This window comes from Acanthochromis polyacanthus, chromosome 1 (genome assembly GCF_021347895.1).
Source record: "Acanthochromis polyacanthus isolate Apoly-LR-REF ecotype Palm Island chromosome 1, KAUST_Apoly_ChrSc, whole genome shotgun sequence".
Taxonomy (NCBI): Eukaryota; Metazoa; Chordata; class Actinopteri; family Pomacentridae; genus Acanthochromis; species Acanthochromis polyacanthus.
This window is the reverse complement of record NC_067113.1, coordinates 27,175,704-27,247,792: the sequence shown is the minus strand read 5'-3', so window position 1 is coordinate 27,247,792 and position 72,089 is coordinate 27,175,704. Positions and strand designations below refer to the sequence as shown.

Genomic DNA, 72,089 nt, shown 5'->3' with positions numbered 1-72,089 from the left:
ATAAAAGGTTTGTCATGTTACTTTAAAAAATAATAATCCATGTATTTGTATTTTAAGCATTTAAACATATAATGTCACCATGAAAGCAGGACTAGGATATCAAAACCAAACCTGAAGTAAGTGTTGGACTAAATGTGTCAATCTTATCCAATTTTTATAATTTTATGTGACTTCATGTTCTTCTTGTAAAGCCAAATAATCAAAATTATTGTTTTTTTTAATAGATTTGTTTTCTTCTTGTTGAGTAAGAGACAGGGATGTCAATAACACGGTAGAAAAAATGCATTGAATGGAAACTCTGATTGCAAAAGCCAAAATGAATGAATGAATGATGAGTTGCAGTTCAGATTAAAGATTCAACCCACAGGATTTGCTTCTCACATTCCCTCAGTTCCTCAGCAGGCTTATTTGTTTTCTCTGCATACTGCCAGCATATTGCATAGTGCAATAAGCAGACAACATTATGTGGGCTGAGCGTGTTTATAGATCCGCACAAACATTTTCAAGCCTCCCTCAAGAAGCTGCAGAGAAAACCAGCGACCTGCTCCCTCCCTGATCCCCACGACGTGCTGGAGCTGACTAAAGGATTTCATGCAGGCAGGCACGCCTGGCCGCGTACAGTAAATCACTCCCTCTGCTGACGGTGCTGGGAGAGCTGCTGCGTTTCAGGTGCACTTCATCTGGCAGGAGTTTCAGAGGCCTGCCTCCAGAGAAAGAAAACAAACCCTGATCTGCTTCCCCGCGAACGGCTCCCAGCGAGCCCAGCCAGCGGCCTCCAGGAGGCTGTCCAGCCACTCCGGCCCCTCGGACCAGGATGTTTGGGTTAGAAAATGACTTTGCTACTCCCTCAGCCCCTTTCTCTAATTGCCCCAAGGGTAATTACCTTGTCTCCCTTCCACTTAAAGAAAAAGCCAAGAGCCATGGTGTTATTGTATCGAGTAAAGTTTGCAAAAAAATTAGTATGGGCAATATTTTTACAATCATTATTACAGTTAGAACAATAAATGTATTAAATGTGAAGGTTTGGGTGATGTAAATATCAATGGACTATTCAAATAAAGCAAACTGACAACTGGTGGACTAATAACAGATCTACTTACATTCTGCTGTTTATACAGCAGCGCACAGAACGAGCGAGGGACTACAATGAAATAACCCTGCAGAAAATATTTTACTAACACAACATTTCCTCAAGTAATCACAATAAAAACAAAAGCTGCAAAACCACAGATGCCTGCGTATGATCAGTCAAGAAGTCTCCCTCAACGGGTGGAAGAAAAAAAAGCCTCAATTTAAAGTCAGTTCTGAATATGATGGGGGTTATAATCGCGGTGTCATTCTGCCTTCCTCAGACTCAGGGGCTGATAGATTGGTGCAGAGTGCAGCTTCTCCCTTGGGTACGATATATCAGGCCTGCAACGCTCCAAGTACCATTATGAAACACACCCGAGAGTACCGCAATTCAGGAAAAGACCAGAACACCAATGGAGCTCTCAGAAGATTTCTTCTTGTGCGGTACAGGCGAAGACTGGAGGGGGGAGACTTGGTGACTAATTCCACGTGCAAACCTGGAAAAAACACAAATTCAGGTGGGAAAAAAAAAAGACAGTTTATAATGCAGGGGGGGGGGGAGGAAAAAAATCACCTGCTTTCCCAGACTGGAGGAGGACTTGTGCTCTGTCTCTACAGTTATTGTTGGATTCTCCTTTTGAAGACATCAGTGCCTCGCTATAGAAACAGCTGTCCGCCTGTGTGTTCCTCCAAGAGCTTCTGGGGGGATTCTTATCGAGAAAGCATCTGTCAGAGCCTCTGATTACAGAGCTGCCCAGCTGATAGCTTAACCTTGTCTCCGTCCACAGCTTTCACAGTCCTGGATCGGCTTCAAACGCATCCTGGTGTGGACTCCTCTTGTTTTAAAACTCGCACAGGCCATAGAAAATACGCTCTGTGTCGCATCTGAGTCACGATTTTGGATCCTCAGCGTGGGGTGAAGCTATTTCAAGAGTCAAGGGTGTGCTGAATGGAAGCCTGGAGGCCTCTCAGAGCGAATGTCTGCTTTGTGAGCTACTTGTGCTGGTGATATTAACATTTCCAATTATACCTGCAGCAAAGTGGACACAGATGTGAGGGGATAATGTCATATTTTAAGGGTTGCATGTCTTGGTTAAGTGGAATTATTTGCACATACACGTGAAGGTATCAGCAAAGTTATCCATCTTCATATTACCTTAAAAAAAAAATCCACCAGGGAGACGCTTTGACTCACAGAAGGTGGATTAAAAAGCACCAGGATGGCTCTCTTCTGCCCTCTAGTCACTCTATCTGAGTCATTATATTCCTGAAATATCTGGATCAGATTCTCCTCTGAAGGCAAAACATTTTAATCCTCGTTAAATAGCTGTGCAGCAAATTAATGCCAAAATTTGAAAAGCCCAGATTTCTTTTCTTCTTCTCTCCTCACAGATGTTTTACTGTCTCTCTCTCTCTCTCTCTCTCTCTCTTTTAAATTTATGTCAGAAATCAAAACCAGATCAATTTAAAGCCCAACTCTTCAACCTCAGGGCCTCACCAGCAGATGAACATTAACACACTTAACACAGTGCTCCTTTAAAACCTCCACTGCATCGCTTTTGCTTCAAACAAATTGAAGAGAACTGGTGCATACCTCTCACTGCTCTTCATAAACTCTTTCCAGACTGTGGCATTTGTGCCTGCTTTGATTCCCACTCTTTGATTTTGAAAAATGATAATGAAATGGTAAACAAATTCCTAACGTGACCTTTCATTCAGTTTTGTTTCTCATTATCAAATTTTTCCTCCGTCCTCTGCCAGCCATGCCTTTTTCCTCATAAGTATGTCATCCTCCAACCGCTCAGGATCAGAAATAATACAAAGTGTCCATAAATTTGAGCTTCTCTAATTAAAGCCTTGCCCCAGGGCTCGCATGGCCACCAGGCACGGGACTGGATGGATCCTCTGAAAAGACACAAATTGGCCCGTGAGCACAACAAATTACATTATGATTACTCCGCTGGCCCAAATGCTGTTCATCTTGATAGAGTTAACCCAAAGTGGGCAAGTCTGTCTCCACAAGTGCGGAGCTAAAAAAGAGAAGAAAGAATTACAGTTTTTGGCTGGGGCTTACTGTAAGAAAAAAACAAAAACCTGTGTTGTAAATTTCCAGCTCATCCAGAGAATCACAGGGCAGACAATGCACACACACACACACAGTTAGCCATGTAATTCAGGGGTTTTTAGTTTGTCCGGTTTTTGTTTTTTTGTTTTTTTGACAGTACTTATTATGTTTATTTATATTTCAGTGCTTACAGCAGGAGCACGGCGGGTTTGTAATTACTGTATCTGAACTCTTGTATCAGATTCAGTTGAAATAACACGACGTTTGCTGTGGCCTTGATTCTTTTTTTCTTTTGGTTTTTTGGTTTTTTCCCACCCTGAAAATTTCCTGTAACAAAACAAAAGCTATTAAACAAGAGATCCAAAAGCCAGTGAGGCTGAAAAATCAGCATTAGGAATCCATCCAGTGGTTCCCTCTAGGTCTGACCTGCTACCAACTGTGGCTAGGAGTTCCAGGGCAGGAGGTTAAATGCCCAATTCAAGACTTTTCAACACACGTCAATGTTCATGAGGAACAAGGTGGTAGAGGATAAACAGAGGGCATGCTGTGGCTTGAAGCTGAAATTTGGAAAAAAGAAAAGAAAAGTTCAGTTTTATTGCTATTATTCCTACAGCATCCTATCAGGGATGGAGGGGTGACAGGCAGCAGCTCTCCAAAGGAAGACCTTGTTCCTACTGTGACTTAATTACGACTTTGAAGGCACAAAAATATACAAAAAAACATAATCGACACGCACACACACTCGCTTAAATATATCTATTTCCTCTGATGCATGTGCACGCATGTCCACACGAGCAAATTATAGCCAATTTCCCGGCACTAGTTTCCCACTCGGATGCACACACGCGCACAAACAAACGAATAAACGCACACTTTTGAGCATTTCGTGGCAGCACGGACACACATGCGGTCATTTACTTTGCACGAATACACAATTCAGACGCACGCACGCACGCGCACTGTTCTCCATTCTCACAACTGCAAACTTGAATTTTCTAACAGGGTCACTCTCTTTGTGCCCCTTCACTACTTAGCCTAAGTGCTCAATTAAGCATAGCTTGTTGAGCTGATTTCCCTCCCAGCTTTATTATTGTTGCCATGTGCTGCGCTATGTATGCCTTCACTTTTCACTTTTCGACTGATTTTTTTTTTCTTTTGCAGTGATCTCAGCGCTCCTTTCTTACATCTGCCGGGCCTGCTGCTGTTTTGTGCTCTCCCCTCATAATGACTTGTCCTACTGGAATGCCGAACGCCGAATTGTCATGTGGCGAAAGGTGCGGAGGATCGTTTGTGCGCTATGAAATCACGCGATGATGCGATGAAACCCTCATGCGCACCCCAACACAACGCGAGAGTCGCTGAGCTTCCCGCGGCGCAGTGTCCTGGCTTTAATAATTGGTACGTCATAGGATTCAATGATCCAAAGAACAGCCTCCCATGTTGAGCAATCATAATTATCCTCCTGAATCCACTCATAACAGTATAATTATTATTATTATTCCAAGAACTCACATTCAAGATAAATGTCCCATGTATCCTGCATGATAGTGAGATTAATAAGAGACTACGATGAAAATTAGTGCAGGTTTCTGAGGTCTGACTCACTGAGACAGATGTAAATTAACAGTGTTCTGCTTAGAAGATGCTCCAAGCAGTATTATTATCACCATTCAGACTCAACATCACTGGTTATAGTCTTCATGTTAACGTGGATACATCCCAAATCACTGCTCCTCATCAATTTCAAATGAAATATGAATCACCTGAAGCAGATTGGTAACTTTCCATTTACAAAATTGGCACTTAATTAGTGTGATCGGGCCAATAAATAATCACTGGAAAGCTGAACTGCTGGAATTATATAATAATGCAACTCAATTTGTGCAGTTTGAGACCATCAGTCCACCAAAATATCCCATATTGGAACTATGATTGAGAGTTTTTTTCCACAGTCATGTTTTTAAAGTGCAGCATTAAAGTAGGTGTTGGTTTGCTTAGTGGGAAATAATATTTTCCTATTACTAGACCCAATTATTATCAATTAAAATCAAAGATTTATTGAACATTTGTGAGCCTATTAGCCTTTTTTAAGGGGCTTCTGGCTGCAATAGTGTGACATTATGTCATGAATGATGCAGTAGTGTGTCACTCAGTGGCGTCGTTGGTCCTGGACACCCAAAGCTAAAGCACTGAGCATTCCATTAATATCCCTGGATCTACATTTTCTCTGTTTCTTTTTCATACAAAAGCAGAAATGAAATAATCATCTGACATTTTGGTTACACAGAAAGCCCTAGAAAATAAAACGATACAGCTGATCAAAAACACTTTTGGTTTTTGTATAAATCTGCTCTTTTAAAACTCAAGTTTTGTTAATTTTTCTGTCAAGCTGAGTGTTTGAATACAAAGATTTATTCCATTTCACAGCCTCGCAGTGGGATATTTGCAGCAGTGACACGATTATGTGTCTGGATGCTTCCCCAAAACCTCATGACCTCTGGAGTCAATAAATTCACTCCCAAAATATGGCAGCAGGTAGCCGAGCAGCAATGAAAACACATTTTACGGTTTCATTCTAAGTTGGCTGTGGTTAGATAATCTATCACTGGGCTATGGACAAAATTTTCAGGTCTTTTTTTTTATCTGCTACATGTGCAGCAGATTTGCTCTGATTGTTATGTATTTGGGCTGTTGTATTATGGATGAACATTTTCTCCTCACCAGCTCCTGCATCTCTTCTCCTGGACTGTTTAAAGGATTAGTCAGGCAAATTACTGCCTTTACATGTGATTACAGCCATGTAAATCTGACTGATATTAATGTAAAACAAGGGCTACAAGCACAGGATGAAAGTGGAATGACGTTACTTTGCCCGGAGCACTGTGGCTCATGCTTTATGTTTGGCAAAACCTGAAAATGTTGCAATATTCAGGCTAAAATATAAAGATTTCTGGGCTGGTGTCACATTTCTGACTGACAACAGCTGATTCAGGAGCCACTGCAGTGCGCGCGGCCTGTCTTGGCTCTGCAGCTGAAGTTTAGGCCGTGCGCGCGTCCGTTGACACGAGCCCGAGCAAGTAGTCCAATCCTGTAATTGCGCGTTGCGTTTTGGCTGGACTCGTTTCGCACACCAGGCCGTTTCTGCGGTAACAGCAGGAGGACGAGTCTCCCTCTCCAAAACGCTTCGACCCCCCGAAGGAAAACAAAAAATCTGCGTCAGCGAACCGTTTTCACAAATCATGTCATTAAGATAACGTCGGGAGCGCGGCTGGAGCTCATACATCACATCACATTACATGTTTTTTCTGAAACGGGACACACGTTTCCACTTCTTTCCTGATTCCCAACGCGTCAACGCACCCAAGTCACGGTCCTCTCATTATTAAGCACGGCCTTTGTGTCAGCTGACAGATTCACGTCCCAAAAAAGATCAACCCAGGGGTAAAATCTGCTCCGTTATGCTTTTTTCAGAACATTTCAAAAGCCCAAAAGTGACCGTCTGTTCAGTTTAATTTGTTTTTTAAGTGTTTTACATTTTACGCACAGAAGATCTCGGCTTCTGCGTCTCTCTGCTGAATATCCAGTTCTCTGTCTTTGGCTTGACACAGACAGATCTCAATCTGAGGCAGGTAATTTCACTGAGAATTGATGGCTCCTGTCAAAATAACGATGACTCACATGCAGCCTAAAGCCTTTGAGAGGCTTCACTGGAAAGACACAACTAAAAATGAAACGTAAGATTTTGCTGCTGGCATTAGGTTAGATAAACAGAATTTCTGACTTAATAGAGAAATCAAGGAAGCTTTTTCCGGGAACAGACACTCTATAAAGTAATTAAGTGGACCAATGTAGCCACTTAATTAAATGCATGGTGGCAACGTTTTTTATATACTTTGTGTTGATTTAGAATATTTTTTAGGTTGCAAACACTATTTTGATGGGCTGTGTGGAAGGTTGGTAAATAACATTGTGTGTATTTGAACTTACATTTCTGCATCGATTAATTAAAACGGATTTGAAGCTGAAGTAAATGAAAAAAGTGGTTTGATCATTTTATTTTTGGACACCTTGAGGTCAGGATTTGAAGTGTTTAAACCCTTAGAAATGTGTGTTTGTGCTAAAAATTTAGAAGAGCTGGCTGATTCCCTTAACTCAACATAGTTAGTCGACTGAACATAATTTCATTAGAAGTTCTCTGAACTCAAAAAGACTCATGTAAACCGTTTCCTTAATTTGTTTTAGTTGAGCTTAAATATTTGTTTTGAACTGTAATGCAGTCTTGGGGTCTCCTAGATTCTTTAGCATTTTTTTAAACGACAAAATGTGTTTGTTTTTGGAAAAAAAAATAGAACTCCATAATACCAAATACATGCATACTGCTGTCGAACTGCAGTCATTAGTGGCTGACTGTAAATATATTAGTCAGACAGCCAAAAATGGCACAAGGCAGCCTGCAGCGTCTCCTAAAGCAGAAGCATGAACTGAGGTTACAGACTTGAAAAATGTCCACGTTCTCCCCTGAGGTTAATGTGTGTTTAGTGCACATGTCAACATTTGGCTCTGGAGATATTACAGCTCAAGGATATATGCGCAAGAAAGTGATTTTAATAGTGTTATTGTGTGTTAAAGTAAACCACATGTTTCAATTAAATGTTTCAGATTATAATTAATAATTCAGACTTGATCATTTATATGTCACAGATTCAAAATATATAATTGTGCAAAAATAACTCACTCATTAATCCATCATTAACATTTTAATTATCTATTTTTGGATCTGCAGTGCATTAATTAGACCACCATTAAGTCTGATTCCTGCTCGCATTCAGCTAATTTCTTATGACATCGCGATCACTCACATTTACCGAGGAGGGTAATTAGTCGACGGAGATAATTCATCTTTGGTGTTTGCTTTAGGATTGTGTTGTAATTTCTCCATATTAAATGAGGGGTTACTTTCATTACGCGCCGCGCACCCTGCAGCGAGGCAATCTATTCCTGAGGAAACACGAGGAGAAGCTCGCTCAAATGAACGTCTGACATCCTCTTCGATCTGAAAACTGATGAAGCTATCAGTGAGGAAACGCTTTCACGGGAGGAGATGCAGAATTCTCTGGCCCTTGATGGGAGACAGACGAGAACAAAAGACACATGTGTCCGGTTAAGTCCTTCAGCACTATCATGGCTCATTTTAACCAAACCAGCCACGATTCCATTGCGCGGACATGCGTCTGTCAAAGTACGGAACAAGAAAGAAAAAAGAGTTATTTAATACGAGCCAAAGCACATATTAAATATGAGGGACGTGATCTTTCTCATGCACCAGACTGAGACACTCCAAAAAAATGAAAAAGATGGGAGCTGATTTGGAGGCCAAGACACAGCCCATCCAGAATCAACATTACTTCAAACATGAGGTCATCTAAACATCTGTCTACAACATGTCCGCCGGGAGTTCAATCAAAGCCCAGCTCAAACATGTACAATTGTTTCTGGAAATAAATATTAGGCCTAATTCGGCTGTGATTGGTGCAGCCGCTCGGGAATCGCGGAGAGAAAACACTCACTGTCAATGGATAAACCTCCCCCTCCTTCGCCAATTAAGCACGCGCACAGCCAAAGCGGTGCGCACGGGCCTTTTGTTTGACTTTATTTATTTGATTCCCCCCTCGCTCTCCGCGTTTCTTCCTCTCCTTCACTCAGCCTAAGTGGCTTTATTTGTACTGATTTCAGGTTCACTGTTTGAAACCAATTAGAGGCGCGGAGCCGCGGTGCGCTCAGACCGAAGGCTCTGACAGTCCGGAGGCCGAGCTGCACTAATCACACGCGGGCGTCTGTCTCATGTCGTCACAGTCCATTTGCTGGAGACGGATCGATTTACTCATGGAGTTTTAAAAAAGCATCTACCGAGGAAATAACAAAGGACTTAGAGAAAACATTACAGCAGAGCGCATGTAACTGGAGAGATTTTCTATTTTGAAATTTGGTCCAATCTGTGTTTAATCAGGATGGCTGTATTATTTTTAATATTTGTGCTTCTACTTTCATTTTTTTTATTGGCTTTATAAATTAAAAACACACTAATTAGAAGCGTTTTTTGCTCCAAATTCAAAGCAAATACCTACAAGCTGCCTATATGATATACATTTCTCATGCATCACAATCTTCAGCAATGACTGAAGAGTTGCAGCATCCTTTAACCATGAAAACACACAAAGAGCAGGCAGATACCGCCCCCTGGTGGACAAAAAATTAACATGACAAACAGCTTCACTACTGTACAAATCTGCACTGACCTGAAATTGGCTGGACAAGGAAGTTTCTCTACTTTCTGAGCAGCTGTGTGAAAATTAGTTTCGTTAGCTATTGTACTAAAATAACAATAATAATAATGGCTATTTTATGCTTTAGGAATAAGTTAAAAGAATAAATAATTAATAATGAAGTAACAAAAATGCACACATTTTTTAGTGAAAAGTTAATTTCTAAAACTAAATTGTTCAACTGTCATTTGTGAAAAATAATTGATTACAATTTTGCACATTTTTCCAGTTTTGTTTCATCACAGATCATAACTGGTAAAATCATGGATTTAAAAAAAAATACGTTAACCATAAAAATACAAGCCAGAACTGTAAATAATGTCCACACAAAAGATATCATTTTTCCAAATAGTATTTCATTGTTTTGCAGTGTCTGACTGTAAAATGATACTATTCTTATTGTTTATTGACTGTATTGCATTTTATTATGTTTTGCTATTTTACAGTTATTTGCCATTATTTGAAAGAAAGAAATATTTATATTTAGGATAGAAAATAAGAAATATTTTTAAACTTAGTTTACAGATTTTTTCCTGTTTTGGTGAATTACTGGGGATATGTAAAATCACAAACAAAAGGTATGAAAGTAGACAAGAAAAGAGACAAAATTCTGCACAAAGTCCAAAACAGAAATCTGTATTTTTACAAATAGTTCTTCTGTAATGTGCTCCCATAAAATGACACTTTTTAATGTATTTAAATCAGCTACAAATATCATTCTTTGACAGATATTTGGCATTATCATTTTACTGTTTTAACAGTTTGTGACCTTTACAGAAAAAAAAACTGTGTTTTTAATGTAATTTAATGCAATTTTTCTGGCCTATTGCTGACAAAGTTTTACTCTTTTGATGGAATTTCTGTTTGTTTGTTTTTCACAGTGCATTGACATTAGACTGTCCATTTAGTAATTATTGGGGGATGGTAAATGAAAGAAAATAGGGGAAAAAGATATTCTAGGTTTCTAAATCACAACATTATCAGACAAATCATACAGTGTTATCTAAATGATCATGTGGTTCTACCAACACTAAAGATATCCATCCATTCTCTATATACCGCTTTATCCTCACTAGGGTCACGGGGGGTGCTGGAGCCTATCCCAGCTGACTCGGGTGAAGGCAGGGGACACCCTGGACAGGTCGCCAGTCTGTCGCAGGGCTACATATACAGACAAACAATCACACTCACATTCACACCTACGGGCAATTTAGAGTAACCAATTAACCTCAGCATATTTTTGGACTGTGGGAGGAAGATGAGTACCCGGAGAAAACCCACACATGCACAGGGAGAACATGCAAACTCCATGCAGAAAGATCCCAGGCCCAGGCTGGGATTTGAACCGGGGATCTTCTTGCTGCAAGGCGAAAGTGCTAACCACTACTCCACTGTGCAGCCCACACTAAACATATTCAGTTTGAAATCATATAAGATAGTGTTTCCCAAAACAAGATAAGATACAAGCTCAGGTCCCTAAACATCTCCTTTTGTCTCATTTAAAAAACCTTTTCTAGGGCCCAAAAAGGAGAAAAGTTTGGGAAAAAAATCTGAAGTTTCTTAAAAGAACATTATTCTTTTCAGAAATTCAAAAAAAAATGGAAACTTGAACTAGACGATGTTAAAAGAATAATACAATTGATTTTTTTTTTTTAAACTGCAAGTTATACATACAGAATAATGCACAAAAAGAACAAAATTAACACCCCGTATTCCAACAGGCACACTAATTGTCAGCTCAGAAAACAGCGAACAAGACGTCTTTACAAAGCAGCAGAGCTCAGACAGAGCAGCGACCTCTGAAAAAGGTCAAAAATGGCTGCTCACGCTGCAGAAAGTCAAACTATCAGGTTTCCTTACAGAGCAGAAAATGTAGCTTTCTGCACCTAAATCACATTTAACTTAAACCCCGTGACCAGGCCGTACATAAATTATCACCAGTCTCTCTCCATCCTTGTTCACAGTGAATCAAGATGAAAAAATAAAAGCTCTGTTGGGTAGAAACACTGAGGTCATTCTGCTCAGGTATAAACCTCCCATCATCCCCGGCGAGGACAGATGAGCCTCTGAGCCTGGAGATGGAGGTTCAGGACAGCCGGTTGTCAGACCCAGGGGGCTCGTGAGGCTTCAACAGGGACGGACAGGCAGATATAATATATATGACACCTGATTTCTCATAAACACATCAAATGAGGTGACTCCTGCCCTGAATGCTCAACAATGAGTGAACTCTGGGTGCAAAAATCGGATTTTTAGCCGACTGTCTGCTTTGTTTCTGTCTGTGCAGCTTCAAACAGCCAAAGCATTCAGCTTACTGTTCTCAAAAATCTCAAAAACAGCTTGTAAGTGAGCAAAGTATTAAAGAAAATGAGGTAAAAGTTGGACGTCTGGAAGAATAAAACCCAGAATAAGCTGCACGTATCATCAAGAGAAACTACTGACAGTGTACACGTGTTTTTAGCTCTAAAAATATTAAAACATTAACTTTAATGCAATAAAAGAGTCTATCAGTTATTTCCAATGACTGGTTAATCTGTCAGTTATTTTTTCAATTAATCAATTAGCTTTTTAATTTACACAAGGTCAGAAAATGGCACAAAAAAATGTAGATCATTGTTTCCAAAAGCCCAACATCTTTTTAAAAGTCTTGTTTTGACCACAACCTAAAGATACCGTCACAGAGGAGGAAAGAGAACAGAAAATAGCCAAATTTAAGAAGATGGATCATGTGCATTTTGTTGTTTCTTTCTCAGAATTTTACTAAGACCAATTTATTGCTTACCCAAATAGTTGTGCTTAATGCGACAGTTGATAACTAACTGATAAATGGACTAATGAGAGAAGACTGAGTTTAATCTGGCTGTAATGTCAATTATACTGTAGCTAGATAATGACAAATTTAGCATAGGAATGAACTGTTCATACAGGTAACATAAGGCCTCTATCCACCTGTATCTGTAACCACAGCAACATCTGGCGAGCATCTTTAACACCTTAAAAACAGACTGCAACTCTTAGAAACAGTCATTTTTCCACATAGAGGCATGCAAGCAAACTAAAATGAGTAAAGATCCAAGAGAATCGATGCAGGGAAATACAAGAAATAGGGATGAATGACTGGAGAAAAGTATCAAAGTGTAATTTTTGTGACAGATATGACGAATTTCTTCAAGTAAAGCTTCACTTCAGCATCCTCTGATTTAAACACACGTGATGGAGCACTGTCACATGATACACCATCAAAAGTGTGACTGTCACACAAGGACACAAAACTTTGAACTTTGTTAGACGTGCAAAATTTCCAAAATCTAGAAGGCTTGGCTAATAAATAATGAGAGTAGGCTCACATCGGTCAAACCACAATGCACTGATCAATGAGAAAGAACAAATAAACCCTGAAAGTTACACTCTGCTCAGATGAAACAAAACCAAATGTCAGCGTCTGTAGTACTAATTAATCGCCATTCTCTCTCTATACTGAATAACAGGATTTGAAATTTGCAAATTGCATTGGTTTTCAATTGCAATTTTGGTTTGAAACAGAAATATTTTTGCTTTCCTCTCTCTCTGAACTGACAGTCTTTGGGTAAAGCAAAGTTCACGATACTGACCACAAACCAAAACAGGAAGGAGATTTTTTAGCATTTCTCTAGTCACTGAAATTTATTCTAGTCATTCTGTATGATGGTGTATAGTAAGACTTTTAAATTCATTGTATTTGTGAAGGAATCTCTGCTGTCATTGTTCTGAACAGTGAGCTCTGACTCTACTGAAGGCCTCATACAAGATAAACTCCGCACACTGGACACTTAGAGATAAAAGAAAACTTAGAGATTAAAAAAACAATTGTTCCTGATATTCTGCAGTCAGGGTCACGGAGACACGTGAAGCCTCTGAGCTGCAGTGTTACGTCTAAAGGATGACCTTGGTTGGGCTCTGTGAGCAGTAAAATAAACCCTGTTGATGGGAGGACACAAGGGGAACGTGTACTTGTATCATCTCTGATTCTCAAACAGTTAACATTGTTGCTTTTAATATTTTCTTGGCGAGCCAGTTTCATCGACCTACTCAAAAGACTTTCTATCACAGTGTAGTCAAATTTAAACATGTAAAATCTATATTTCAAAGCCAACACACACTAAATTTTGAAGAAAAGTGTATTTTTGGCAACTTTAATGGGGACACTTTGTTGATATAATTTCTAAATATGAAAGAAATCTGTCCCAAAGCTGGAAGGTTTAGCTCGAGGCTTTATGTGGGCTGGAGGATAAATAACACCCTTCAGTGTGGATCAACTTGCACATGAACAACAGCCGACATTAAAACATGAGGAAAGAGTTTTGTGGTTCTTATTGTACACAGATGTTGGCTCGTTCGTCTGAGAAAAACTGACAGCATGTCGACAAAGTCTGCACTTGTTCTTGATAATCCCTCAACAAAGCATGAAAAGAAAATCAGATTTGCTCTAGATTTTCTTTACATTCAACGAGCAACTGCAAAAACTGACACTTTAGTCCACAAAACAGTAGCAAAGCGAGCAGGCAAATGAAGAGCACAACACGGCAAATGCAGATAAACTAACATCTCAATGAGTGATTGAACAATAGGAGATAAAACAAACACGGCAGCAAGAAGCTTTAATGAACCAGGAAACATACAAAGATAACTTCCACTAGAGTGACTGAGTATCCTCATTGGAGATTACACAACAGTTCTCCAATAAAAGGCTTTTACTGAGCAGCCACGTTTCTCCTCAGCAATTTCCCGCATCCTTTCCATTCCACAAAAGCCCAAAAACAACCACAAGCTCGAGCTGCAGGACAGCGAGCTGCACATCCACAGCTACGGAGGACTCTGGCTAAAATTTCACAGATGTTGTTTTTAAAGAGAGAATGATTACTCAATGCAACGAGTACCCATAAAACAAACTCAATCCAATAACATTCCAGCTGCTGCAGAATCTCTGACAACAACAGAAAGCTTTCAACTAGCTCATGCGATTGTCCAAAGAGTTGATTACAATGTTGGCTACTAAGTCCATAACCGTTAATAGGCCTAATAAAAGATAAACTAGAGCTTTATAGATGCACCCACTACCAAAATACACCAGTGTAACCACTAATTTTTGCTTAAAAAATGTTAACTTATTAACTCTAAACTGTGACTTTGTTCTCGGAGATGATGTGTGTGACAAAAGTTCTTTTTACTTTTGGCAGTGGATGCACATTTTCTAACAAACTTTAACTGAAGGTTGTTTGTATTATATGGAACAAAGTGTTCAAAGTGTAGCAGAGGACAAAACAATCCAGTGTTTTACTCATTCAGCAGGGCTGCATCTTACTGTTATTACAGATAAGATAAGATAAGATAAGATAAGATAAGATAAGATAAGATAAGATAAGATAAGACTTTGTTTATCCCAATGGAAACTCTTTTGTCAAACACTGCTAAGAAAACAAAATGATACAATTCTACAATTGTACAATTTCATTTAGCAGATGCTTTTATCCAAACCACATCTGACAGCAGATACAACACAAGCAAGGATCTAGTCAGGAGAAAACAACCTGGATAAATGCCATAAAACAAGTTCAAATGCGAACGTACACCAAGTGAAACGCAACAAGATATAAGTACAAGCGACTTTGTTTTGTCCAGTCAGTTTAGGGTCTAAGACGAGTAAAGAAACCAGAAAATATTCACATTTCAGAAGCTGGAATCAAAGATTCTGTCTTTTTTTTCTTGAAAAATTAGGCCAAGTAACTAATGAATTATTAAAAAGTGATTAATTAATTAATCTGTCAATTTTTTTCTCAATTAATTGATAATTGTTGATCAAGTGTTTCCCAAAGCCCAATTTCAAATGTTTTAATTTGTCCACAGTGAAAAAATACACAGTTTAGAGTCACAGAAGAGTAAAGAGACTAGAAAATATTCTTATGTAAAAGCTGGAATCAAAGAGATTTAAATTTTCATTAAAAAAAGGACTCAAAGTAATCAATCAGTTATCAAATTATCATCCACGACTCTCTCAAATAATTAAATAGTTATTTGTTTATAAAAACACAGAAATAGAAGAGTAAAGAAACTAGAAAATATTCACATTACATGCTGGATTCTAAGAATTTTAACTTTTATCCCCTAAAGAATTACTTAAAGTAATATTTTGATAATCAAAATAGCCATTCATTTTAAGATGTCAACAAACTGATTGGTCATAGGAGCTCTTTTTTTATATACAATAAGTTGTTATTGCATGTTGTAACTTAGTTAAGTGTTAATTTGACTGTATGATCAAACTGTTAGATGCAGCTTCTAGTGCTGTTGGAATAGATCTTAAACTGACTGAATGTGCCCAGAATGTTGTCTTTTTTAGACCAGTGAGGGTAAATAACAACACACCACAAACTACATCATCTAAAATCATCATAACACTGAATTCCCGTAATCCCTCTGCCTCTTAGGACAGTTTAACTGATAACACCTCCAGCCGCTGTCTGTCTGTCTGTACCTAGCTGCTCCCATTCAGCAAACACGTGGTGGAAACATGTCTGTCCAGTTGTGCAATGTTACCTGCCTGTACACAGTGTGAAGCAAACAGTGGTGTATTTAGCAAAGTAGAGCAAACAGTCAAGAGGACTGACTGCTGCTCACTTCCTGCTCAGGCACGGTGCATTAGAAGTCACTGTGGATGCCCTGGTTTGACTCCAGTGCAACCACCGTTTTGCATTACAAATGTGTCTAAGTGTTTTTCCCCAGACGCTGTTGTGCATCAGGTACACAATTCTTGGTAATTGTTTAGTTGTTTTTTGTAGTCTACTTGTATGTTGGTGCAGATTTTTATCAAATTCTAAAAACAATATGAACTGAAAGAGAAATGAGACTCTATGAAGCTAATAATTGTCCGTCCAATTAAAACATTTCAACATAATTATAAGGAGAATTCTCTTTGCCAACAATGAAACATAACTTTAAGTGCAACACCCCCGCACAAAGCAGGTCTTCTCTCTGCACAAACAACAGATTTACTGCGACTTTCATAGATAAAGTACTCACTGTTCCAAGTATTTCAAATATCCACACGCATCTATTCTGCGAGACAGGTACGTAGTCGAGCATTTTCAGTAGTGCAAATATAGAACAACTTACTCGTGAATGTTTCCTCCCCTGTCGGCCCAACAAGAAGTTTTCAACAGGACTAGCCGGCTTTATGTTAAACTAGACTGTCTTTCCAAAGGACTACCTCAGTAGCTGACTTTATGTTAAACTAAGCTATGCTATATTAGCTTGCTGTAGCACCAGCTAATGCGTCAGCTTTATGCTATGTGTGTTGGCTTGCTGTGACATTAGCTAGCTAGCTGAATTTATGGTAAACTAAGGTTATGCCATATTAGCTTCCTGTAGCACTAGCTAAGATAAGATAAGATAATCCTTTATTACTCCCCATGTCTGGGGAAATTTCCCATGTTACAGCAGCATACATCATACAGTAGAGCAACAATAAGCGACAATAAACAACAATATAATAATAATCATAATAACAATCACAATATGTTCAGGAATGTAGGATGGAGGAAGAAGGATAACAAGCTGACTTTATGTTTAACTAAGGTTATTATATATTAGCTTGCTATAGCACTAGCTTGCTAGCTTGAGTTCTTTGCCACTGTTGGCAGAGCATCCGTGTTGATTTGACATTATTTTATGTCATGAATTCAAACATTAGTGATAATGAAGTAAAGTTAAAAATTTTGTCCCACAAGCTCATTGTCATGATAATAACAATGCTAATAATCAAATTAGTGGAGGGAAAAAAATAAATAATTGTTATGTTATCTAACATTGATGCTGCAGTTGAAGTCAGAGCAAATTTTAAATTTGAGAATATCATTAATCCTACACATTTGTTACGAGTTGCATAGTTCAGAGTGATTTGTGGGGTTAGATGCTCCTTTTTCAAGTTTTCACATTTAGTCTTCAAGTCCCAAAGCTGTGGTCTGGTATGATTTAATTACCGTCTAAATTTGTTCACTCAAGCGTATTTCTTATGTACATACTATATTGAATATATTCTATGTTCATTAATTTGTTTGTTGATTTATATCAAAAGGAAAATAGACATGTCCACTTCATTTCCCTATACTGATTATTGGGTTCCTTGATTAAGTCCAATAACATAAATAAATAAAATTGTAGATATGCATACGTTTATTCACCATACCACTTGTGTGCATGTCCTTATTATATCTGTGTTTTAAGCCATATTGTAATTCTATATTCTTGTCTTACCGATTGTCGTGTATCTAGCTGTTGTATCCCCTAGAAAGTCTGGTTGTAACATGTAAATTTCCCCAGTGAGGATAAACAAACTTTATCTTATAATAATAATAATAATAATAATAATAATTTAAAATCCAAATAAAAATAATAATAAAGCAGGTAAAACAGGAACCTTTCCGTGTCTCAGGATGACGTCTTAAGCTGACCTTGCCCTCTTCTGCGCATGTGCGTCAGTAACTTCCTGACCCGGCTGTTGTTGCGGAAGTGCCTTCTGTCTGCAGGGTTTGAACTATCTTGTTAAAGCCTGTAAGACCTTTGGCTCCACAGATCCTCCTCCTGTGAACGACTAATTATTTCTCGGCCGGCACGCATGTGCGACTCCGACCAGAAACATTTTGTACTGTTTTGTGGGAAACAGAGCTCGGAGGGCGGAACAGCTTTTGTGGGCAACATGAAGCTAAAGTTAGTTAGCAAGAGTTGCGCAATCAGAATCCACGTTTTAAAGCAGAAGAAGTGGAATAAAGTGGGACTTACCGGCGGAGCCACCGGCTATGATCTGATGAGACGCCTCCCGGAGCATGCTGCGAGGTTTCGGGGTTATCATTTTCACCGTTTAGTTGTTCTGCCAAAACGAAAAGGAGCAAACTGACGCTAGATATGTACGTGTAAGCAGCTGTTAACTAGTTTAAAGCAGAGTAACAGGGTGTGTTTAGTGTTAAATCCCTCAGATCAGACCTGTCTGGTTCCTGCTCCGTGTCTCGGCTCCAGCTGGAGGAAAGCGCAGCGCTGATATCTCTCCGAGTGCTCTCAGGCTAAGCTAAGCTAATGTGGATTCAATTAGCAGCGCCAAAAAGCCTCACTCACCCTCCCTCCTATCCCCTCATAGTCATCAAGTCTGAGAATATTTTTAAAAAAAAATTAAGCCTGTCCTCCCTCCTGCCTCCGATCAATGTCCTGCAGTCACATAAAAAGCACAAAGGTCAGTTTATTGTCATAAGTGTTCATTTATAGTTAGGTTTTTGACAGAGATGATACTCATGATTACATTCACTCTGAACAGCTTTTTAGTGTTTTATTTATTAGTATAAATTTAGGGAGAGCAGCTGTATTGATTTAAACCAGAAAGGTAAAGATTGATCAAATAAATTAGAATTTTCTTTTTTAAAGCAAAAACTTAAATCTTTGGAGAGACAAACTCAAAGTGAAATCTGAAATCCAAAATAGTTTAGTTTGTTCATACACAAGCAAATGATTAATGGAATTAGGGATTATTTTAGTTGTCAATTAGACCATCTGCCTTTTTTCCCCCAGATAAATACTTATTTTAAAGTGAAACTTCGCTTAACATTAATTATACAGTCTTGGCCCCAAACCAGTTTTTAACAAACAACTGACTTAACAAGTGTAACTACTGGAAGAAACTACTTTAAATAAAATGCAACTAGTATGAACATGCATTCTATCTAATATTGATACACGGATATTTGATAATAATCACAAGCATGCTATTATTCATGCACTGATATTTACCCTTGAACCTTTTGAAGATGACCTACAGGTTGGCAGGTTTGCATAACACACACATATATAGTGTATGAGGCCGTTGTCCCTCCTGTAACTGTGACTTATGCAATATAGATTTTAATGTAAAATAAACCCTGGACCCCGTCACAGATCAGTACAAGTCAAACAATCACATAATGAGAACAAAGATCATTTTATTTTCATAAATTTCCATTTATAGTTGATGGTGACAACTATGGTTGAGATGATTATTATAATAGGTTTAATACATGTGCACATTTTTGTGATAGCTTTTTATACTATGTTTAATGTTTAGTAATATGTTTACATAAGTTTACATGTCTAACATCTTATTTTAAAGAAAACATACATCACCAAAAACATATCTTTTGAGAAACAAACTCAAAAACTCGTGAAATCTGAAATGTAATCGTCTGTCAAGCATCTTTTAATTAATCAGAAAATAATTAAAAGCTGCTAGTAACAGTACACAGTATATTTAATAATGATGCTAAATGGTTGCGTTTTTGTGTCTCAAATTGATCATATTGAACAATGGCAAGCGTGTTGAAAAACGTCATTTTCAGATACCTGCCCTTGAACAAACAGTCTACAAACTGGTCGCAGGTTTGCACAATAAACATGCACTACACAAGGCCCCACGTATGAACAGTGTAAGGTCACTGTCCCCACTTTTAACTGCAGCTCATGTAACACAAATGTCATGTTTTACAGACTTTGAGTAACATACAGTATCTGTAGACTGATGACACTTTGATTTAACAGGTCATCGTTTCAGATTTCCACTGCTTTAGCGTTAAGATATTGTATGAAATCACAGAGGTACAGTTAATTAATCAAACCTTATTAAATAGAACCTCTCAAACAAATCAAATACAATTCAAAGTGATTTACAAGCACAATGGAAAGATGCTAAAAATGAATGTAGTGACTAATACAAGCGATAATTCTCACCGCAATAAATCACACAGGTTTACAGTGTTTGGTGACATTTGAAGCTGACCAATAGGTTGTATTCAGTTGAGCACACACATTTTCTTTGTCCATTAATCTGTTGATTGTTTTCTCCAGTAATTCATTTCTTGTTTTGGTTCATAAAATGTCAAACCCAAATATATTCAGTTTACTGTCAAAACCAAAAAGATTTACATCCATGATGCAGGAATTTCACTTTTTATCTTAGTTTAGTCAGAAAGATTGTTGATAATGTCTGAATTGTTGCAGCTTGTGAGCCGTAAAAGGTTTAAATCTTTGGGGCCGAGTGTCAGAAAACATTTAGAAATCAACATCAACAAAACACTCAACAAAGATTTGAACATCATTAAAGGGAAATCCAACTTTTGCATGACAATGTCTAATAAAAGGACATTTATTTCCAACGTAAATGTGTGATATTCATCCTCTGGAGCTTCTCTTCACATCGTCTTCTATCTGGACTGGTTTGGTCGGGAGCATGTGCAACAAAGATTTGAAAAAACTGCACTTTAACATCAATGAATGACACTGAAGTTTAATCTCTACATAAATGAGACTGAGTCTGGATGTGCTGCTCTGTCATTAACTCCTAAGTTTTGGGAAAGTTCAAACAAAAGAGGACAGTTCAGATAAGACTTGAGAAGGAGCTTATTGTGAACAAACATCTCAGACTTTCTGAGCTTCAGCACCTCTAGCAAGATATTTTAACAACAAGCAACTCAAGAGATCCAGAAGTTGGAGAGAGTTAGCTTTAGCTGAGCCAAAGAACATGTGGGACGCTAACCTAGCAAACATTTCAGACTTTTCTCTGTGAATTCTGAGAAATAATTTCCTATTTAATGACAGAGCTACACATCTGAACTCAGTCTCAGTAAAACAGACTCTAATTCAGTGTCATCCATCCATATTAAAGTGCAGTTACCCAAAATGTTTGTTGCATGAGCTCCAACAAAACCTGTCCAGGTAGAAGGCCACTTTCAGAAACAGGAAGTGGAAGATTCCAAGCAGATTTATAGAAGGGGAACCGGACTGTACTAAGTGTGGTCCAGTATAGAGAGGTGTTTTGTGGGTTTTTAAGGCTGATAATGATTATTCGTGAGACATTTGGGGTAGATATTCATTTGCAGTAAATGAAAGTATTTAAAATCTTAGAAGAACACAAACTCTAACAGAAAACTTTGCTGATATGGTTTTGTTTTGTTTACAGATGTTAAGTTAAAGGAGTTCTATTCGTGATGTATAACCAATCAAATCAGTCCAGAAGACAGAGCGACCACAGGTAGATAAAGGTTCGGAGAGAAAGTAGCGCCATTTATTAATTGATTTATTACCATAAATCAGTAAAAAATAAAATACTGATGATCAGTAAATCAGTCAGCCCACAATTACTACAATTCTACAATGTATGTCTCTTTCCTTTGACCTATTTGTACAATATACGATGTATATGATGGCATTTTTTTCATACCAAAGGCTATACTATGATGTTTTCTCAGAGACATACTATGCTACTCTGTTTGTTCTGGCCTTTGGCTGCTGCACTCCTCCTCTGGTGTTTTCTGGATTGTACTCAGCTGCATCCCTTCGTCCACCCGGCCTCCGTTGACTCGTAACGCCTGCCGTCTCTGGAGCTGAAGCTGGATTGGAACAGACCAAAGTACCGTCCGATCACGATGCCAGCTACCCTTAAAAGACTCCTTCATCTGGCAGCACTTCTTCTGAGGGGAAGCTGAGCTTCAGCAGAACTTTAGCGATGTGTTCCAGTGGTTGGTGGATGTGTGGGGAGATAGAGAGGGACCTTTGAATTGTTCAGAATGGAAAACAGGGAACCCATTTGTAGTTTTAGTTTAGGGTGCTACTGTGGTGTGTTTTTGGGTTTTAAGAGGTGAACAGGGAGAGGTTTTTTTTGTATTGATGATCTTTTACTTTGTTCCTGGTTGAAACGACCTGCTATGATAGAGGCTTTTTTCACTGACCTATTGCTATGACATCTTTTTAGCAACATATAAGAATTTGAACAGTTTTTAAAATTACTATAGTTTTACTTATGCAATGAACTATTATTCTATGGCATTTTTTAGACCACATATTATACTCTGATGTTTTCTTGAATGACATACTATTTTGACAATATACTGCACTATGACATTTTCTGAACCACATATCATACATGATAATTTTAGAAAACATCCTATCATTTTGCGCTTTTTGAACCACATAATAATCTATAGGGTTTTGTTTTGCCGACATGCTATACTATGAACTACAGGCCATATTATGTCATTCTTGAAAAGTATACTATACTGTGACATTTTCTGAACTACATCCTAGACTATGGTGTTATACACAGAGTGCTTTGGTTGCAAGTCGATTTATAATCTTAATTTTTTTTTCAATTTTATTTTTTGACGGGATTACCACAAACTATCTGTTGGCAATCGGAGTATCGGTAATGTAAATTTTCAATGAATTCTTTTTTTTTTTGGGGGGGGGGCAAAGAGTGGTCAATCAGACCACGGGGTGGGAGCACTGCCCCCCATGCTCCCACGGAAGATCCGCTACTGGTTACCATTCCTTGTGAACAGCACTTTTCCCTTTTTTAACTTTTTAAAAAAACATTGTAAATGATGTTATCTGTCAGATTTAAAACAGAAATATCCACAACTTGCCCGTTCACAACATGGAATTTCCTTGGAGATTCCATTCACAGACAGAGTCAGGAAAAACTGCTTTCACCCACTGGGACCCTCATGAATGAGAAAAATGTCAAGACTCTCTTAGGGTAGACAATTGTAACCTTAAAAAAGTTAAACCTTCTGTTAAATGATGTTTTATATAATGAAACTCTTCTTTTTCTTAATCTTATTCATAATTAATTTACTTTGTCATTCTGTAATGTACTTGTTGAATGTTGATTCTACATTTTTTATGCTTGTGTAATTATTTTTCATTAAGTATTACAAATTTCATTTTGCTATTTTACCACTAGAGGTCACTAAAAAGAGCTAAAATGAGTTCCTAAGTCTGTACTTTCAACTGGTGAAATGTACAAAATATCCTCGAATACATATTTTTTTATCGACTAAAAACTACCTAACAGTACCCAGAATAGTTCAAAATGACTCCGCATCACCCAAATACAAAAATAGAATGTAGATTACATCCAATAATGCAATACATCCTAGAAGACGCTTTGCGAAATTGATATTTTCACTTTGGATGCTGTTGTACTCTTGCATTTTTAATACAAGACTTACTTTACTTGACAGACTACATTGGCATTGTGGCAATTTAAACGTTTTCCCCCAAAATCACTACTTTTCAGTCTTTTCTATTATAACAAACTGAGTACATTTGCTTTTTGCTGTCTGGATGACAGTCGAACATTTGCAAGACCTCGAACAGCAACAAGCTTTTTTTTTTTGGTTTGGTTTGGTTTGTCAGTTAAAAGACAGACTAATTCTGAGGTTAAACTGTAATGAAATCCATTAGCTGCAGCTCTGTAATACGGTATTACAGCCAGATACATATGAAATGTGATAAATCTCACAAATGAAAGATGCTTTTGATGTTTTTGCTCGAGGGAGAATGAACACAGGACCTTTTATGATTTATAATAAACCCTACACACACTATTCTATTCTCGGCTCTTTCATAATTCATACAACCTACATAATGACACAGTAAAATGCTGGAAGGGGTTACTGTTGGCTAGCAAAATGTTAATCCATACCACAACACTGGAATCTCTTACTTTAAATTCAGGATGATTTAAGCTCTTATAAAGCATGTGGCCCGAGTCGTGTTGCGCCGCGGAAAAATTAGTGAAGTTATTTTCTTTTTTGATGAGAAACGAAGGCATGCAGAAATTCAGCAGCGAGGCCTGTAACGAGTATTTCACTCTGGATGAGAGCAGCTATGGAACAAGAAGAGCTTCAGACAAGCTGTAAAGATGTGGGATTTACAGCGTATATTTGGCAGGAAAACGCCATTACCACTCTGACCCCCTCGGATAAGAAAAAGCAGAGCAGCTTCCACCCCTGCAACCCAAACTCCAGTAAAACATGTATACTGGGAAGGCTGTGTACAAGCAGCACAGAGGGCAGCTGTGTGGTTTATGGACAGAATGAATGAGAGAAGAAGTGTTTCAGTGACATAGTGTGTAAAACACAACGTTTTTTTTTTCTAAAAGTGACTGAAATATGATTTTTTTGTTGCTATTGCTTGGAGCTTCCTGAATATATTATAAAGCGCTTGCGGGCAGCAGTGTTTTGTAAGGAGGGTTTGTTCCAGCAGAAGAAAGTGGGCCAAGAAAATGAATGATGCGTTCAAGAACAGAGTTTAAAAACATACTATAAAAATGCAGCAACATTTTTTGTAATGACTTAGACACGTGCTTACAAAAAACAAAGGAACATAACATAATTAAATACAAATGCAAGATATCTGTTGTGGAAAAAGTGCTCAGCTTGAAGAGAAAGTACAAAAGTATCAAAAAATGTACTTAACTATTGCAAATAACGGAGCTCATAAAGCAGTATGGCAATTTTTATATCCAAGAAATGTTTGGATCTGGAAGAATATTTTGTTATCAACACAGCTCATAACATATAAGAAGAATTAATATGTGATTTTGCATTGATTTGCAGTCACAATACTGCAAATCAGATGGGTGACAAATTCAAGGAAAAAGCAACATAATGTGTCTTCGTTGGGTGTGGGCCTCCAGAATAGCTTCAGTGTACCTTGGCATTGATTCTCTAAATCTCTGGAACTCTACTGGAGGGACTGAACACATTTTTTCCAAAAGATATTCCCTCCTTTGGTGTGTTGCATTACATAGTGCTGTTTGCTCACTGTAGGAGTAAAGAGTTCAGGTTTTTCCTTTAATTTGTCACCTGTTTGTTACTGTTAAAAATCATATTTGAAATATCACCCAGCCCTACTGATGCATAAATATTGATTTTAACCATTTGAGGTGAAATTAAGTATATTTATAAACGACAGTGTGCTTTATGTCCCTAAATGTAATAATTAAGTTAATTATATATAATAAATATTGTTGCGTATTAACTATAATACTGACATTTTTCCTGTAAATTTACATCATAAATTCTACTGTAGGACCATAATTCTTTTTATTAAAATCAGTCAGGTGCATTTTTAATCTTATTTCTTTATTAAAAAGGAAATCCTGTCCACATATGTTGGATAAAGTGCAAAATATATGACAATGACTTAACTTAATTGGACAAATTAGATTCTAAAAGTATTGTTTGCAAAAAAAGAAATTGTAGCTGTCAGATAATTGTAGTGGAGTAAAATTACTTCGTTTCACTCCTAAATGTATAAAAGTCCTTCACATAAGCACGTTACTTGATAAATGTACTTAGTATTAAATAGGCTGCTATACACAAAAGGAGGATTGTAGCATTTATTTTATTACCACACACATACAAGCGGCATAAAGACACAATCTACTAAACATCTGTAACGCATTCTAATACAGTAACCAAACATACTCTGCTCTTAAATTACTCAGCTACACAAAGGAAACCGGAGGTTCTCGCACACAAACGTGACCACTGTGGAAATAACAACAACAGCATTTCGTTTTTCTAGCGAAAAGCCCCAAAAACGTTAAAAAGAGAAAATAAATAACTAATATAAACACAAGCAGAAGACAGTGGTTTATCCAAAACAGTTCAAGTCATTAAAATATTTTGGTAGCTCTTTTTAAAAAACAAAATCCTTTTTTGTTAGTCTGCTGATTATTAAAACACTGAGTGGTGGGATTAGTAATATATAGCGTACTTCTTGTGGTTTTCAAAATAAAGTGTAATTAGAGGACGACCAGAAAATGAACATTTTCACAGAGGGCTTATTCACACAGTATATTTTTATTTTAGAACCCGTTTTCTTATTGTGTAATTTTACCTAATTAGCATGTCTGGGTCAAACTGTTTGCACACTTAAATCTCTTCTTTTGACCTGCTAATACTAAATGAGTCGAACTATGAACAACAACAACAAAACTAAAGAACGGATCCTTAAATTTGTTCCTTTTTCTCCCAGTTTTTCTGTTGTTTTTTTTTTTTTACAAGAGCAGAAACACATACGTAATAAATCAACAGAAAATTAATCACAGACTATTCTGATGCTCATTTTAAGCAAAAGTATCACAAAAATCACAAATTCCAGCAAATTAAATATGAATGTTTACTCATTCAAATTTTTTATATGAAGCTAAATTCAACATATTTGGGCTTTTATTTTGTTTGAATAAATTGGAATAATCTGGAAAACTGTGACAGACGTTTGCTAATATTTCCATTTAGGTTAATTTATGATGAAAATAACTGTTAGTCCCGGCCCTAAATTAGATTAATATTGGGATTATATCAAATTAAGACACTAAAATCTACGAATGTGTCCTCTCACATGTAGCACCGGCTCCTTTCTACTTAGCCAGTACCTCTTTAATGAATTTAAACTCTGGTTTATTGCCATTTATGTGTGACAAGTAGTGGCCATTTCCCAGATCATTACAACATTTCGAACGTAATTCTGACGCTCGATTTCAACAACAAATTGAGTGACCTAAGAAGAGCAGAGTTAAAACACTTCTATTAAATTAAATATTCTAAGAAGGCTGACCCCGATGTTTCTAAATCTAAATCTTCATATTAAAAAAGTCGAAAAAATGATCTCGGAGTACCTGTTTGTGGGAGAAAAACCAGGAAATGCAACCCAGTGCACTCCGGGTGGATGTGAAGTGTCTCCCTGTAGTTAAACAGTCTCTGTCGTGCTTCACAGTAGCGTCGGGCCCTTGGTGGTGTAGTTCATGGAGGGAAAGTGTCTGCTGTCGACGTCCCAGTGGCCCAGGGGCTGCTGGGAGGCCGGAGGGAGGCTGGGGTTCCAGTGGTTAATGTAGCTGGCCATGAGCAGAGTCAGCTCCAGGATCTGAAAACGGGCCAGATTAATGGATTTAACACAATGATCTGAATGTGTTTCATTTGATTCTGGGGAGCCGAGGAGGCAGAGAAAATGCAAAACACCCGAGCAGCCGTGCAATCGAGAACAACGTTAGCCAGATTAGCTTCACCTGCAGCAGTAACACAACGCTGTGTTAAAGCTCCAGCGAGATTCTGCAGACGGAACAAGAGAAACGGGCTGCTTTCTTCATTATCTCGTGTAAAAACGGATAAATCAGCGGATCAGTTTCAGTTTATACAACTTCAACACCTTCAATGCTCAGTCCCACCTGCACTTTCTGTAGGCGACACCACACAGATCCCAACATCGCCTCACTAAAGCTGGTTTCCCAACATATTTTTCATGCAGTTGTGACAGAAAGTGAATTATTATGCTTCCCAAAATTTAAGTAATAAAACAGCAGAATCCAGCCTTTTTCAACTGCTTGAATATGACAAATGAAAAATGCAATGAATAATATTCTTTTGCCTCATCATTAATGCCCACACCGTAAGATATGGTAGTAAATTTAACAGCTAAGTGATAACAAGATTGATAAAATACATTCATGTTCAAATAAAAAATAAAACTCAAAAAGGGTACAAGGACAGTCAGTATAGTTTTTTATATAACTGTAAACATCTGTTTGAATTTTGTGACAGTGAGCTTTACATCTGTACTACTATTAGCAGAACCGGAAATATTTCAATCATTTATCAATAACCTCGAGCTTAATTTACTGTGTGTCCATTTTCCTATTTGAATTGTACATTTATCACTTTTAGCTGTCTTTACTTCATTTCATTTCTGTCCTGTTAGCGTGCATTTGTAATTTGCTTGCAGCATAACAGCCAGACAAAAATAAATAAGAAACCATGACAACAACACATACCAATACAATTTCAGAGAAGTTTAAAGATTAAATATGTACAATAAACACACATGTTAGACAAATATCCAGATATTAGATTCTTAGATGTTGGAAAAATGATTCAAAAGGCTCCTTCTTGACAATTTAATAATCTGATTACACGGGAAAACACAGGTATTTGTAGCGATTAGTGGTGTACAGAATGAAATCAGAGCAGTGAATTCTGGGTAAACTGACAGCACAGTTTGAGCTCAGAGATGGAACATTTTTCTGTCAAACACTTTTTTTTACTAATATAATACTCACGCACTCTTAGGTTACAACATTTAGAGCTCCTTTCATACCGCAGACTCAAAATGATCTATTTTTAAACCAAATCACACATTTTTAATATTTTCACAATAGTTAAGCTGCTCCATAATCTTTTCATGCACCAAATACAGACTGCATAGGTTCCCTCTTTGCTACAAGTTGCTTCAGAATCATCTAATTAAATTAAAACTCAGACTGAATATTTGTGCCGATGCACACAGGATTCGTACCTTTGGTTTCGCCATCGCAAAGACCAGCTTCTCCACGCTCTTCTTCCCGACTCCCGGCTCCCTCTGCTGACTCGTGACCACCATGAAATCGTCACGACAGCCACCGAAGGTAATCACAGACTGGTAGGAGTACGTGACCAGCGTGTGCTGAGAAACCAAAGCGTTGCCAGTGTGAAACGTGCAGCGAAACGGATACAAACAGGGAGCATGCACATGTTTTATTGCCGATCCCATTATAGAGCACGGAATTCGGTTGTTGGTTTCAGCTTTTTTGAGGGTTAAATTGAGTGTGAAGAAGTGTGACATAATTTCCAGAAACTTGGTCCGACTTTCGCTTTGTTTTTCCCTCTGACTTTCAGAAAGCGCAGCACGCCAGACCAAGACTGAAACGGATCAACGTGGGGCTGCTGAAAATTACAGAGCTCACTTTAACATAGTTTACATGTTGGAAGTGCAGTCTGTCAGGGTCAAGTATGTCAAATCAGAGGCTGGCCGCTTTTATTTTCCTTTGGATTTCTGGTGTTTGAAACACCACAGAATAAAAATCATTCCAGACCAGCGGGTCAGGAAAACTGTGCAGCTGTGGCCAAAGCAGCTGAACACTGCAGTTGTTAAAAGCAGTCCCAGTTTTTGAGCTTAAAATGGCAAAAGAACACATTTTCTGAATTCTGCAATGTTTTAAATGAATCAGACTTTGTTTTATTTTTTGTGTAATGGAGGTGTTTCCTCTGCACAGACTGAAACTTACCATTGTGTAGTCCAGCACACACAATCCGTCCTCATTGACTGCCAGCCACACCTGGCTCTGCTCAACAGGAGAAGGAGGGACCGGCTGTGGACCGGGGCGACAAAGAAAGCTTATTTTATTCATGTAGCCATCCCAAGAAACATTACAGGGTTCCTCGCTTGGTCTTCAAGCCTAACAAATACACCTGTGAGCCCCAGGGTGCTTTCAGTTTTCAGTTTCTTTACCATTAAGCAAACACTACAAACGGTTAGCCATACATGCTAATGAGGCTATCCAGATTTTCCCTCATTTGATGTGATGACACTTGCAGACTTTTATTAATAGGGTTCACATCCAGGGGAAAAATATTTTAAAAATTCTCTTCACGATGAGAAACAACACCCAGCTCGTACATGCAGAAAATAGCAAGTTAGCGTGAAGGCTTGGATCATGCAATGAGGCAGGCTGCTTGGTTCTTTCACTGAATGGAAGTAAAGAGCTACAAACAAGGGGTTGAGAGCATTTGACGTTTAACAAGGATGTTCTTGCACCACCGGTTTGCTCACGGGTTCGAAGGAAAGTCTAATTTTTCAAGCATGTCCCAACAAAATAAGGTCCCAACCAACATCATTTTGCAGGAAAATGGTGATTGATGAAAGGAAATATAAACAAGCCTGCAGCAGAATAATAATAATAATAGATGCAGCCCGAACGTCCTGCAGCAGGTAAGTCAGTAACAGGACAGGAAACAACAACATTAAATGACTGAGAATTTTCTCTTTTTTCTTACCTTTGCACCGTAGAGTTTGGCTCCAAACAGGGGCCATTTCCGAGCCACAGTCAGATATATTCTCACACACTCGGATGCACTGCACCCACGTAGCATCGACCACTTAGTGGCCAGACGCTCAGAAAGATCTCTGAAAGGAGAGAAACAGCAGGGGTTTGTTCAAATATCATTTCTAGCTGCATTATTTAAAATTCTGAATCAATACACCCTACAGCATCTGTGTCTAATCTGGTCTTGTGTGATGACAAAGTGTGATTTTAAGTCAGTTCACAACAATATATGATCAGCACTATGAGTTAAATAAGCAAGTTTATACATAGGATAATTATGACCAATACAGTGTAACTTATGATGTGATTTTACCAAAGTGATTTGCATATTAAGTATTAAAAATCTTTTATAGCTCTTTTTTAAATAAAGAAAAATCCAACTTTACCTGACTAATTTAAAGATTTCTAGACCCTACAGTATTAATAATTACCGAAATGAACATGACTCATTTTGAACTTAAGTTGTGACCCTAAAAAAAAAAACATACATGGAAACCAAATAAATACAAGAATTCTGTGGATCTTTAATGGGCAAACTCTGTTTTTCATTTTATTTTACATGCATTATTTTGTGTTTCATTTATTCATGCACTTGTTAAATTTTATATATTTTTAGAATATTCTATTTAGTTAATTTTTATTCTTTTGTAATTTATATTTGCAACTATGACGTTGTACAACTCCCTAAAGCAGAACCGGCTCAGTGAGAGCAGCCACATGCTCTGACCAGTTTGGCTGAGGGTAAGCAGAAGATAAACAAACAACAAACAAGAACATAAATGTGGGAACAACAGATGTGATGACATTTCTCTGTTTTTGTCTGTTAGTCTTTGTTTCTTTCGCCACACGATACAGCAAAACACGACACAAATCTGTACATAGGAGAGCCGTATTTATTTGAACAACACTGGTGTTTAGCAGTTTACCTGAGCTGCTCTGAGCTGCAGTCCTGTTTGTAGCGTTTGGGATAGAAGCGTTCTAATGCCTGCAGGAGAATCAGCTGAGATTTAGGCTGAGGAGAGCCGGTGGGAGAAGAAGCTCCTGGTCGCTCCAAGTCACCATGTTCAACCTGGAGGGAAGAAAAGGAAAGAAAGCAGAGGATTAGAAAGAGAAAGATGGCTTTAAAGCACAATAAATCTGAATAATAATTGGCATAGCTGTTCCAGACCTGTGCCATGAGTGCAGCCACCTCCAGAGCCAGCTCTTTGTTCACAGGGAAGTGGCCTTGCTGAACTTCATCATTCACCTGGTACGCCAGCAGGAGGCGCTCTCGCTCTGTTTCTCCTTTCACCTGAGATCTGAAACACAGCCTGCACATGCACACGAGGAGAAAACACTGCCTTATAATCAATTTTTCTGGACTTATCCATAATGCACTTTATTTCTCATAAGTTGTAGAAGCCTCTTCTGGGGACAAATGTTACTGACAGCATGTAAAAGATGCTGCTGACCCTGTTGGAGTCTTGCAAAGCCCAAATATGAAATCGTACCTGCTCTTGTATGTCAGTCGGACAATCCGTGTGCCCTCATTTTTTCCAGGATGTAGCTCCTTTAGCGCTTGCTCCCACTTGGAAATGACATCACAGATCTGGCAAAAGGGATGAAAGTCACCCTAAATGAGCAGCTTTTAGCTTTTAAGCACCACATATCTGGAACAAACTCACAGAAAGTTGCACATTCTTTTAAATTGAGGCCGAAAACTTTTAAACCAAGTAGATTAAACCAAATTCAAGGCTTCTGAAAATGTTAAACTGCAAAGTAACTTTTACTGAACTGTTTTAATTGTATTCAAATGTCATATTTATATTGCTTTGTGTTCCTTTACACTTTGCCTAAAGCTTTGTAAGTTCTATGTAAAGCACTCTGAACTACCTTGTTATTGAGATCCGCTATACAAATGAACTTCCCTTGCTTTACCTCCACTTAGACTTATTCCTTGTTTTTGTTTTGGTCAGCAGGTGGCAGTATCTACATTAAAGACACTGATCTGTACCAAAAACTGCCACAAGGAGTAAGAGACGTTTCTTTTGTGGGGTAAACATGATGGAACAATTTCAGCGACCATAATGAAACTGAAGTGGAAACTTTAAACATGATTGAATGGAATTAAATTACAGAGGAGTGCTATGATGTGCTCCATTATGACTTAATCTGTAAATCAAATGTTCCAAAGTGTTTGAAGGGTCTACATTTGTCAGAAATAGTTCCAAACTACTCACAGCTGATCTTCTAAATTATTAGGTAACATGAGTTTAATAATTCAGCTGATGTACCACAGTAAGTCGGCAGCTTCGGCGGTGTGCAGTGGAGTTTATTTTGCTCAGTGACCCTCAGTCCTACCTTGGCAGACGGCTGCAGGCAGTGCTCCAAGTCTTTGCCAGACGGATCATCAGTGAAAAGGGCAAAGCCAGTCAGCTGTGGCTTCCTCATGGCAATCCTCTGGTTCAGCGTGTTGAGGAACTCTTCAACTGTGGTGGAGCCATCGAAACCCACCACCTACAGGAGAAAACGCAAGAAATGTCTCATTTCTATTCAAAAGAAGCAAACCAGGAGAAGCCTAGCCACTATGACTGGGTGGTGGAGATGTGTTATCAAATCCTTTTAGCAGCTAAAAAACAGCAGCTTAGATCTATAGATGGCAGCTATATGAGGAAGCGAAGACTGAAAATAACCCTGGATTATCAACTGATGCTGCTTTCTTTCTTTATAGCAAGTGCATGCAGGAATGTGTGGAACTGGGTTGAAATACATGCAACTTAAAAGGTATTTCTTGTGTATTTTTCCACTAATTGTGGCGCTAAGAGTCATGCTAACTTTGCCCCTCCGCTGTAGAGATTCAGGGAAACACACAAAACAAGGATGGCAGATATTTTTACATGAATTATTCTAACTTTTATTTGATTCTGATTGAAAGCAAACACAGCTATTAGCTGAATGGACCTTTTGCTAACTACATTCAAGGTGTTTGCCGTCTGACTGAATCACATGCTGGTTTGTTTGCATGTGTGAGTTTCATTGATCGAATGGAAGCAGAAAGGCAAAAAGATATCAAAAATCTGTTGCTGCAACTCGTGCTTCTGCTGCCGAATGAGGAGGAAAACTTTCTCTGCAAAGAGCGGGAAAGACTTGGAAAATTTCCACGTGTCCAACGATGAGAGGAATCCCAGCTGTGCGACTACAGCTAATGAATGTGCAGCCAGGAGGTTGGCTTTTCCAAAATCAGCTGGAAGGAAAGACTGGCAGGATCGACCACTCAGCTCAGAAAGTACACACTAATACGGTTAGAAAAGGGTTTGTTAAAGGCAGCTAATTTCTGTGTTTAATTTTAGTCAGACTTGAAAACAAACACTGAAATTGATTTGCATAAAAGCCACAAACAATAGTGACATTAATGGAAAATATGCCAGGTTGAATATATACCAGAAAAGAAATCTGTGCCGATAGGACATTAACAAGATGAAATTATCAGGTAGATGCAGCTTTTGCTTGCATTTTATGTCAAAACTGGACTTTAGTAGCTCTGTGTTACCTGGTAGGTGTTGTTCATGAAGTGAACTGGGATGCTGAAAGGCAGAGAGTGGTGGTACGGGTTCCTCAGCAGGATGGAAACTATCTCCATACGTGAAGGTTTAGCCTCCCGCTCTCCGTTCTGCAGAGTTCGCTCCAGAGATCTCTGACAGTAAACCGCATACTTCCCAACTTCGCTCCTGCGTAGGGAGAAAAATAGATCTAGAGATACACTAGAAAGCCTCCTCAGCACTGGTATTTTGGAGTTTTTCTGCTATATCTTAAAGAGTCAGGCTTAAGTTAGCGCACCTTGGGTCCGCATTGTGTTGCAGGTACTGCCTCAGGTACCAGAGGAAATGCTGTTGAGGAAGGAACAGAGCCACACACAGAGACAACAGCTGCCAACACTATGAAAAGAGACAAGAAAGGGTAGAAAATCTTCAATTTTAATAAAGTAGCCCTGCATGTTTGAAAGGTACGTTGTCTTTATATTTAAATATCGCCAAAATTACACCATTTATCAGAGCCAGAAAGCGTGAAAACAGAAAGAATCAGACTATCAACTTTCCAGCAGCCCTTGAACTACTTATCTGTGATATGATGCAGACATGTTGGAAAACTCAAATAATTCAAAGCTTAAAATCATGAGATTTCATTAAAAAAAATGCATTATTCTACACGTCTATTTTAAAAATGTACCAAAAATATATCTTCTCCATGAACCAGACCTTATAAAAAACTCAATGGCCGAAACAGTCATGTGACAAAAATTCAGACAGGAGATGAGTACGGAAACAAATTCAAAATGTAAGCAGTAAAATTCACTTTGTTTTATTTATAAAATGTCCAGAAACTGTTTGGGGTTCAGGGAGTTAACCAATGGCAAGAACAGAATTCTCTTTTTTATAGTCATACATTTTTTTCTATCATGCATTTTGTTTCCATTTATTAAAGTACAAATAAAATTACAATATTGTACATTTTTGTTGCCACAGCTCTTTAAACACTTCTGTCAGGTCTTTACTGTGACAGCCCAGCTTTTTTCCTTCAATTTATTCGTTTTATTTTACCTACATACCTCTGACTTGATGCATTTAACTGTTTTGCACTAAAATTTCGTTGTACATGCACAATGACAAATGAAGACAATCTGTTCTATTCTACCTGCGTAAGAGAGTAGTTGTGTGGCGTCCGCCGGTTGGTCTGCTTGATGAGCTGACAGTACATTTCATTCTGCAGCTCCGGGTGGGTGAGGCACACTTGCAAAGCATTCTGGGCCAGCGAGGTGTGGTAATCGACAGACGGAGACTCGACCAGGACATTGATGAAGAGCTGACAGGACTGCAGAGAAGCAAAGACATGGAAGACATTCAGCTGCCAGCAGGTGGAGGCAAACACACACAGCAGGAATCTAAATGTACTCTGGAAGCAGCACAGATTCAATACAACTTAAAACTGTTAGAGAAATACAGAACCGGAGGGTGAGAGCAACAAAAATATCCAAATGGCACCAAGTCAGTGAGAGCTCCATTGTGAGGGAAGTTCATTATTTCTGCTCTCATTCACCGCTGAAGACAAAGAGCCCATTTAACAGTTTATCAGTCTTGTCAGATTCATTAATACTTCAAAGACACGAGGCAGAGCATGGACTTGAAAGGCACGTCACCTCCATTCACTGTTTCATTGTGCGTGTTCGGGACAGTTTTTAAGGCTGGCTGGTCAAAGAAAGAGCCGATCCATTCAGCCTTCAATCCCGCAGCCCTACTGTAGCTGGTGGGGCCTGTGAAGCATGAACCGGGGCAGGGAGGGGGCTTCTGGGTGGGCACACTTAGGGCTCCGGGGTTGAAAAGAGAGGAAAAGGATCTGCCATCTTCCTACATCTGCTCTGATCCCATTTCTTCCCCGCCTATTCTGCAGCTTCCATATCCATTGCTGCCACTTTCTGAAGCCCCTGACCTCCCATGTGTGCTCCTCAAAGAGGGGCTGCTTTCACACTGGCTGTAAACCACAGGAACGGTTAGCCTCAATCAGAGCAGATAATCAAGGCCATTATCTCTCTTCTACACTTTTGATGAGCCGGGCCCCTCGGCCTTAAGCCTTTGATCTGGTGTAGAGGCAGGAGGGGGGAAAAAAAAGAAGAGAGGGAGCGCATCCAGGAGTAAGAGGAGGAGGGTAAAAGAGGGGACAAACTGGAGCTGGAGGATGGATGATGCCTTGAACAGACCCTCACAGTGAAAGAGGAAAACAGATAAAAGGAGAAGAGGAGAATCAAAAGCAAGTGGGTTGGAACAAAAGGAACGGACGGTGAGAGGTGGAGAGGCTGACCTTGAAAAGCTTGAGAGCCTCCGTCTGCAGGGCTTCAGAGGGCAGAGTGGTGAGAGGCGAGCGCAGACCCTCCTTACAGAAGCTCAAGGCCTCGCTTTTCCACAACACAGAGTCTGGGAACAGAAAACGAGAAGGACACACACACACACAGTATATATTAACCCACGCAAACACACACACACACACAGACGAGCAAAGATTGAGTTTCAAAGCTGTAATGACCTAACAGCTGACAAAAATTCACACACTGTGCTCCAGTCGTAAACAGTGTCTGCAGAGTGGATTAAGGCTGTCAGACGATGAGGATCAAAATAACACGTAGCTGCTACTGTGGAAATTTATATTCCCTTATAGAGAGACGCAGCAAGTTTTGCCCTTCAGTCGATGTTTTTACTGTGTTTGTATAAGTATAACATATGTTTTTCTTCAGTGTTCTCAATATAGAATACAAAGCACTAACTCTGGGATCTGTCATTTTCTTCTATTTTTGCATATAGAAATAAGTGTGGATTACCTCTTCAAAATGAAATGCATGTGATGAAAGAACCAACGCCACTGCAGGAAACATTTTGCTCCTTGAGAAAACACACTGCAACTATGCTTGGTGTTACGTGACAATATAAAAGTACACTAATGCGTTTTGCATTGATTTAACCTCAAAAGTAGTACGTATTTAATGAACGGACTCTGTAATACAACTAGCTACTTCCAGTTTCCTTAAAGGGGCTGCATTCAAAACCGCTGGACGTCAGAGACAGAGCGGCAGCATCTCAGACCAAAACAAACGGGGCACGGTGACCACGTCTCCCTTCACTTTCATTTACAACCAGAAAGACAACACAGGCCAACAGATAATATCCCAGCCACAACCATTAATCCACACCAGCAATGTGAAAACATTGAATTTAATGACCTTTAAAATGTTATCTTCACTTCACTTATCTGTCCATGTGTGTCTGTCTCACTGTCCATGACACCAAATTAGGTAAATAGCATAAATAAACTAGAAAAGCATTCAGAGAGCGCAGTACACTGCCAAGGCTGTTCATTCCCCCATATGGCATTGTCAGAAATGCAGCATATTTTTGGAGAAATGCAGCATTTGTTTATCAGTTATTGATGTTCACGAATCACAGCAACATAGAATGTGTCCATTTAATATAGATGTACCCACAAACAAAATGACGTTACACTGAGCACAGGCGTGTGTACGTTATGTACGGATAACGAGTCACGTGACCTAAATATGTAGCAGGCTACGGGAATTGATGGGACTCAGAAACATCCCTACAATTTAATCAATTGTTCCTTGTATCATTTCCAACGGATAAGTCCCAATAAGTCTGCAGTGGTGGATTTGTAGTAGGATATTCTGTTTTTGAGTAATGTTGTGCACAGACGGAAGGATTCAAATTACGCCGATCGTCACATAACTCCACCGTGTTCCTTGGTGGAGTAAAAACACATTAACACGCTTTTAAAAAGTCCTTGCTTTACATAGCAGCTAGCAAAATGTTGGACTGCGCTTTCACTTTAATAATGCAGGGAGGAAAGTTGGTCTTTTCGGGCTTTATAAAAGCAGGGCAGGCAAACTGTTTCAAAGGGAGGGACTCACATGCACACACAGCCAGACCAGTTATCAAAACATAGAACAGAGAAACTGGGATTACAACAGCCATGTTTCCATTTACATGTCATCAAAATTTAATGTAAACTTTTGAATTGTTGCACAAATTCGAAAAAAAAAAAAAGGCAATTGAAGCTTGTTCTCATTTCATTAACAAAGCTGCGTAAAAGTTGGAGGTGTACGCTCGGCTATGCATGACTTCCATGAACAGTAGAAGTTGGAGACAAAACAAGTAGTTTGACACCAACTGAAAAAATAATGAAGAAGAAACAAAACTTTAGCCGTATACAAGAGAAAAATGGAGAGAAGTCTTTAGGAATTGTTCTCAATTGACAGAGTTAAGTCGTCATTTTTTTCATGTCAGCTGGTCTCGTCCATATTTAACCCTGTCCAGACACGAAGACAATGAAAGAGGTGGAAACTGCTCATCAGCTGTGTGAGGTCAACGTTGAGGTGTTTCTAACTCACATTAAACGCATTAACTCTTTTTCAAAAAAGACTAAAACTTCTTCAAGTGAGCAGGAAACCTTGTTTTTCTGAAATTTTGAGGACATTTATTCAAATTTCGCAGTGACACTTTTTCTTCAAAAGGCCAGTAATAATACATTATGGAAACTCAGCTACAGAGAAAATGTGACTTCATTTTCTCCCCTGTATCTTTGCATAGCAGTTGCTTTGTCTTTACATTAACAGTTATTTACTGTTAAATTGTAGAAAACCTGTACTTATTCTCAGCATCTTGCGCCTTTAGAAGTAATCAACTTTCTCCATTTTAGACAGTTTGAGGGAACTGCACACTAAATTCAAAGTCAAAGTCATCTCTAATGTCTTCTAATAAACAAAAATGATCATATTTATTTATTAAGAAACCTAATACACTGGCTTACTGGTTCAATAAAGCTGCAACATGTACAAGTTCTTACCAGAGTCTCCCTCTGCATCAAGGAGTTTACCGACGAGCTGCTCGTACTCTGTGCCGACTTTAAAGATGGCACAGCTACCGGCTGCCACAGTCAGGTGATACAACCACGTATCCTATGTGAAATAAAACATGATGCAAGTTTGAATCCAGTTGCTTGGATGGACTACATATTTATTAAGACATTCCACTACCTTCTCCTGCTTGGTGCCAATGAGCAGGTATGTGGGGCTCTGGTCTCTGGGTTGGACCACTAAGGTGCAGTGGGAGGAGAGGAAACCTCGACTTCCTGTCTCGTAGTCTTCGTCTGAATCACAGGAACGATCCACCTCCTGGACTGAAGCCTCCCTCATCTGCAGCTGACCCAGAGGCAGCTGGAACAGAAAGAAACTCAGTAAATACATGACCAAGACACACAACAATATACAGATTAAGAATCAAGTATATTTGATTAAAGAAAGCACATTAAATAGACGTAACTGCATCTCCTTTTAATTGTGTAACCGATTGTTAAAAACACCATATTTCTAGATAACTAGTTTACATCTTTCTTTTCAGTTGTTCAGATTTTTATCTTTTAAAAGTGTCTTAACTGTACAGATTAAGACCGTTGCTAAAGAGCATGTTTTTGCAAAATCTTGCTGAGATGAGTCTCAATCCTCTGAACCCCAAGTAATTTCTTGCATTTTTTTTTTTTTTGCTCCTGTCAGATTTTTATCCACTGTGGGCTCATTTTTCACTGCAATATAAAGTCCTGCACCTCCATGGAAACAGTTCAACCATGACTAGAAGTAAAGAGAACTCAGAAATGTCCTCTATGCATGACTTTTAGAAAGCAGAAAATCCAGTGATTTTCTTTCTGTTTCTAGCTCAGATAAATGGTGTAATTTTGGCTTTTAAACCTGCCGGTGGGTTTTTGGGGTTCGGAGGGTTACTAACGTCTAACAAAAGTCTAAATTCAGTGCAGGTAAGGAAACGTCAGGGTTCGAGTTAGACTAGAGAAAGAGTTCTTTAATGAACCTTGTCCTCCTGGTTGCGATAGTAGTAGAAGACTTTTCCAACCAGTGAACACCACACCAGCTTAGAGTGTCCATGTTTGACCTGAAACAGACAGACGACACCACAGACCACATCAGAAAAGACTCTCTGGCAGCAGAAAAAAAGACATTCAATATCAAGAGTTTTTTTTTTTTTAAAATAGCTTAACAAATCATGAAGAAATTTCCACGTCTGAACAGCAGACATCACGAGTGTGCAGTTTGGCATGCAAACCACTTGAGATCAAGTTTTTGTGTTGATAGCAAAGCAAAAACTAATTCCTGTCAAATGAAAACAGTCCATCCACACTCTGGTCCTCCTGCTGCATTCAGCTTCGTTTTAACCAGAGCTGCAGCTAGATGTGAGAATTACACTTTTTGAGTTCTTTCAGAGGATTTCAGAAATCTGGATGATGTCACTGGAGGATGCCTTCCAGACAAAGACAGCTGTGCATCTCTCAGCAGGGGTCACAGAGGTTAACTGCACTCTGAGAGGCCGAGCCCCCCCCAGTCTGTCTGAACCGCGGTCATGTTGTAACAAGAACATCAAAGCCGACTGGCAGGAAGGGATTCGGGGGGATGCTGGTGAAAGGACGTGAGCTCCATCATCTCAGCTTGAGGCTGTCAGTCATCTGCCAGAGACTCATCACACGCAGAGATCACATGTTAAAGTGTCTGGAGTCTACTGACAGACAGGCCTCAGCAGAGGAGAGGGAAGAGGAGACTGGAAAGGAAGGGGGAAGGAGGCCTTTAACATTCCAGCAGCTCTGGTCTTGTGTCCAAACCTGAAAGAGGCTTTCAAGAATCTGCCAGAGAAGAGCTCCGTCCACCTCAGTGATGAACACACCTGAACCAATAAATCTGCCTAAAGAAGATATCAAGATACTTCTAGAATCGTCTTCAGGGAAAAAATCTGCCTCATCTACACCTCTCACATCTAGACAGTATAAATAGTGGAGGGAAGTAAGGAGTTAAAACCAGTAAGTCAATAAAGACAAGCAAGTAGTAGGATTTCTCTATGGACATACACTACCGTCCAAAGGTTTGGGGTCACTGAGAAATGTCCTTATTTTTGAAAAAAAAGGCAGTTTTTTCCATGAAGATAACATTAAATGAATCAGAAATACTGTCTAAACATTGTTAATGTGGTGAATGACTATTCTAGCTGGAAACGGCTGATTTTTAATGGAATATCTCCATAGGGGTACAGAGGAACATTTCCAGCAACCATCACTCCTGTGTTCTAATGCTACATTCTGTTAGCTAATGGTGCTGAAAGGCTCATTGATGATTAGAAAACCCTTGTGCAGTTATGTTAGCACATGAATAAAAGCGTGGATTTTCATGGAAAACATGAAATCACGTGGGTGACTCCAAACTTTAGAACGATAGTGCATGTGTATAGAAACTTGAGCAGAAACATTAACGTCACATTGGTGACAAAAACATTTATAATCAATTAATCATTTACGCAGTTTTCAAGTATAAATCTGCAGGTTCTAGCTTCTCAGAACTGAACATTGGCATATATTTCTCAGTTTTCAAAGATGCATTTTTAAAAATTTTTTTGACAGTTTTATTTGATTTTTTATGGGGAAATTATATGAGCTTGTTCATTATTTTTTAATACACAATAAACACACGATTATTGGTTGCTGTTGAGTCATTAATGGCTTCTCAGTTGTGCAAAGGAGCGCCAACTTTTTGTTTCGTTTTTAATAGTGTCTAGTTGTCTAGTGTATTTTTGGTCATTTTTTTAACAATGAAATGTGTAGAACAAATAGATTTTGATGAAATATCAAAAATTTTAAGCTCAGATTTTGTTTTCCAATCAAATGGTGCTTCACAAACAAGTAGCTCAAGGATCATTGGAAAGTTTTTATTTTTTTCTGTTTATACAGTTTGAAGCGGAGTAGAATTTTGGTACATTTGTAATTTTTAAAGAAAATATTCTTTTAAACCTGCCGGCTAGTTTTGGGTGTTCAAACGATGACCCCTCACCTTTGTAAGCCAACCTCTCACTGTGGGCTTCGCAGCCGTCTCCACGGTAACCGGGCTGCTGGCCTGGACTTTGAGGATGTTCTGCAGAACCCTGATCCACTCCTCCAGGATGTTGGGTGAATCAGCGGTGAGATAGAAGGTCTTTTTCTCCGTTATCAACTGATTAGACGAAAAGGGGAGGAATATGGGGAAAATGCTAAGCCAGGCCTGCTGAGATAGCATCGTCATGTCAGAGGAGATCAGAATCAGCTTCCGAAGAGCCAGGAAAACATTCCAGTTCAATGCTACACCTGATGTCATCTTAAGCTGCTTCTCTGGTATGCAGCAGTAAAGCTCTGCTGTGATGCGGTGCTATATCAAGCGTGCTGAATGTGTGAGTGAAGAGCTGTCTTCTTACATTTTTTCCTTCAATGCCACAGTCTTCAAGCAGTGGATCTTCACCATGTTTCCTCTACTTTCAACACACAGTGGTAGAAAGTGGTAGAGATGCACTCACCTGAAATGTCTGCGCTCCTTCTCCACGTACTATACAGCAGGATGAGTTCAGCTCAATCTGACCCTGAGGCTTCCTGATCACATCACTCTGAACACACACAAAAAGTCACATTTCTGTGCAATATTTGAAAAGAATTCCAACCAAAAGAGACCTTCAACAAATTCCTGTACATTCTTGTTTAGTCTGAGAAGCCACATAGGTCGTACATGTGCATTTTTTTGCAGCCATATTGCAACAGGAGCACAGAAAATGTAGAAATATTCCTGCAATGTTTTCCGTGCAGACTGCAAACCCTTAGAAGGAAGCAGACAGGAATCGAGACACACTCACAGGAGATTTGTAGTAGAGGATCTCTCCATTCCTCAGGATGAACCAGCGACGCTTCCAGGCTTTCACCTGACTGCCCATCTTCAGCAGGTATCCAGACTTCTCCAGCATCTCCTACAGACACAGGCATGTCTTCATCTGTAGTTTTACACTGATTCAAACCAGTCTGCTTTCTACAGTGGTGATCTTTATTTTAGAACAACACAGTGAGTGAGGGTTGCACTGTGGAAATCGATATTCTACGTACAGGCCCAGTGCTCTCGCAGGAGTAGGAGGAAGTCCGCTGGACTTTGTGTTCTGGTTCAGAGTAGTCGCTGTCCAGGGAGTAGGCGTCAGGAGGGATGGCGTAATCGCTCTCTGAACTGATGGAGGACATGGACACACCTAAAGCACAGAAGAGGGAAAAACAGAACAGGACAGGACACAGAAGCACTTTAATGCAAGAAAAGGTGTGATAAGAAGCAGTTTGAAGAGCAAGAAGAAAGCGGATGCTTCAAGATAAACAAAAATCCACACTAGTTTATAAAAGCATTCCTGTATAGCTAATAAACAAGAAAACCCATCATGTTCGCTTATGAATGTAATATATCCATGAAGAGCATCAGGTGATATACTGACATCCAAAAAAGGACATTGGACCAGTCATTCCGGTATCGGTCTGGCTCATCTGTTTACACTTTGATCTTCCGTCCTCACCTCTCTTGACGGCCCGTGGGCTTCCAGGGACGCTGCTCTTCCTGTCCGGACTCAGGATGGAGGTTCGTAAACTGGCCAGAGAGCTGCTGTCGTCCTCTGAGCCGGAGTCATCATCCGGCAGAGGCACACTGCTGATCTGAGTGGCTTTCTATGACATACACAGTGAATAAAGATGAAAACTGAGCTCATACCGACAGTACTTGCCGCATGGCGCATAGTTGATCTTCACTGAAAAGCTGGAAAAGTAAAGCACAGATAAAGCCACCACACAGCTTCACTCACCCCTTTCAGTGTGGTATAAACCGGTACGTTGACATTCTTGTAGACCAGCTGGGTGAACGGACCGGCCGCTGGATACTGGGGTAAGTTGGACCCTGCAACGAGCACATGCTTTTTAAAGCTGTGTTACAAACAAACACAAACCCTGATACAAAACACTGCATTTATGGCTTAAAGTCAGACCAGGTAACTTTTGTTAAACAGCAGCCACAGCGGCCACAAGTGGCAATTATGGAAAGATGACGTATGTTAAAAACACGCTGTAATAGCAGAGTGACCGCAGAAAATCATAAACTAAGCGCACAGGACTTGCAGTGTTTGTTCTATAGGAATATAATCAAAGTTAGCTAACATTACAGTAACAGATTATGAGCCAAGTTTGACCGTAATATGTGAATACATAATAAGAAAGCACAAAATAAAAGTAAAATACATTTCGCTGTTCATTTTATTACACTTTGTCTTAAAATACATATCTCTAGAGGCTGTTTTCTTGATATGATTTTTTTCTCGAACTTTGAGGCAGAAATCTCCACTTCAGTCGCGCTTACAAACACTTAACTTTCCAGTTTTATTCCTGTCTATATTCTGAAGGTTTTTACAGAGATTTGCTCATATATTGTTTATCACCTGTATGTGAGATATATTATTTCAAAAATGAATTATTTTTGGATTTATGGAGGTAGAAAAGAAATAAAAAATGAAACCAGAGCTTTAAAGCTGACTTTCTCCAATGTTTCTGTATTGGAATTTGCACTAAATGTAAATTAGGGGATTTTTTTGGCTATATAATACCTAATTTATATTTTTACACATACATTTTCAGAAAATCATTGCCTTCTTTTTCAAACGGGGAGGTTTCACAGTGATTTCTATCAGTTCTCTTTTTTTTAATTCCATATCTCCCCTTAAAATTTTTTCAGTTCAAGTTCCAACATGATGCAAAATAGATCAAAAAAGACTGTTGTGCTCTGTTTAAGCCCCCTCTATTCATTAGTAGCATAAGAAAATGGCTGTTTTAAAATAAAAAAACAGTCATACAGAGTAATGGATTGCTGTATACAAAAAAAACCCTATCGGAGTCTGTTTATTAGCAAAGGGGAAAAGCTGTTTCAGTGATAAGGCTGGTACTAAAGCAACACCCTTAGCCACTCTTTCTTAATACAGAACAGGAAAAGACAAAATAAATCCACTGATAAAAAATATCTAAAACAACCCTGAGCCAAACCGTAATAGAAAACACAGTTTTTCAAAACAGAAACATGGCAGGAAGCTGCATAAGGTGAGCAAGCTGCAAGTTAGTCCACAACAGTGATTTTGCATTCGACTGCATGTTCACGGAGCTCAGAAAATTCAACAGTCAAGATGCTGTCAAAGCTCTCTGTCTGCATCCTGACTACAATGGACGCTGAGACAGAAGACGTAGCAGTAATTACAGCCACACGAAATCCTTTCATCGCAGCTGATTAAAAAGCAGCCTCTCCCTGTGCTCCTCTTCTCCTCCCCCCATCCCATTATCTGTAGCAGCTCTTTAAAAAGACGGGAGGGGCGGCCTGACGAAGAGTCCACACCTGCACAGGTGTGTGGAGCCTCAGGCCAGAGGAAGTGACATCAAAAACAGCAGTGACAGATCCCGACAGAGCAGACTCGCCCCCCACAGCAGCTTAACTATCAGCTGAATGACAAGTCTCTTCACGGCGCTGCCTCATTTCCCAAACCGCAACCACCCAGGCTCACGACACGCACACAGCAATACAATACAAATAAAGTAAGAAAGATTTTGGCTGGCTTCCTCGCGACAGACAATAAGACTATAATTCTTTGCTGGAGCATAAATTTCAATGCCTTTTTGGCTGTCGGGGACTCACCTCGTCCGGGGCCTCTGGCTCCAGGACAGGCCTCTGAGACTCTCATTCCTGATTTAGCCACAGCGTAGATCCGACTCTCCTGCAGAGAACACAATCAGAAATGTTGCACTTATTTTACTTAAACACTTTAAAGAGAGTTTTAAAAATTTTGGCAGTCAGAATTTTTGCTTCTTAACCCTCCAAACCCCAAAATCCACCAAGCTGTTTGGAATGTAAATGATCTTTTTCTAAAATGTCAAAATTAAACAATTTATAAGAACTAGAAACTGTAAAAAACAAAAAAAAATCTATGTAGTTTCAACTTTCTGATGGTCTTTGAGATAATTATGATGCTTGTTTGCATTGGAAAACAAAACTAGCTTAAAATATATACGATATTTAATCAAAATTTATGGCGTTATAACTGCGCCATATGATACAAAAGACATTTCAGTATTTTCTCTACTTCTAGTCATGTTTGTGTTGTTTCCATAAAGATGCAGGATTTTATATAGCAGTGAGAAATTAGCTAACAGTGACTAAAAAAAAATAAAAAAAGACAGGGCCAAAGCATCCCCAGAAACTGCTTGGGGGTTCAGAAGGTTAATAAACCTCTAAAGGAATAGTCTTTAAACTATTATTATTTAATTGTTTTCTAGATATAAAGCTAAAGCTAAAAACCTTTAAAAATCGTGTTAGTTTAATCTGTACAAATAAGTCTTCTTACAATAACCTGTAATTTTACAGTGGGATATTTGTCAGACTATTCTTGGATAAAACCAGGTGCAGAAATAATCCAACATCTTACCCACTCTAAATCACTTTGGGATTTTGTACAAACTACAGCTACTGCTCACTAAAAAAACAACACTGCCTTCATACCCATGAAGGGAAGCGATGTAAAGGCGGAGTCGGCGGCTTGAGAACTTCTGGATCCAACCGCTCCAGCTCTTCTGCAAGTCCCACAAAGGATACCCCATCGTGGGTTAGCTCCTCTGAATCTGGACCCTCCACCACTCCGTCCATGCTGTCTGGGAGCCCATCATCGATATCGGTCTCCTCTACAACCTGAGAGAAGGGCGAGGTGGCGGTGCCGGTGCTCTTCAGCGTGGAGGAGGTGGAGGAAGGCGTCATGATGTCGATGCTAACGTTGAGGTGGTGGAGTCGGTCCAGGCTGGGCTGCGGCTGGCTGTAGTGCTTCTTCACCAGCTGGATGCTATCTCTGGGGGTCAGCGGAGTCCGGACCTTTGGTAGCGTCATGCTGGTGCCCGACTGAGGCTGGGGAGGGTTGGGGAAGGGGTTGTTGGTGGAGGGGGAGCGAGACAGGAGCGGGCTTTTGGGCGTTATTCTCATGGGCGACTCTGGGGAGCTCGGTCCGTGGGCCATCTCATAAGCCGAGGATGAGGACGAAGAGGACGAAGACGAATGAAGGCACTGAGAGCGGAACTTGCTGTTGAGCTCGTCGGAGGAGTTGTCTCTGTCAGAGCATCCTGCCTGGACCTCGGAGCCCACTGAGAGGTCTGGTCCACCAAGGTTTGGAGCCTCCCGGCAACGTCCCTGAGAGAAAACATCGTGGGCTGCCAGGTCTCCGAAGCAAATCCCTTTACTGACCTGTTCAGGAGTCCTTTTCACATCTGAGGAGATAGTATGTGGTCTGGTTACATTCGAGCAAGACGACACATAGCGGAGGAAACCAAAGCAAATCATGCTACAGAATGAGCATGTGATGGTACAACACAGAAGCACTGTATTAATGCTGTTGTGGGAAAAATGTGGAACATTTGATTAAGTGGTTTGAAAGTGTGTTGAACTAAATCGTGACAAAAAAAGTTCATAAGCCCTTTAACTTAAGCTCGAGTTTGTAAGCCATGCTATGTTTAAAAAAAATGCCAAAATTAGACCAGTTATCATAACTAGAAACTAAAAAAAACTGAAAAATTTTATGGAGTTTTAAATTTCTGACAGTCCTTGAACTACTCATTTGTGACATGCTGTTCAATCTAGAAAATTACTCAAATCTAAAACTAAAATTCTAAATATTTAATTAAGATCACTGCATTCTATGTCTCATGTTCAAAATTCATCAAAATAACCTGCATTAATCATGTTCTGTAAAAAATAAAATCTAACAATTTAATAACATTTAAAAAAATAAAAGAATTATATGCTGTTCCATGCAACAGTGAAGTCAGTACTGACTGGGCTGTGACCAACAGTCACATGGTAAAACTTCTAGGACTTTTCGGTTGAACTGCTGGATGTGTTGGTACAGTATGGAAACAAATTAAGAATGTAAGTGATACAATATCAGTAGTATGTAGAGCCTCCAGATGTTTTTTTTTTTTCAGAATACAAGTACCTGTGAGCATTTGGAAAAATGGTCAATTTTGTACAATAAAAAATTCTACTTCATTGTCTCACAGTAAAAGTGGGACAGAATAAAAAAAAAGGCACAGAGACCAACAAGGGTTTAGAAGATTCAGTGGTAAACATTTGATGTTTTAAAGAGGTAGATTTTTTTGAGCATTCCTTTACAAAACAAACTTAAAACGACTACAAATTAAAGCATTATTAAATATTACAAAACAAATGCGGTAGAATTTAGGAAAAGTGGCAAATAATAATGCCAAACACTAATCACAAATGAGTAGAATGGCATTTTAGAAATCCCTATTAGACTGTTCTAAGGCTGTAAATCAGCCACAGGTTTCCTCTATTGTTACTGGTCATGTTCGGTCATGTGATCAGCTCAGCTAGAACTGCATCCTGCTGCACAGTCGAGATAACAGGAATTAGGGGCAGCACACCTGTTGTTGGGGTCTTGATATTAGAGGCCCCACGCGGACCTGCCTGTCTCCAGCTGTCATCTTGGGCAGGTGGCGTGTCGGGGCAGCTGGGAGGAAACAGCGGACTGCTGGGCACCAGGTGGGTGTCCATTACAGGGGAAGTGGCAGGAGATCCAGGGGATGCAGGCTTCTCAAGGAGGGCTTGAAAAGAAAGACAACACCGGAAACTCAGCCTTTTTTGAACTGCAGCTCTGGAAACTATAATAAACAAACTCTACGCTTGTGTACATGACCTGTTAAATGCCAGTGTTTTCTGTATGGAAGCAAGAAATAATGTAAATGAGGTATGTAACGTAAAATCCTAAAAGCTAGGGCAAACAGTTTCTCTTCTTATTAGTTTTCTTCCACAGAGCAGCATCCACTTATCTCGAATTATGAAATTTTTAGAACAACTTCTGCCGAATCATTTCTAATTTACCTGAAATTTTTATACTATAAAATATGGACATTTACTTTAATTAAATTACATGAAAATTTATTTATATAGCACCAATTACAATTCAGATTGTCTCAAGATGCTTTGCAGAACCCACATGGCCTGAACCCCCGGAGCAAGCCCTAAGGCAACAGTGGAAAAGCTCCCTTTGAACAGGAAGAAACCTTGAGCGGAATTTATGAAGGTATTCGTGAAATTTTAGCTTAACATATCCAATGATTTGCAAGAAAAATATGTTTTTGGAAAATGCTCACTGATCTTCTTTCAGCACTTTTTGTGCATTGAAATTTGAGTCTCTGAACTGTAGCATCCCAGGAACTAATACAGATGAGGCTGAAATTTTAAGTGTTAGTCCTCATCATGTCATTGATTCAGAATCTGTGGTATCGGACAAGCAGATCAAATATGGGTGAGTAAAAATCATCATCATCATCATCATCGTCATGCATTTTACGTCCGTTGGACCCCTTCCAGGGTGTTGGACGGTCTTCTGGCATCTCGCAGTCTCTTTCTCCAATCATCCCTGTTATCTGCCATGTCCATAGAGAGATTCCAGGCACGCAAATCCTCCTTGATGGTCCCTTCCCATGACTTACTAGGCCTTCCTCTAGGTTTGCTCCCCTCTACTTGAAGCAGCTGACATTTATCTATCCAGAATGTACTTCTATGAACATGCCCTGCCCAGCGCAGACGGTTTTGACGCATAACAAAGTCAATGTGTGGGATACCAAGCCTTTTTATACAAAAATACTTAAAAAAAAAAAAAAGTCCCATCTTAAAGCAAATATTAAATAAAAACGATAATGTGCAAAAAGTGCTTTAAATGGTAAATGGGCAATATTTTAAAAAAAATCTCAGTAAGTATATCATATATACACCACAGATATCATTTTAAATATCCATATTTTATGATAAAAAGCAAATCAGAGATGGTTGAGAAGAGGACATCGGATGATTCAGGATGGGATCACCCTTATATATTTGCTAAAATTAGCTTCTAATGTTGTTTTCTGAACACATACAGCTCAGTACTCACACTGTAGTTTGTCTTGCAGCAACATTATCTGTTCTGTCTGCTTCAAGTTGGCCATTTTCAGCTGCTGGTTCTCCTGCTCCATCTGCAACCATATATATAACATAAAACACAAGTCAAGGTACTCGGTAGCATCTGCATACATTAGCTATTGTGAAAACTATTAAATAATGCGGCTTTGGAATACTTTATTTTGGCCTGATGTGAGAGCTAATATTATAAAGGAAAGGTTTTAATGGCCTAATTTTAGTTGTCATTTACATAAACGTAATTTTATACTCCCCAGTGGTTTGCAGAAAAAATTGCAGTATACAAACAGCTGTAAATAACAGGTTTTTCATCATAAACATCTCTTGTTCCCACAGATACTATCTCTCGCCAACATGAGGGTTGTATCTATACATGTCTAAGCTTACCTCTCTGAGCTTAAAGGTGACCCAGTCTTTAATCTTGGCAGCCTTCTCCTCAATAATTTTTGCCTCCTGGGCTCTGACTAAGATCTGTAGCGAGAGAAAACAGGTTTTGTGGAATTCTTCAACGTACACTTTATGAACATAAATGGACATTTCTTAATCCGGTGGCTCCGTCCGCACCTGTTTTTCCAGCTGCGTCTCTAATCTCTTTATTACAGCATCTTTTTCCTGAACCTGATTGGTCAGGTCCTGGTACTTTCTGTACAACGAGCTCTCCGACTCGCTGGTCTGGATGTTTGCAGACTTCAGCTTTTCTTCCATGACATGGATCTGAAATGCACGATTAGAGGAGTGAGTTCGCAACCACGCTTCGTTTAGTTCCGCCGGGCACCAGACAAAACACTGACGATACTTTCTGCTGATGAGAAAAAGCTTTCTAAGCCCTTAGGTATTCCTTGTTTTTAAAGAAAAGGCACCATTAAATTACCACCTACAGAAAACACCTGGAACAGCCAGTAATGACAGCAAATTGGTGATTAAACCCGACAGCAAGAGACACAGAGTGTGTGTGATGGGTATGAAGTTTGTAATCCTCAAACCACACAGTCCTTTTGTTACATCCCATCAAAGCATGGCTCTTAGCGGTTTAGACCAGTAAAAAAAAGAAGAAGAAGAAATCCATCTGAATGTGTGTGTGGAATTTTATAGATCCCATATTTGGGATTTCCTCATACACCATTCTGTGTTGAGGATTCTTCCTGGACCAAAGTAGCTTGACAAAAAACTAAAAGTCAAGGCCCTCTTTAACCATCTTCCTTGGTAGATGCAGTTTTTCTAAAATGCAAATCAGAGAAGCACAGTGAGATGTGGTTAAAGCTGATAAGTTGTCCTTAAGTAATGATTTGTCATGGTGTTGTATATAAATAGGAACAAAATAGAACGCAAAGGCACTGAACTGTTGAAGAAAAATACTGACATGGCCTTTGAGGATGTTAAAAAGGAGTTATCTTGGTAGGTTTTGAGATTTTTGACATTGATACTACAGCAAAGTTTAATACAGCATCACTGTAAACAAAACCAGCCACTTTTAAGAGGCAGAAACAACAGTGAGCATACATGAAGCGTAGGGAATCCAGAACTGTTTGGCAAAACTGTGCAAAGACGGTCTCTCTCTGTTAATAATTAGTGCAGTAAGTCAATGTGAAATGAGAAAATCAGATTGTAGTTGTGTAACAGTGTAGGGAGTTTGTAAATGGCAGTCTGGGTAGTAATCTTATCATCTGCCTTCATTTTCTCCACTAAACAAATGTAAGCTAACTTGTTATTTGTAGACAGAAAAGATCATCTGACTGCTGGTGTTCTTTGTTCTCTGTAATTGATGTTAGTGAGTACAATATTATGAGTGCTTAAAGTTCCTCTGTGGTTGTTGATTAAAACCTAAAAAACATATCTTTGTGTATCAAAAATGACAGATTTAGAAGGTTTTTCCATGAAAACAATCCCTTTATTCCATAAAGTGGCTTATATAACTCTTCGTGTAAGTCCTAGCCATCCTCACCTTCACACATCAACTACATGTTGCAGCTCAAGCACACCAGCTCACCTCTGACGCTTCTCAGACACTGTAAAACTACTCTTTGCCACACCATTTCAAGCTGTAATATATATGATACATGCTTAAATCGGAAACAGATTCTGTCAGAGAAGAACAAAAGATTGATTCCTTGGGTTAGTTAAGTTTTAATCTGTGTTTTTGTCATCGAAACACTGCAGTTCAGAGCAGAAATGTTAAATGCACTCATGATGCATCTTGTAGCCCATAAAAACACTAAATGGACATGTTAAAAAACTAGATTTTCACAGGAGTGGATCTTTACGCTAAGCTAGACTAAGCTAAACTAAACTAAGCTAAGATTAGATAAAACAAAATAACATTAAACTAAAAATAAATTAAGATTACATAGGCTAAGATTAATTACGATTAGACAGGCTAACATAAACTAAGAATACACAGACTAAAATTAACTAAGATTAGACAGGTTTAGATTAATTAAGCTAAGCTAAACATACTAAGCTAAACTAAGATAAGACAAGCTAAGCTAAGCTAAGCTAAGATGAGCTAAGATAAGATAAACTTTATTGATCACTCACTAGGGAAATTCACACTTGCATCAAGCTGTTGTAGCTTGATGCAAATGAAGTAAGAAAAAAGGCAAGACCTTAGAAAATCAGAACAAGGACAAAGATGTAGTCCATGTACACCTTACACGTGTACTAATATTGCATGATACACCAAACACACATGATTATATGAGTAACAGAGCTGTATTATGTCACTGTATTTTTAAAGTTAGAGAGAGAAGAACCAGCATTTCTTTATGCTATTGCACTTGAGCTATAAAGACAACAGTGTCATAATAAGAGCAGAATTATCCTTAACATTTTATAACCTGTTGTTAACAGGATGAAATGAAAAATCACGTCTACCTGTTTCTCAGCACTCTCAGCCCGCTGGTCAGCCTCCGTCACCCTCTGCTCCAGCTCTTGCATCTGGAATGGGGACGGAAGACATTAAAATGGTTTCCAACATGGGTCAGCCATCTCTGTATAGGACGCCTAGTCAGTAGGTTGAAGGTCAGGCGTGGTCACGAGAAAATCCTAAGCCCTCGTTGAGTTAGAGGTGAACTCCCTACCTCTCCAGAATAACTAAATTTAATTCAAAGAAGAAGAAAACATCCACAGCTCACAACGACAGCTTCTGTCAACACACCTCCTGGAAGCTGACAGATAGATCACCAGGCCAGACGTATGCCTACACAAACACACACCTACAGATGCATGCAGACACACTTAATCCTTCATAATCACTGCTGCCAATGGCAAGACATTCATAAGATTAATGTATCTGGAAAATTTACCAGGCAAACTGTATTAGGACTACTTTTTTGAATCAACAAAAGGAAATCAGCAAATAGGAGGGAGTCTCAGGAGAATAAGTGACGCATAATGAAGAATAATACTCTGTAAAACCACATCATTTAGAGTTTGACAAGGAGCTGCACCTTAAGCAGAAGGGCACAGATGAGCTGCAGAAGCAGCAGAGAGGCCCTCAGAGGAGGCTGGACATCTTTCATGCTGCTACTGCTGCTCAAACAGAAGAATGCTAGTGTGTATATGCACAAGCATGGCGTCACCTTTTGTGCAAGCATGCATGCTCATGCTTTCAAAGGCAAACCCTGTCCATCCTGCACACATCTACCTCACTCTCTGCAACCCACACACACACACACATGAGAGTGTCTGCACAAAGTACTCCCAAATGCTTGCACACACACAACCTCAACACAGGACGCCCTTTTCTTCTGAGTTCAGTGACCCAGCTGAAAGGAGAACAAACATACTAATGGATTCACTCTGCTTGAGGGATGCTTTTGAATTCCTCTCGGCGTTTTTGCTTCCCTTCCCTTTGTCTCCTTCTGCCTTCTCATCACCTCCACAAAAAGGCCCCCTGATTCCCAGAATCCACCACTCACGGCATCTGAATGCTTCCCAGCAGCCAGATTAACACTCACCGAAGCCGGAGTGCATCTGCAAGGGGGAGGCGTGGGAGGACACCGACGGTTAGCGGTTGGATGACTCCTCACCTCAAGGTCAAAAGACTTCATCGTGAGTCAAAGGTGGCGCCGAGCAAACAGTATTTTGTCCTCCATTCGCGAAACAAGAAAAGGGATGTGTAAAGCAAGCACTTCAGGTGGATGTAAAGTACCGCAGAGGTCACAGATGGAAGAGGGTCAAATCAGAGGAAGTCATTAGGAACCCTGAGCAGCTGCCACATCCTGTTTAGAGGACAGGTCAGAGGTCAAAAAGTGGAGTTGGATCTGGAGTTATGAAGCCTGGATAGAGAGGATGTATATACAAGGAGGCAAGGACTCTGACTGTAAATGAACTTGATTAAAGCAAAATAAAGTAACTCTGCCAAAGACACAACAAGTCACACTGACTGAGACGCTGCGGTAATATCTGGATCTTGATTGTTTTACTTTTTCAGAACTGGGAACTGACTTACTTTACAACACTATCTGGCAGCTGTGCAAAAAGAGTAGAGTGCAACATGCTTAAACGTTTGAGCACGTCATGGCCTATTTGTACCCACACAGTCTTATCAGATGAACCAAGTACTCTCTCATCAACACCACCAGTCATGTTTGAACTGATTAATTGTTGCTTCCCTGCAAAAATTCCCTGTCAAGTTTAGGGCTGAATTTTGTACATATAATTACGCTTCAAGCATGAAAATTTGGTTGCCAGTTACTTGATGTTTCGAATAAGGCTAAATAAGGCTGTTTGACTGTCATTATAGCAGTAAAAATTCCTAAATGCGATCAAAACCAGAAACTTTAGGTGATGTAGTTCAGCTCAGCTAATGCAAAAAAAAGTGTATAGATAGACGTATTCCTTGTATTTAGTTATGAACTGCTCAAATAAAGACCAAGTTGCTTAGCAAGATAAGACCAGTGACATGTTGCTTTATGTCCAATGATCTTGTTACAAAGCACTAGACAATTCATTTACACTAAATACAGAATGTACATGACCAAGATTATTTAAACTAATTGGATCTGCAGGTTTTGCATTGTTGTAAAATGCACATTATTGACACTATTAATGCTTTTCCATAAAGTTGTAGATTATTACTCCGCCAAGGAACGCAGAGCAATCAGCATTGGTTTGTCTGTCTGTCTGTCTGTGTGCAACATTATTCAAAAACAGAATAACAGATTTAGATGAAATTTTCAGGGAAGGTAAGAAATGACACAAGGGCCATGTGATTAGATTTTGGCAGTGATGCAGCTTTAGTCTGGATCCACAGATTTGTTAAAGATTGTATCACTGCGAGATAGCGACACGGCATCTCTGTAACCATGACAACAAGTGAACACTACATCACCTGCCTGCTGATGATCACATGACTGTGATCCTACTACAAATCCAATGCAAATTTTTTAAAGATTTCATCCGTCGGAAATCCTAAAACAGCCTTGGCGGAGTACTGTGCTCTCTAAGTGCTTTTCTTGTTTCATATTATGATGGTAGAAATCAGCTGTGAGAGCTCAGACCGATTTGATTACTCAACCAAATGCCTGAGCTGAAGGGACTTCCATAACCTTTAAGCTGTCAGATGATGGATGCATACAGTGTTGGCTGTCATTTAATCTCCATGTCTCTCTCCGTCTCTGCGTAGCTACTGCAAAGTCCGACTGTTAAAGTCTGAGTTGCTGAGCAGGCGTGAGACAAATATGTCGGCTATCCAGCATCTGTCGGCCACGGTGCAACACTCCAGCTTCTGCTGCTCAGAATGCTTAAAATGGATGAGATGGGGGTCGGGTTTCCCGGTTGCATACCGGGAGTTTGAGCGGTTATCTTGTAGGATAAACAGTGATGCACTATATTTTAATGTTTTTTCAACAAATCCAATGAAATAAGCAATGAATTGAGCTAACACGTACAGTCTTTGTTAAATACTGATTATTGTCAGTTATTCCACGGTGGAATAGACTTGCACTGTTGCCCACAAATGAATCTTGCTGATGCTGTGTTGCTTTGTATAATGAAAACGTGCACTGTAGTTTATTTGGAAGCAGTTCCCATATAAATGCCAAGTTACCATAAATAGTTGACACGTACGAAATCCGTGACTGAAAATAGTCCCCAACCAATGCACCTCCTCCTGTTTAAGGAACTTTTGCTAAAAGCCCAGCAACCAGCTGTTCAGACGTTAGTTAACTTCTGTTTTGCTTTAAAGAAATGCCCTGACTAGGACTTGAGAGTCTCAGACATTATGCTGAACACAGAAAGCAGTCCATGTAAAGAAAATTGGACATTTGTTTCTGATCACATTGCTTCAAATATGTAAAAACACTGAAATATGTAGTACTAAGTTGTGGAGTTAGAGCATTAAACAGTTTTATCTCATGTTTGTGTTCAGGATTTTTCAGAAAAGCCAAAAACTAAGATGCACTGGAGTGATACTTAGAGTGACCCCTCTCTCCAGCACTATAATGTGTTTAAAACTAGAGTGAATTAGCATTAGTGCTTCTCCTCTTCGATCTGAGTTGCTATACTTACTACAGCAAACAGTTTGCAAGCTAGCTATGGAAATGCATCTTCTCTGGATGCCAGAATTTACAAAACAGCTTCGGTCTCCTTATTTAAAACTTCTAAGCATGTTAAGATGAAGAAGAGGTGGGCTGATTGTGTGAAGAGCAACACTGAGCCACAAACACCCGTCTCTGCAGTGATTATTTTACAGCAGCTAGCTTTCCAAACTTTCATACAACTGTGATTCATGGAGAATTCAGTCACCTTTACTGGTGCATATTCTCCTCCTTGGCTTTGGTCACATAATTTTAATGAGATTTGCTGGCAATAAAATTGCTTATAAAGGGTGGACATAGTAAAAAGTGAAGCGCAGTAATCCCTTACATTTATATTCTTTCTAACAGCCAGCAGGGGGCGACTCCTCTGTTCAAAAAAAAAAATCAAATAGTGTAAAAAGTCTGAGAATATTATCCTACTTCTCCTTTAATTTGGTACCTTTTTAAACACTTTCCCAATGTGTTTATGCTCTCAATTGCTAGTTTTAAGAGTTTTTGAATACAGCATGATGTTTGTTACATAAATTATGGCCCTATTTATAATAAAATAGATGATAAATCAGAGTATTTTTAAGGTGCGATGCACAGGTATTGTATCGCCATGCAATATACATACAGTCCATGGCTGGCAACATTATTACTAGATTCATCCTTTAATGTGTGCTTGATAGTGGAAGACATTTCAACTGAAACTGAAATAATAACTTGTTGCTTTCACTCTACATATAGTTTTGCAGGTTAAGCTGTAGGGAGGCAAAGTTCTGTCCCTCTCTGTGTTAGTGTGAATTCCAGGGGAGCTGATAGTACCCAGAGAGGTGGAGATAAGATGAGACACAGCAGATCATCTGCTTCCCAGACAGCTAGCTGATCTGTCACAGTTAAATATGTTTGCTCTTACTGCCAGAAACAAGCTGACAGAGATCTGATCCCACACTCTGTATTCTAGCCTGGTGGTGTGATTATCGAGATCAGATGTGTTGTTTTGCACTTTCCCACTGTTTTGTTTACACTCTTTATGTGATTAGGGTCTGAAAACTGTGTCAACTATCAGCAGATTGTTTTTTTTTTAATGAAAAGTCCTCTAAAATTGGCATTCCATCTGCCTCTCCAAGTAACCAACACTGTCCTAATGACTGTACCTCGGTGATTATGAACTAAAGCCATTTCAAACCACTAAATATACCTGGATACGGAGAAGGGGATGATATTCACATAAGTGAGACTAATGGCAAAACCTCACAAGACGACTAACGCTTCCGTCGTTCAAGTAAACACAAAAAAGTGATGCCGCCATGACATGAAAAACACACTTCTGCAGCTGAACTAGAGGAAGAAGCTGATCCAAACAAGCCTCCTCATGAAAATAAATGTTTACACACACCAAGGTGAACCTAGTGACCTTTCTGCAGTCCTCCTTGCTGACTGACATCACTAGTCTGAGTCAAATAACACTGCTTTTCTCATCGAACCACGTGAGGCTTATGGAAGAGATTAATCTAATTTGTGCAGCATCTGATTAGCCAAGTAATGACAGGAAACCTTGAAGTGGGAATACCATCCAATTTAAAAATTCCTCTGGATGAGGTAGTCCTATATGCTGGCACCGGCTAGTAAATACATGTAAACGTTCCACCTTCAGAAATGAAGAGTTATAGGAGTCATTGAGACCTCAAGACCGTCCTGATAGACAGGACGTGGTCTTTGGTTTTGAATTTGAGTGAATTATCTCGATGGATTACACTTATATTGAGTAAACTCATCCATGTTTGTTAACCTTGGTGATCCCCAAACTTACATTTGTGATGTCAGAGAATGTGAAGTCTTATAAAGAAGGACTAAACAGGAACGGCTCATTTTTAATCTACAAATTACTGTTTTCTATCGTTTGTTACCTTTGCTCCAAATATTGTCCCCAGTCACGTTTCACATCTCTTCCTAGGTTGTTTGTGCATGGGGAGGTTTCAGATTTTGCAGGCCAACTACTGACCACACAGATTACACAGTGAATTCTTAAATGGAGTAATCATCCTGTGACACTCCTCACAAGGCAAATGGGGCATCTCTTCTCCCTCTCTTCTCTCTCTCCCTTACAGCCAGCCTCTGGAGATAAATGCCATGTCACAGGCAACCACGTCAACTTCTCTTTTTTCTCTTCATGTTTTTCCATACCAAAGTGGGTCAATGCGTAAAACACTCCTAACTTGGCAAGAGTGGAGATGAAGAGCGCGAAGCAGTCTTTCCTAACAGCAATAACATGACGGAATAGTAGTCACTCAGCAGCCTCCCCCTTAAAGAAACTCAGCACGGGCCTCCACTTAAACCCTCTGTATGCGTTTGTGTACATCAGACTTGTACAGTATGCGTGAGTTAATGAGAGGAGTGAAAGAAAAAGCAAGAGATTAATCGGCCTTCTCACAACGTTTTTGGCAACACGGCCAAAAAGAACATTTAACAATAAATGTGTCTGTGTTTTCACAAGACGCAGAAAGAAAAGGAGAGTAATAAGGTCATTTTTAAAAAGTTAAACTCCCCTTGCTTTCTTGGCATCGTGGCTAAAATGAAAATTTACCAAATGAGACACTGACCGTGCAAACTCTATGTGTTTGTGCATGTGCCTGAATACATGCACCGACTTTTAATGAGGCAAAACAAGTTGTAGCTAATGGCTTTATTAGCAGCTAAGGGAAAACACTGGCACGATTCTATATTCATGTTGCTTTCAAAAAATACCATGAAATCAAAAATCAACAATGCGTTAATAATCAGTGCGCCTGACTTCCAATCCCTGTCAGTCTTCAGAACATTTTGTCCTAATGAAGATGTAAATCTTTCAGAAAGTAAGAGTAAGTAAGTAAGGTCCACAAAAATGAAAACAAGAGCAGATTTATTGGGCTCTATTTCCAGCTGCAGATTTGATATTTGGTTTAGCTTTCCAACTTAACTATGTTGTTCATTAGCTTGATTATTACACTTACTTCAGACATGCACTCCTTTCTGTTAGTCTGACAGCATCTGAACGAGCCAGCTTCATGTCTGAATGAGCACACCGGTCTTTTTTTTTTTCCCTGAAAGTCACAACAGCAGTCTTAGAAGGTCTAACATTATGTATTACTTTCAGCATGGCACAAATCGGAACTGCACGAAGTTGCATTATTGGATAGGCATTTTACGAGCTACATGGTTTTGGTAGTTACTTCTGTGGTTAATGATGCCACGTTCAATACATACAGACACAAACACATCCATAAGAACAATAATCAGGCCATATTCTGCTGTCAGACTGAACAGAAAATTAAAAAAACAACTTTTCCAGGCTCATCAGACTGACAGCAGCCTAAAATAACATCCTGACAAATGTGATGGAGTTAAGGCTTCAATAAGAGAAACCACCACTGTCTGTCAAAAAATTTAAAGAGCCCACATTATGCTTTGTAGGGTTTCTCCTTTCCTGTAGCGTTTGATAGCTTATTTGTACATGTAAAGGTCTGCAAACTTCTAAAGTTTAAGCCAAAGGAAGTTATTCTTTCTCACAGGTATTTTCCCCGAAACGCCTTGTTTGCAATCCAAGCTTTTCGTCCGTTACTTATTTACATCATCAAGGAACACATTGGCGTAACTCCTGCCTGGAAGCTACTCTTTCACACCCTAAAACAAAAAATGTACATCTACCTCACAGTTTCACCGCTGTTTTCTAATTAGAGACGCTTATTCTAGAGCTGTGTCTCTTTGCTTCTCTACACAAAGATGTGGGATTATGGTACCTAATCAATGTTTCCTTACTGTAGATGAGCCAGCTTAAAGAACCAGAAGCTAAAATGGAGTGTTTCAGACAGACGATGAGAAGAGACGCAGCAGCAATGTGAAACGTGTTTTCTGTACATTAAAGTATATAAACACCTTCCACTAGACCCCCAAAATAGAATTACAAACTTTTACATGAGCATAATAGGAGCTCTTTAAGTCAGCTCACATGTCAGACGAGTAGAAAAGTACACAGTGCCGATGGAGAAATAAATCTGCTGTTAGGTTTAGTCCTTTGTTCATTAGCCGTATTTTGATACTGAATGTACTAACCAGTCTTGTAAATGTGGTAAAGTTCATGTATATAACAGTGACAAATGTCTGAATAACAAAATGCCATCACTGTAACAGATCGATGAAGTGTAACATTTCTGAAAAGGGCTTCTGACTGAATTGCCCCTTTATTTTCCTTTATTCAGTCAGTCCAACATCACCTACTAATTAATCTATAATGACTTTCTCCATATATTATTTTCACTTTCACTGGCAGCAGCTACTGCACAGCGAGGGCAGTTAGCCAGCAACTGTTCACAGAATGACTTTGTTTGGTTCCTTTACACTCTCAGCTGCTTTTTGGCAATTTTTGTAGGCATTTAGTCGCTATTTTTTTTGGAACTATTTCACAAGAAGTTTGGTAGGTTTCTTTATTCTTAATCTTGCCTGCACAGGTCTTATTTATCACTTGTTTCCTAAACCTGTGCTGAGGAAAAAACAGATTTATTTATTTGATTTTCTGAAGAAATCAGGGATCTGGAATGTAGCTACATGTTTGTGATAATAAAGAAGCCACTGTAAAGTTCTGGATCGTTGATTTGACGAGTTTTTAACAGTCGCTGAACAAGAGTGGAGGTCTATACCACTAAGAATGAGACACACAAGATTTTGGCAGCATGATTGCTAGTTTGGTGGCAACAGTAATCAGTAATAAGCTGATGGATGTTGCCAGTTTGGTTTGTGCATATCCTCCTCTGAGATTACTGTAGAGGGCAGATCCTTTATTAATGACTTTCTCTCACTTTCTCAACATTACTGTGTGTGTTTGTGCTGCATGGGAGTTGAAAGAGGAGCTGGAGGTCTGACAGAACCTGACAGAGGACACAGCAGGGAGTCGTCCTGCTCTTATCAGCCGTGGGGTTGTGTTTTGACTGTAAACATCCTGCTGACCGACTGAATGAACAACTCCGCCGCACAGGACTCACACACGACACAGAAAGCGAATCACTGTGACGAGCAAAAGCAGCCCTCAGCTATTTGGACCTAAAACACAACCTCTTGTAAATCAACCGAAAACAGGAGAAAAGTCAAGAAAGCAAAACAGATCCCTGCTACTAGACTCACTTGTTCCTCCACTCCAAACACTTCCACTCTTCTAGCAACAAATCTTCAGAGCCCGACTGAATCTCCTGATGACAGCTGATTACGTTCCAAAGTGTCTGGTAGTCGGGCTTTACAAGAGCCACAGTTTTACAAGCATTTGGCCGGCGGCTGGCGGTTCTTTCCCCCAGCTTGAAGGGAAGCACCAGAAGTGATGAGTTAAATGTTAAATATTCCTTTTGGCTGAAACCGTAGCCAACCTCTGATGACACACGATGAGCGGGCCGAGTGTTTACCAAATAAGCTGGGTAATCTCATCTGTCTCTACTCGCACACATAAACATAGAGTCATCCACACCTGTACTTCTAGCTGATCCACATGCTTTAATTGTTTCCACGTGCACAAAAACACTTGAAAACGGTGCCGGATCAAGAGAGGACGACAGCGAGGCAGTGGGATCTGCACAGTGTCTGTTCAGAATATCTAACGGCATGTCTTATTTTAGAAGATGAAAGTGGCGTGACAAGTTTAATCTGCCACAGTTGTATTATTGTTCAAAGAGCCACAGATCCAGATCAGCTATTTGTGTCACATCGCTGCCGTATCAAAGCATCCTTTCAAACATGTGATGCATCCAGTAGCTTTAGCCAAACAAAACAGGCAGAATCACACTCAAAATCCATTTGACTCCTTTAGTTGAACCCTCATTCTTACTAAAATGGCCCTGAAGCTTAGAACCCATTATTTAGTTTTATGACAAAACTGCCAAGTTCTCTGTTGCAAACTGCTTGTTGGTATTTTATGTGTAACAGTTATGGTTAGACTATGGCAAAATACCGGTCAGTGTTTATTCTGACTCTCAGCTGCAGACAAACTCTCAGCAAAGGACAAGATCTTAACCCTCTGAACCCTGAGCAGTTTCACATTTTTTACTCACTGTGGGCTCATTTTTCTCTGAAACATAAACATACTGCCCCTCTATGGAAACAGTGAAACCAAGGCTAGACGTGGAGAAAACTCAAAAATATAATTTGTCCACATAAACAAAGTTCTACTCCTATATATCATGAAAAGTTCAAATGAAAGTTGAATTTCTTTGAAGACTTGCCATTTAAAGTGTCCACAAGTGTCACTCACACTAGAAATAAAAGTGGCTTCACACAATATAGATATTTTGCTACTTACATTTCTAATTTGTTTCCATACTAATCTTCTATCTGCTCCGTGTAAGCACTGCCTGCAGTTCAGCCAAAATGTTCCCGATTTTTTTTATCATAATTGACTGCAGCTAAATGGTTGTATTTATATAGCGCTTTTATCCAAAGCGCTTTACATGATACATCACATTCACCCATTCACACACTGATGGCGGGAGCTGCCATGCAAGGCACTAACCACGACCCACCAGGAGCAATTAGGAGTCTTGCTCAGGGACACCTCGACATGAGCACGACGGGGCAGGGGATCGAACCGCAACCCTCCGGTTGCGAGACGGCCACTGTACCCACTGATCCATGCCACCCCTGAGCCATGCCGCCCGCTGAATCACTCTTGGCTAAACAGCTGCAATTTTTTTTGCTTTCGACAGAATCTGGTTCATAGAATTCAATGCTTCTGAAGAAATATCGTGACTGTAAGTGCAGATTTTTATATTTTTCCAATGAAATGACACAGCATAGATGAGTAATTCATGGACCACCGGAAAAAACTGAAAATCTGATGATTCTTCAAGTTTTTTCAGTTTCAATCTATAATAAAAGCTGCAATTTTGTCGATTTTTTTAAAAAGATAACATTCTACAATTCTACAATTTCATTTAGCAGATGCTTTTGTCCAAAGCGACGTACAACACAAGCAAGAATTCAGACATAAGGAAAAACCTGTAGCAAGTGCAAAAAGTGCTTCAAGTGCAATTGGTCAAAGGTGTTGCCATCAAGTTGCAGAAGAGTTGCCAATCCCCCCCCCCCCCCCCCTTTTTTTTTTTAACATGCCCTTCAAACCTGCTAGCAGGTTGTGGAGTTCAGAGGGTTAAACAAATCTCTGGTGTTTCTTCATAGTGCCTGGCTTTAGATTCTTAAGAAGCTCAAAAACGGTGCCCATCAAACATTTCCCATCTGGTTCGGGTATGTTCAGGAATCCCCCAGGATCCTCCATGTGCGTTTCAGATTTTGGTAGTACGAAGTTTAGAACACAGTGGAACACATCTTTCACTGTGCATAATAACTAGTTGGTGTGGTGCAACCTCATGTGTGAGTCTCTACTTAGTAAAATCTTAACTAGACCGAGTTTGAACTTGTTAAAATAAAAGCCAAGGCTGCTGTCTCGTTTATCCGCTCTCATTTTACTTAAGTATGTGGATCCTGAGTGTGAATTCATGCACTATATATTGCTTTTCACACCATGGAATGAAAAAAAATGGGTTAATGGGATGTAAACAATGTCCCAAGCCATTAATGTGCGACTCTACAGCTGTAAGAAATGATGCAAAATCAGAATGATGACTGACAAACGTCCAAAATCACAATTTAAGTAAAGTCTGACACATGATGCTTTTCTCTCTTACCTTTTCTGCCAGCAGCTCTCGGATTTTGCCCGCTTGAAGCCTGAACCTCAGCAGCTGCATCTCCAGAGCGACGCAGCGTTTCTGCCAATCCACGCTGGCCGACCCGACGGCTCCGGCCCCGCTGCTCTCCAACACGTCAGCCATGGCGAGGACTCGGGACTCGAACTGGACTGAAAGACAGAAAAGCACAAATCTTTTTACAACTTCTTGTCCGTATGGTTTGAGGCAGCTGTTAAGAATGTTTTGCATCAACTTGAAAACTTCAGCAAATGACACATTTTATCCTGAACAGGAGGAACAAATCAATTCTGTGATGGCATTTCCTCGAGCGGCTCTGTTTTCATTTACAGCCAAAAACGAATGAAAAGCGATTTAACCTCTAAAAAGGCTCCTTTCTGACCGCACTTCCTATGATTCACTGAAGAGATGTGAGTAACGCAAACACTAATGATGAGTGCACAATGACACGAGTTTAATGAGCGTTTCCTCTCACTTTCTGTGGTGCAAAACAAAAGGAGAAATGTGTTCTGTAAACAGAAACAAACACACGTTTTGAAGAGATCACCTCGGTCTTTCTTTCCTATTCGTCTCTCCACATGCCCACACACACTGAACAAAACCCCAGCAGGGAGGCTGAGTGTCGGTGGGGGAGCTGGTTCATGCGTGCCGGCTCCCAGGCCTGGCAGCCACAAAGCAGGTCAGCGCTCTGCTTTTTAGCCAAATTACCTACTAACCCAATCCCCTGCTCTCCCTACCCCCATACCTTCCCCATGCAATCCCTTCTTAATTACAAGGAAGGAGCGAAACGGGATCTTGCACGGCACAATAGTGTCTTTCTGCATGACAGTCCCATCACAGCTACAGAGGGGGGGCTGTCAGCTCGCCTCAGCAAAAGAAAGGAGGAAAGAATGTGTGACAATGAATGGGCCGAGGGCTGAATGTGGGAAACTGGGGCGCTGGAGTTATTTTTACCTGAGGAGGACCAACTAGTGGCTACTTTTCTCCTCATTCACAAAGGTTAAAGCCCAACTGTGTGAACTCAATAAAAGTGTAATTATCTTGAGATAAAAGTAGCCTAACAACATGACAGACTGACTTAGCAGCTCATGGAAGCCCGGGGATGATGTGGAGATGTGAGCAGTTTTTAGAGAACGCTTGCAAATCGAAACCAAACGAAGCTCGAGGAAGTTAGAAGCGCTTCGTGTTCAGACAGAAAGACCGACAGACTCAGAGAGCAGCCAGACACCGTCAGCAGAACAGCAGACGTTCAAAGTCCAGCAACTATAACTGCACCATGGCGCTCCCTGCAATTAGCATGCTCATAAATACAGGCCTAGCAAACAAATTACAGAAGTCATGCATGTGGAGGTTTCGCCAGCCAACCGCTGTACCCAGGCTGGACAGCCAAGGTCCATCCACCAACATCTCCCTCTCTCTCTCTGGGGCAAACTCGGGGGTATGAAGGTCAAGTAAACCGGGACGCCAGTGTGGGGAAGTGGTGGGATCAGCCAGCTTGAAAAAAAAGCCCGTCTGGGTCACGCTGCAGCCGGTCAGGACAGACGAGGCCAGGCCCTCCTGCAGGAGCTGCAGCAGCCGGGTGGAGACACACCATTTGCTGGTTAAACACACTCAGCACTGCCATGCTAATTCTCTTTCCTTTAGCCCTCCCTGCTTGTTGGACACTGGGGGGTTGTTAGGGTTCATGGGGACTGGTGCCAGGAAGCCAATTTATTAATCAGCAAGTGTAAAGTTAAACTTTCTACCGAGCAGACACGGGGAGGAAGTAAACCAAAGGTTAGAGAGGGTCACAGCTCCTCTCTGCTCACTGCCTCTGGGTGAATATGGATAAAATCGAATGACATCATTTTAACAGTGTGTGTGGGAGTAATACAGCACATTAAACTGCAGCCATTTTCCTTTAGCATGAGAATGACCCTCCGCTGTAGAACGGGTAACATAAATGCAGCTTTCCACCATTATATGTGATCTGATGAATACCATTCTCTCCTGCAGCATCTCCTCTAGTGTGTGCCAGAGCTGGAAACATTCAGGTGGTGAGAGGGGAAGGAAAGAAAAAAGCAAAGAGAACAAAAACAGGCTTTCCGGGATCTGCACGGTAGATCCATGTTTGGTAACACTTGGGCCACCCAGAGTGGACGGGCGGGGAGGTGTCTGGGAGAATCACAGCCCAGAATGGTGAGTCCTCTCCTGGCTGCAGACGAGCACTAAGTCCCTGGGAGCTTCTCTACTTCCATCTAGCTGCAAGGCCTCGCACACAGGCCCCGGCCAGAGCAAACAGTGGGAAAGACGACTGAATGGAAACGCCACCGCAACGAGCCCAGCAGGATCGTTTCTACGGCTGCCACTGCAGACGACGGCTTTCCACTGACAGTTATACAGCAGTGCTCCTCAAGCTGAGTGAGAGTTTATACCCAGCAAGGAGGGCTTTTATTCAAAGCCTGAAAGCTATCACAGATTGTAATAAAACAGCTTGGATAGCACAGCGTGTGATGTTGCTTTTAGGGTTACTGAATGCACCCTAGACCGAAGGGTGCGTTATCGAGGATGCAGAGAGGACTACAAGTGGACGTCTCCAGTCAGTCCCTCCTTTGACTAGAACCTCCTGAATCACTGCGAAATTCAAGCACACACTCGGCCAGCAGTCGTAACTCTTCGGCGCTTGCTTACCAGAGCTCAGACAGACACAGATGGAGATGCACAGAGATTGGAAACAGACACGTGCACGCACACACTCTGACACACTGCTGAGCATGCAGCTGTGGTGATGTAAGTGATTAGGTGGTTCAGTGATATCATCCCCACCAGACATTTTCAAATCCCCACTGTTGTTGTCTCTCTGCTGAGGTCCAACTTGGCTTCCCCTACGTTTTGGCATCTCCTCCCCGTTGAATGAAAAAGACTCCCATCAGACAGCACAGGAGCCTGCGCGTAAATCTGGGTCAGCCGCTGCCGAATCGTGTCAGCGTGGCAGATCTCTAAAAAGGTGACAAATTATCCGAGTGCACGAGGAGTCAAGAGTGGGGGTGTTAAATATGGCCTTATCTCCTCCTCCGCGGGCCCAAATGCTTAACAAAGGGGGACCTCTGCCGACTCCCATCCGGTCAAGTAGGCCTCACACTTTTGTTTAAATCAGGGCCTCACTATTTTGGTCCCATTTTACGGCTACAGCTGGGACATACACCCGCAAATAAAGGAGGGAAATCTCCAGTGCAGCTTCACATTTCTTAACCTCTGACCCCACTCATGGAGAGGTTTAAGCCATGGGTTGCAAAACGTTTTAAACATTATAAATAACAGCGTTCGTCTCGGCTTTTGTAAGCTATCCTGCAATAATTCAGACTCAAGGGGCGATTTCAAGCGAGCAGTTACTCAAATTAGACATTTAAAACACTGCAGAGGCCAATGGAAGTCTTCTGAGCACTTTTAAAATCAGGAATATATCTCATCTTTATTCTCCCCTCCATTTATCTTCTTATCTGTCTTCCTCTTCTTTCGCTCATTTTCCATCAGCCTACACTTCTTCCCTCTCCTCCTGCAGCACCTTTCCCACCCTCCTCCTTCACATCCTCTCCTCCTCTAACCTTTCTGCCAGTGAGCAAAGCTGCAGCAGGTTAATGACAGGCCTCTGCAAACTGACCACACTCATTATCAGTCTCAGCTTTAAACACAGGCCCTGACATTCCTCTGCACTGAGGTGTAAACATCTACCTCTGCAGCTCTCCTGTCCTGTGTGCACCGTTTTCAGCTTTCTGGTTGCACTGCAGGGCATTAGGAGAAGTGCAGAGTTATAGCAAGAGACACCTTTTAAGTATAGAGTTTGCTGCAGAATGTGTCCATATATTAGCCTGAGAATGTGCTGCTGAGGAAGTCATATTGGGGATTTCTCCACATGCGTAAAAAAACCCCGTCAATTACGCACACAAAATGTTGCTTTAAAGTCACGCAAATGCAATGCAACTTGTGTTTTTTCATCTTGATTCACATGCATATTTCATTTTGCTTTAATATATATTTTTAGAGCTGCTCCAAGTGCGCGCAATGGCCAAGATTTTGGACCAAAAAAAGGCCACAAGCAACAGGTGTGTGCACCGCTTTAGCAGAATAGCAGCAAACATAAACACTCAGCAAAAAAAAAAAAAAAAAAAAAAAAGGAAGTTCAGCCAGGCATCTCTCAAAATACACAGCTGCACCGGCGTTTTTTGTCCCCAAACAGCCTCCTCAGATATATTTATCCTGCGGTGCGTCCAGTTAAAACCGACGAGAAGCTGCGCAAAACAAGACAGAAATCAGAGATCAATCGCTACAGTTTGGTTCCACTCCGGAGCCCTTCACAGCTACTTTACCTTGTGACTTTGTTGTGTCTTCCCCCTCCTCCTCCTCCCCAGTCGGTGTTTCTCCGTTCACCTTCCCCGGTAATTCGTCGCGATCATAACTTCTCCTTCGCCGCTTCGACTTTCGCTTCTCCTCGCTCATTCATTTCTTTTCGTGTGTTTTCATGTCCCTGTGTTTTGGCCCGTCCCCTGCTGCTGTTGCTGCTGCTGCTGCTGTCCTTCGCTTCCCTTTTGAGCGCAGACTTCACTGAATCTCACTCACGGCTCCATTCAACAGACTCATCCCATTTTCCTTTAAAGGGCCGAATGCGGGATCAAATTTCTCCAGGAGTCAGGCCTCCCCCCACCTCCCCTCCTTGTGCGCAGGAGCTGCTCAGGATATTGCATTAAGGGATGCCTTGGGTTCTCCCTGCAAGATGTAAACACAGTCTGGTGAAGGCTTCTTTGAGCTGAAGGAAAAAGCCTGTTGCACCTTTAACTTTATGCAATAATAGACCCAGTGTTTATTTTATACACCTGAGAGATTAAAGCCCCCTCCTGACATGCTTTAAAGGTCCCATATTGTTCCTCTTCTCAGCAAATTAATCATAGCCTCACATGCCCCCATAGCGTTTGTTTCAGTTTTTCCGCTCAAAATACTGCTAAAACGGTTTATTTCACCATGACTGTGTTCTAAATGGGCTGTTTTGCTCTAAAATCTAAAGAACTGTTGCTGTTCCCGCCTAGCCTAGCCACGCTAGACAACCCACGGCAACGAATTTAATTCTCTGCCAGGGTGGGTCTAGTTACCCTCCATAAGGCTCGAGGCTGGATTCTCCTAAAACTGGCCGGATGAATCACCATGAAGTGTAGAGTCAGTAACTAAGTGACGACAGAGGCGCGACGATTCTGACAGAAACAACCGGAAACAACTAGCCTAGCCGTGCTAGACAACCCACGGCAACGAATTTAATTCTCTGCCAGGGTCGACAACAAAAACAACAACAGTCGTTGAGCTCCATTAGCACCGACTCTGAATAATCCTTCTGTTAACATGTCTGTAATATACTTGAGCTTCACCCATTGACTGTATAAATAAGGCTTCACCGAACTACCGCATCCTCTGATTTCCGACGCTCTAGGAGCCTATTCGTTGCGCTGATTGGTTGTATACCTACCCAACTGCTGCAGAGTGATTTGATAGACAACCTTTTAGCCCGCCTCCCTCCCTGTCCAGCGTGCCTAGACCCTTGTACCTTCAGAACATGGGTCTAGCAGGGCTAGGCTAGCTCCCGCCTCCTTCAGGAAGAAAGCATCACCTGGGGCTGCATTCCAATATCCATACTTCCATATTATATAATACGCCAGAAAACGACTTAGCATGTTCCAATATATATAGTATGTTAAATGTAGTTTGCCAAAAATGCCAGGATGTCCTACTACATCTTGTTGAAGTTTGCAGTATCCAAACTAGCCTGCTTTTTCAGCCATTCAGAAATAAAAAATTATCCAAAAATGTACATAAGTACTAATTCTTCTATGTGTGGATATCCAGATTGACCTATCTCCTATGAATGTAGAAACAACAATATTGCACATATCATGCAAGAAACAGTACGGACTTCCAGAGGGCAGCTGTAGTACGAAAAAAGAAAAAGTATACGATTCAGAAAGCAGTCGCAGTTGAAGCTGGACGTCCGTTGGTTAGTTAGGTGTTACACAGCATCTGGGCTGAATTCTTTCTTCCTAGTCGTGGTGGTCCTTGAGGAATAGCAGAAGCAAATGTCTGCATAACTTAACAGCTTTTATTTTACACCTCTAAGTTTAGAACAACCACAAAACACAGTAAAAAATAGGGTTTCACCATATGGGAGCTTTAGGATTGCAGATGCCAGTCTCTGGATGCAGCTACAGAAAATGTCAGGGCATCACCAAAGTTATTAGGACACATTATTAGAGAATAGTGAATGTCTGTATATAAGTGCATCCCAATCCACCAAATAGTTAGCAAGATTTTTATTCCAGACCACAGTGTTTGAAAGAGTGTCACACTGACATACTCAAAATACAAGTGTATGGAGATGGAGTATGAGTATTGTGTAAAGTTTTTTAAAGACCATCTATGGTGAAAAGCAAGGCTTTTTTTTTAGCTTAACATGTTCATATAGTTTCTGTAGCAGGGTACTGATGACTCATAACACAGACTAAGACATCCAGAGGTTCAAACCTAAGAAACCAATCCTGTAAACTTGCAGGGTTAGGCTTTCTTTAACATTATTGTTCTTCAGAATCAGTTTCTGGCTCCAACATGTATGGCTGAAAAACTCAAATATTACAACTTATCATTGTGCAGTGTAGAGTAGATGAGCTGGTGTGCTCGAGCCAGACTTCATATATCTGCATTTTCTAGAGGAGGCAACAGTATACAGCTATTTTATTGCAATAAGGGATTGTTTTGATTAAAACAAACTTGTAAATATGCAACTTTGACACACTGAGATGAGATTTTAGGGGTTAAATCAATGACTGCCAAGGGACTTTCCTCTACATATATAATGTTGATATACAAAAAAAGAGTTTTAGGGGTTTAAACAACAACCAGAGAGAGACAATATCATGATAATTGTCAATATCAGTATATCACAAGGCTCCTGTTTCGGATCTATGTGTAATGTTAAAAAGTCTTGCTCGTATGTGCAGATCTTCCACTTACATTTAAAGAGGGAAATTTTCCTTTACCAGTAGAGGAGGGTGAAAGCGGCCTTTAAAACACACATTATTCTGCACAGTAAGACTCAAACATCCAAGTAAAGTAACAACTAAGCAAAGCACATTCTGCTAAAGTGGTACTTTAAGTAATTAAAAATAGTCTGTATATTACCTTTTGATTGAAAATCAAGAATTTAAAGACCACCATGTGAGCGCTAAAAAGTCCAACTTTCAGGTTTAAAGTAGCCTAATTACAGTATGTTTGTTTATTGGGAAGGCTAGCATGCCGAGCTTTACTGGAATCAAAAGTTGTTAAACCACCTTGTGGAGCTTTGCAACTGTAATGAACCATTATCTGGGTGGTAAAAGAATTGTGAGGGGATAATTTGGGAAGGTCTGAGACCACACCAACAAAATACAAGTGAGTTGCATTCCCCCTCAGAGCGTCAGCCTTCGTTTCTCAAACCTCACAAGGATTCCCTCAAATGTCAGAAATAGTTCAGAGTCAGGCTGCCTTAATCAGCAGTGTAGTTTGGAAACAAATGGGGCCTAATCAGACAGGCTTCCCTGGTGGGAAGATCGGTTTCCTCTCAATAGTCTTCGCACATCTCCATCTGGAACTTTTTATAATGTCGGTCTGAATATTCCAATCCTTGCATGCTACTCGCAGATACACTCTCATTATTCACACAGCATCTGATACTAACCCATGCAGCAGCAGTTCAAGAGTCTCCCAGTATAATAAAAACAAAAATGTAATTATAATATGGCCTGAAATGGAACCGTGGCATTTTATTTTTTTTTAAAGTTTGCGTGTTAATGTCAGAAGCATGCAGTGGTGTGACACACCCTGCTGCGTCCGCCACCGACTGAGGGCATGCATGAAGACATAATCAGGCAGAGACAGAGAATGCACACAAATAACCACAAGAACTTCTCAGCTGCTGGTCAGTGCAAAGAGTGGACGCCGATGTGAGACGCTGCGTGACATGGAAGTAGGATCACATGTTCATATAAAAGAGCCTTAGTAACACAAATACTCTGCTCGACCTGCTCCATGGGGCATCAGTGTGTTGCTATGTGCACAAATAGCATCTTCAATGTCACGTATTGCTAATGCCCTGCTATATTCTGCTCTTATATACATGGACAATGAGATGTTAGGTACAGCATTCTGTTTTCCATCATGTATGGATGGTAAAGCAGGTCTGT

General features: G+C 40.0%; 2 protein-coding genes and 1 long non-coding RNA gene across 3 annotated transcripts in view; all 3 read right to left on the bottom strand.

Moving 5' to 3' along the window:
- The window catches only part of LOC110953142 (uncharacterized), a 4,594-nt gene extending 102 nt beyond the window's left edge, over nt 1-4,492 (bottom strand). The window contains exons 1-2 of the long non-coding RNA XR_002595839.2: nt 1,646-4,492; nt 1-1,568 (exon numbers count right to left, since the gene is read on the bottom strand). The exon at nt 1-1,568 is cut by the window's left edge and continues 102 nt beyond it. This is a non-coding gene — a long non-coding RNA (uncharacterized LOC110953142). The remainder of the gene's footprint in view (nt 1,569-1,645) is intronic.
- Nucleotides 1-19,288, bottom strand: part of slc25a21 (solute carrier family 25 member 21) — a 127,455-nt gene extending 108,167 nt beyond the window's left edge. Inside the window, exons 1-2 of the mRNA XM_022196996.2 lie at nt 18,475-19,288; nt 18,274-18,361 (exon numbers count right to left, since the gene is read on the bottom strand). Coding sequence (XP_022052688.1) covers nt 18,274-18,343 — 70 coding nt within the window. The 5' untranslated portion in view covers nt 18,344-18,361; nt 18,475-19,288. The remainder of the gene's footprint in view (nt 1-18,273; nt 18,362-18,474) is intronic.
- A 6,391-nt stretch (nt 19,289-25,679) lies between these two features.
- Nucleotides 25,680-68,545, bottom strand: plekhh1 (pleckstrin homology domain containing, family H (with MyTH4 domain) member 1). Its single transcript, XM_022196997.2, has 30 exons — nt 68,202-68,545; nt 63,838-64,007; nt 52,491-52,553; nt 50,184-50,333; nt 50,007-50,090; nt 49,594-49,675; nt 48,083-48,262; nt 46,158-46,909; nt 45,297-45,375; nt 43,432-43,523; nt 43,150-43,297; nt 42,701-42,837; nt 42,457-42,567; nt 42,127-42,213; nt 41,631-41,789; nt 39,613-39,693; nt 38,787-38,966; nt 38,597-38,708; nt 36,047-36,159; nt 34,886-35,062; nt 34,031-34,128; nt 33,744-33,921; nt 32,555-32,710; nt 31,705-31,802; nt 31,383-31,524; nt 31,141-31,283; nt 30,165-30,294; nt 29,396-29,479; nt 28,648-28,794; nt 25,680-27,222 (listed from the first exon to the last, which is right to left on the bottom strand). The coding sequence occupies exons 1-30, from the start codon at nt 68,329-68,331 to the stop codon at nt 27,070-27,072; spliced, it is 4,416 nt and encodes a 1,471-aa protein (XP_022052689.2). The 5' UTR covers nt 68,332-68,545; the 3' UTR covers nt 25,680-27,069.
- Nucleotides 68,546-72,089: the final 3,544 nt, after the last annotated feature.

What these genes read in the sequence shown, in the direction of transcription:
- plekhh1 (XM_022196997.2), bottom strand. Translation starts at nt 68,331, where the DNA reads ATGAGCGAGGAGAAGCGAAAGTCGAAGCGGCGAAGGAGAAGTTATGAT. An exon ending in AGACACAACAAAGTCACAAG is followed by an intron (nt 64,008 to 68,201) that starts GTAAAGTAGCTG and finishes TCTGTCTTTCAG; the next exon opens with TCCAGTTCGAGTCCCGAGTC. An exon ending in AGACGCAGCTGGAAAAACAG is followed by an intron (nt 50,091 to 50,183) that starts GTGCGGACGGAG and finishes CTCTCGCTACAG; the next exon opens with ATCTTAGTCAGAGCCCAGGA.